This window comes from Schistocerca nitens, chromosome 9 (assembly GCF_023898315.1).
Source record: "Schistocerca nitens isolate TAMUIC-IGC-003100 chromosome 9, iqSchNite1.1, whole genome shotgun sequence".
NCBI classification, from domain to species: Eukaryota; Metazoa; Arthropoda; class Insecta; order Orthoptera; family Acrididae; genus Schistocerca; species Schistocerca nitens.
The window spans coordinates 211,636,420-211,708,508 of NC_064622.1; the positions used below are offsets into that span (position 1 = coordinate 211,636,420).

Sequence of the window (72,089 nt, forward strand, 5' to 3'; positions counted from 1 at the left end):
TGTACTTAAGGACAAGGACTTTCATGCTTCTTAAATTTTTAAACACAACAGCATATTGGGTGGCCATTGTCGTAAGAAGAAATCAACCCTGCACTGCGTTTCTTTATGATTTACAATCTAAACATCTCGCGTTAATACCAACGACTTTTTGTCTAAAATATCTCACGTGAAACATTGGTATGATAAATATGATATTCTTTTTGAACTGTTAACTATTTTACATGGTAAACAGACGCAATTACGAGAAGTGTAAGGCTGACTGTACAACGTTATTCTAATTTAAGCAGTCTCATTCTGCTCTTAACCTGCTTATTACGTAACACCTTCAGCCTGAAAAATTAGAAAATACTTATTATTTCAGAATATAATGATACAGAAAATACAAGGGTTTATAATCCATACGAGAAATATAGCTACAAACAGCATCTACAACTTTTGTCTTCCCAGTGAAGTCGGGGAAGTATATTACCCGAGACAATCCCACCTTTAAATCTATACCCACCTTTGGAATAGCTCCTTTAAGTTAATATGGAATAAATAGTTTATTTAAAAAAAAGGATGTGACATGGATCTAAATCCATTTTGTACAGTGTTCAGAAACAATCGCATTTTATTAATTTCAATTTAATACAGTTGCATTTGAACCTCTATTTAATTATCTGCGTTTCAAATCTGCACTCACATTCCAAAATGATTAATTCAAAAAAGTATTACAATGAACAGAAGAGGTTTTTCTGTATGGTCCTTCGCTAAACAATTACAAAAAGGTAGTTTAGTCAGGTCTTACAGGAAATACTGTAATTTTTTTATCAAAGACATTACGTAGTTTATTGATTTCTCTTATAGTTTTAAACCGACTCTTAATACATACAGAGCTAATCCTAAACAAGCAAAGTAACTCCAGCCATATAGTAACGAAGTGCGTCAGCGCTTATTTTACGGTGTATAACAACTAGGGCTGGAATCAGAAACCTCCCATTCATTTAAGGGATGATGGGTAACATGGTTCTTGATCAGCTGAAGTTTAAAGTGCGAAAGTGTGAGAAAACGAGGTTTGGATTGTAAAAATAGTGTATGAAGTACACTCCGTTTCGTAAGTAAGCACTGTTAACATACGAAACATAATCCCGAAATAACAAACCACACCAAATAGTCCTCTGTACCAAAGTCTCATAAAATTTATATCAATAGCCGCAAATGATTCTAAATAGACAAATAACAACAAAAGCACGCGTGTAGATGACTGTGCATACGCAAACGATTACAGATACATGTATAACAGAGAAATAAAAACCACCTACAACTCAAGACGAGGCGAATACACCAATGGTAAGCCTAAAAATGTGAATATTCCACCTCTTTACCGAATATATAATTCTACAGATTGTATTATAAACAAAATATCAGTTCAGATGATACCCTTACATTCCTGTGTTTACAGACGGCATGGCGTAGTCGTGTAGACATATGGCTGATTTCGGTTGCAGCCCCAGGACACACACAATATAAAGTAACGGTAAAGAACAAAATGCGATGTAACATATTCCTTAATCTAAATCAAATGTGTCTGTATGTACTTCAGGAGAAATAAAAGAACACAACCCTCTGAGGATGCCACAACTGTAGCGCAACTTGGGTTCGTATTAGACCAAAATAATAACTATGTACCGGACCCTCTTTAACTCATTACCTCCTGAGGATGCAACAGCTGTAGTGAAACTTGGTTTCGAATTAAACCAAAACAATAACTATGTACCGGATCCTCTTTAATTGATTACCATTTTTGTGCAACCAAGAGAACAGAGCTTATAATTCCTATACAACACATCTGCTAAATTAAGAAAACAGCGGACTCTGTACCATGGGACGTATGCTAGGAAATAGATGTTAATCAGTCTATCTGCCTCAAGTAGAAGATATTGTCAGTAAGATATCTGTTCACAAAGTATTAGTCACCTGCTTAAACCAGCGCAGTGGTCGCTAAGGACCAGTGTAGATGATGTAGAACTAGACCATGCGGAGATGTGACGGTGGGGCAGAAGTAAAGTGGTATATGTCAGGCACTTGTGTGGATCATCACAATAAGACTGGTCGATGTGTAGACGGGGTACGACGGGAGACAGAAGCTGAGACAGTGAGATTTCTCCAGCTCCATCCGTCACCTCATCCACCCAATCTCTCCATGTGCAGTTTAACTTGTTATTTAGGAAGCATCTGGGTCTCTTTCCCACCGAAAATTCTAATGCTGACGAAAACATTTGTTGTGACTAACCTGACGACCTTCTAGTCGAAGTACGATTTTTATTTATATTTTTTTAAAAAAATGTGCGTACCAAACCATACAACTGATTACATTGGCCTTTTTTTACTTATATTTCTCTTCTCTAGAATGATCGTCCGCAGAAATTTATCTCTGGTGGAGGGGCCAAGATTCTGCAATTATAACATTTATGTAAATGAGCTGTTTTGCTTCGAGATGTGTCACGCCACAAGAACTAAATTTTGTAAGTGTCACAGAGAATTGATTACATCCCTGAAAATGGATGGTTATCCACGGTGTCCGAGAATTATGCAATGAAGAAGATCTCGGTACTTCAGATTCCGGGGAAAGGAGGGGGTGGAGCCCTTCCAGCCGCCCCCTCCCGCCCCTCCCCACCTATTCCAGAAGAGTTTATTCAGTTGCACTGAAACTGGGCTTTATTGGAGAAAATCAGTAAAAGAACCTCTGTCATTTCACAGGTGTGACTGAAAAAAATAATGATTAAGACAACTAATTTTGAAATGTCCTGATAGATTAAAACTCTGTGGCCCCCTATAAAGGTTGCCTCATCTGTGAATAGGATGGATGGCACAGTTCACGGAATACTGGTTGCCTGGTGAAGAAACCAGAGACAAAACTGCTCCTGATGTGGAAGGTCTGTCGCTAGTAAGCCCTGCAGACGCTGTAAGTGATAAGAGAAGTGGCAACTGTCATGGAGAATGTCCCACATGGCCATATGGCTTACCCTGTACTGGCGAGCCAGCTGCCTCGAGTCAATGTGTTCAACGCTGTATCACATTCTCCTCCAATTCTGGTGTCCAAACCTTTTGGATACGTAGTTTAAGGATTTCCTTCTTCCTGAAATGAGTATCTCAGATAAAAGAAGAAGCACTGTTGCAAACAATGAGTGCTGCGGTTGTTTTCGGCGGGGATAGGTTTCCTAATACAACCTTGCTGCCCACCACCCGTTGCCATTTGCCTTTCCGTATGTAAACATCATTTCGGCCAGCTCTCGATTCGAGTACGGAATCACTGTGTATAACGCTGTATCACATCCACTATAAGGTGAGTCGTCAAGAGATCTGAATCGGACACAACAGTATCAACTATGGCCGGCGAGAGCACGAGGGAATGATGTATGAGGAACAGGACCAACATCTGGGAGGAAATCACGCATCCTGTAACTGTGGCTGCATAGTACAGCGCGTGCTGGACCGCAGTCTCTGTAACAAAGTATACTAAATACATGGTATCTAGCATGGAGACCAAGCATTTTCGGACAAAAGTTCACTAGATCTGTTTTGTGAGTATCCTCTCATCAATCAATCCCTAGAGTTGGTATACGGAGGAAGAAACCATCCTGTATAGCTGCACAAATTTTTCAGTCAGTTGAACAGTCAATGTCAATGTATTTAGATCACCATGAACAGTGGAATCAAATGTATGAAGTTCTTACATCCCAAATAAATTTCGGCATAGAATCACCTTGTTTAAAACCTAATAACAGATGCAGTTGCGTCTCGATGTTCTAGTGCCTCATCTCACTTCAGTTACACTGCCCAAACTCTATTTTCAAACAGCGCTGGACAACATTACTTTTATTGCCTCCTGCGAGGCTTGCAACCCTGTTCTGGTTAATTACACCTGCTGTAAAGAATAACACTCTTCTAATGCTTCTACTGCACTTTCTTCTAATCTTTGCTTGAAGTAGAATGCTATCCCCTACTTGGAACTAATACCTCAGAAGGTGGCGAAAACGATGTAATCCTTCATTACTGTAAATACTACAGTCCAGCACATTTCGATAACATAAAAAATAATCTTAAAGTGCAGTACTTAAAATTATACTAAATTTATTGACTTTAGTACTAGTCAGTCATGAATAGTCATAGCAACTATACTAACTTAACATGAGCATGGCTGTGTTACGACCAGTGTTTTCGGTTATGACAAAGTAAGTCATGTTTTTCTGCAAGTTGTGTATTCACCACCAAACTGAACCGTTATGTAAGTACTCTACTGCTTCCCTGATAGATGAAGAACAGTTAAAGACAGCACTAACATTCTGCAATAGTACTGCAATGTCCTCTACCCCATAGCATCTATATCATGTCGCCCTGTTAAACTGCAATATAGTTTCCAACCATTACCATAATGGAAATTTTGAATAGAGTTATAGCATTCATTTAATTAATGCATGTTTCAGCATAAAATGGTTCAAATGGCTCTGAGCACTACGGGACTTAACTGCTGTGGTCATCAGTCCCCTAGAACTTATAACTACTTAAACCTAACTAACCTAAGGACAACACACACATCCATGCCCGTGGCAGGATTCCAACCTGCGACCGTAGCGGTCGCGCGGTTCCAGACTGTAGCTCCTAGAAGCGCTCGGCCACTCTGGCCGGCGTTTCAGCATAAGTCATGGGGCTATCTGTATTTGTGAGAACTATCTCAAGTTCACTCATTTTATTAACTTGAAAGAGGCTGATATTCGTTTTAAGGTTTTAGGTTTTCGGTTTTTATGTTATCCTGGATGACATTTTTTTTTAAGTTTTATCCTTGGTACTGCCACACAAGAATGCTGTCACACAGGAAATCTTCGTTACCTGTAACATACAGCGCAATTATAAACTAATGTGCATGTCACTACATATCTGTGTATATCTAAGAGTACCGTAGATACCTGATATCTCTGTGCACTTTTCGTTTTTACGTTTTGGAGACCTCATAATGGAATGGCCTTGTTGACACCACCTATGGTGAACTACATCATCTCGCTGCTGTGACTGAAATAAATATCTACTTATAGTAAAGCATTTAGGAAGCAAAGTTAAAATTGTAAGGAATGAGTAATGAAACAGGCCAACATATTTTACACATGAGAAAAGATGCTGTGTCGAACCTATCTCTTCTGCCATTGTTCAAGCTAGCTGAAGTATATTCTTCTTGAGCCCCGTTTGCAGACCCCATTATTCAAATTAACTACCATCAAATGACTAGCATTCTCCTCATCTTATAAAGGAACATGTGTATAACGAAATGTACACAGTACCACTCCATTGGTAGAGGCCTGTTATATTCACGGCTCAAGGAAATGAAGCAAAAGCACATGCATCATGACTTTGCGACCAGTCTTCTTTGTAATACATTAAAGATATGAGATCAGAATTCTTGCAACTTCGGTAGTTTCAGCATACAATGTGGATTATCTTCAGCTGGTTACAAATGTATATGTTTGTTTGATCAAATAACTGATACCAAAATATATCACTATCTTTTTTATCGATGTTCCATCATGTTTGATTCCATTAGACCTATCATCCCATCTCGTGTCATATCTCCATTTCTGTTGCGCTCATAACAGTTTTATTTTTCATACATATTGCTCAGTTTACTTTATCCTCCTTAATTGTTCCTGGATATTGTGATAGACTTCTGTTCTTCTTTACATGAGTTCAACATAATATATTTTTCTGTTTGACGACTATTTGTGGCCAGACAATTTGTCAAATATCTTTTACAATAAGAAAATCTTATAGATTTTCTGTCCTTAATCTAATACAGGTTCTCAAAAAACTCTAAGAATGTATGTCAGTGCCCCTAGTCCTCAGACAATAGCACAAACTTTCACCATAGCTTCTAGACACAATCAGAATTAACTTCTCATATCATAGTATGCAGTACATTCAACACACACAATACTGACTGTTCCATTGCCGTACCAAAATAGTATTAACACACATTCAAATTTGTTCTAAGGCAAACAAATATTATGTACACGTATTTGTTTTCATTTTTTTCTTACCTCTTTGTGTTTAACATGTCTACATTTCATATTCTATATATAATTAATTGTCTAAAGAATTATAAATCTGTTATTTTAATGATAACTTTTACTTTCAAAATATTGGTTCTAGTATAAACGAAATGAAATATTACTAAATATGTATTGAGTCATTGCATTGTTTCCAGTTCTGAATGCTTCTCAGTCGGAATGTTTTAAATACATTTGGATGTACGTTTTTAATAGGAACATTAGAAAGTGTTCAAAGGTCAGGGAATAACTCAGCTACTAAGAAAATATAATTTCTTGCAGCAGTATTTAATTCAATAGAAAAACATGTCTTGTGGATATTATGTAGTTCATATGACTAATAAAACTGAGTTCAATATCATTTCCTTTCTTTGTGTTATTTGGAATATCTGATAAGAAACACTCATAACACAATTTGTGAAACAAGATAAAGAAGAACAAATCTGAAATTAACAAGTGCAAAGAATGAAATAGATACAAGGGGCTATTTTTGTAGAAAATAATTCACTTCACTGATAAAAATGTGAACATCTATAAAATTCTCTTTCTTTTCGAGACAAACTACGATTCATGAAATTCTCACACTTTTGAAGACAAGCACCATGACATGATAAGAGTGAATGTATTCTGTTCTGGTAATTAGTTTTCTACTGATGATGTAAATAATGTTAATATCTGAGCTACAGTGTTGTTATTTAAATGTTATATGTCATAGAGAGAGTTTCATATAAGAATACTGCCATTAAAAATTTCGTGAAGTTAACAAAAATGGAAGGTTATTATTATCTGAAATTATTCCTTCCTTGTATACCATACTTATAAGTAATTCTTTCCTCACATTTTTGAATTCGAATAGCAATGGATATTCAAATTATATAGAATCTATCATATGATGTTATTTCCCCTTCTGCATCATAGCTATATAGGATTGTCATGAATAAGTCATGGGCTTAGGTTGAAGTATCATGGTATACATTTTGTCAGCCAGGGTAATGAACACTGTGTACAGTAAAACTTCCATCCCATATTCAAATTAATCTTCTTAAACAATCCACTTAAACAGCTTGGTGTATTGTTCAAATAAAATTTCCATTATTGTCCAAGTTGGCATCAATGGTTGTACCGGTTTCACAGTTAGGCTTGCGTTGGACGCCTGTTCATGTGGCCCAACAATGTGTAGTATGAATAAGACGCATTCACCAACTGTAATGAAAATAACAATATCAGAGAAAATTACGTAGACAATATTTACATATTTTTTCTTACAAAGTAGGTATATCTGTCATTCAAAGCTACTAGTCAGTCTGGTGATCTCTACAAAACCCTATATGTATTCCATTGCTCATACAATATCATGTAACACCATGAAAGTCTCATGTGGCGCATATAGTTTCGATATTTTAGAGAACAAAAATATTTTCAGACATCAGTTTGAGATAAAAGCGTTCATGATGAGTACCTTAAACAAGTGAAATGCCAGAATTTTACAGTATCTAAAGAATCACACAGATATAACAACTACCATCATGTAAGGGTGAGTCACTATTACTTTGTAGAAGAACTCCGGAAGTATGAGAGTAGCTGAAAATTTTGTGGGTCAAATGCTGTATGAGACAACAGGGCCATAATATAACTTTGGTTTTTTGTTGCAAGGTGGGGTCGCGACAGAGATTTAATGGTCAACTTTTCTTTTTTTTAATGGGATGCTATGGTATGTTACTTATTTTCTGATAGCAGCTATCGAGACGAATCCAGTGGTGTGTAACAGTAAGATCTTTGAAGTTCAACAAAGGTCATCTGACTTCGGAGGATCCAGTTATTATTTTATTCCGGTTGTCAAGAATGATCTCTATTCATAATAACTCACAAAAGCTAACTATTTCAATTTCGCTACAAGATAAACTACTTCTAACAGCAACAAACATGCCACGGTCAATCGTATTTAGCCCATCCTTTCCGCATACCGTTAGGCCCTTCACAAAAATTTCTGCTGAGCTTAAGTCCGGCTGTAGCCAGATTTCAAAGCCTGTAACGATTTGACTATCAGTGTTTTCTGCTAGCGCCGGTAGCTCTAGTACTTCCCAAACACAAGTACATACAACTGTTATACGATGGATCCTAGATCTACGTGCTTCCTGCGTTCCACCTGCACCCTTTGAGACTGAAGTCCTTTTCGTGCTTCCTCGAGAGTCTCTAACATAAAAAGCGCCCAGTCCACGCCACACATCTCCTTCCAGCCGCGTTACCGCCTCCTGCGTATAAGTGGCTCTTGATCTATTTAGAGGAACCCGAAACATTACAACCCTATGGAGGAAGTCACGGAAGTTGCAGCCTACACAATCGCAGAACTGTCTGATCCTCTGATTCAGACCCTGCTCTCATCTCTGTACCAGAGGACCGCGATCGGTCCAGTTACCTATGCTGCAAATGCTGAGCTCTGCTTTCATCTCGCAAGAAAGACTGGCAGCCTTTACCTCTTCTCACAGCCGCTCGAAACCAGAGAGTATCTCTTCCGATCCAAAGCGACACAAATTGGTACCGATGTGATCCATCACTTGCAGCTGGGTGCACCCTGTGCTGTTCATGGCATCCGGGAGGATGCGTTCCTATTCCGGTATGAGTCGACCCGGTATGCACACGGAGTGCACGTTGGCTTTCTTCTCTCCTCGGCAGCCATTTCCCTAAGGGCCCCAGAACACGCCTAACATTGGATCTCTTAATTACCCGTATTCGCATCCTCTGTGACTGCCCCAATCTTGGACGCTGAGATGTTTCACCAGCTGCGACATATCACTTTAGGACATGGTGTAGAAAATATATGAGGATGATCATTACTGACTGAAACCGGTCATCGTCAAAAGAATTGATATTGTGATCAAAGACTGGAATAAAAATCATTTGAGAGGTTTCCTCTGAAAGAGGACAGGTGACTATACCTGGCTGACGGACTGTGTCAGCCCCAAATAGCAAATGGAACCTGTCTGTAGACTAACAGAGGAGGCTTATGTCCAGTCCCCCGGGAAGTCTTTCGCAGCTGGCCACGTCCTGAGGCGACCTCCCACTCGACCGCGGGTGATGGGTCAACCTCAATGCGTGCAATAATTTGGCTGGCCACCGGTGAGGACCGATCGGCGGACTCGTGGGTCATGCTGGACGTCCGTTGAATGCCCACAACAGTGAAGCTCATCTACTGAAGCCTCAAGCTGTCTAACCGAAGACAACATGGTCTGCAATTTGGAGCGAAGTGTCACCAACTCGGCTCACATTCGCACGCAGCAATCACAGTCCGTAGCCACGCTGAAGACCGTGCAAAACTACACTACACAGATAAATAAAGGACTATCTACACGCGCTGCAGAACACTGCTGTAGACACTGATAAAAACGCAAGAAGTGTGTATAATAAATTAGATTAAGAAGCAGAGGTTCAATAACACCACACAGGTAAGATTAAAGAATTCGCTCCTGCTGAGGAACTTTTAATACGTCACAAAATCGGTTTACTTTCCGACACAAAAGAAAATGTGAAAACTTTGCTATTAAATATCAAATTAACATTCAGAAATTCGAAAACTAAACAACCAAAGCTTACAGGTGGAACTATGTATTCCACTCTTGGTTAGGAACTTGTAAAAGGTCACAGGAACGGTTACTTCCCTGTCTTGCACGGTGGCTGCTTGTTGCCTGTCTGACAGATGCCAACGAGCGATCACTAGCTTTCAAAACAAACGAACAAACGACTATTGACCCGCGCTACGAGATTCTCCTGTAGACACCGGCGAAAACGACGCTCTTGTGGCCACGCCATTTTGCAGACTCATTGCTCCAACGGACACTTACCGTGAGAAAGGCGGCCCGATTTATGGCGTACAGGTGTCCAGCAGTGAGAACCAGCGGCTTCTGGGCCCGACACATGACGATCCTCAGGACACGTTTGAATCGCGGACTTGCCTCCACCCAAGAGCAGCTGTACGCCGCGGACGATACCGCCTCCGCCTGTGCACAGGTAAACACACGGCCTGGTAGACACCTCCCTAGTGACAACTTACCACCGCACGAACATAGCGTGGAGAATCTCTATCTCAGCTCCTTTGCTGTTAATAAAATAGTGATGTGGTTTTTAACCATTTTCCATTCTCGAAACCAATACGCAGCTTAAAATCTTACATGAGAAACAATTGTTCCAGTCTTGTTTCTCCAATAACTCAATTTTTTGCAGATGACTGTCTGATCAATGGCAAAATACTTCCCATTCAATATACATCCGTGCAATTTCTTACACATTTTAGATGACATCATGAACTGCAGGATAATTTGATATGTTAGTACTAGAGTAGTGTCTACCAGTTTACAATTATTTTAATTAAACATTATCGGGTTTATAGCAGCGTCAAGTAGTTAACTTCTCACGAGTTTTCAGCAGAGTTCTGCTCTACCGTTATCAAGTGGTTGATTGTCGTGTGAGTGCCGCCGCTCTTCTTACATAGCTAGCCGCACCATATACGGCAATATTTTCGTGGCGCGACTACCGCGCCCGCTTTAGCTCCCTAATCATTGGATAAAAGTGTGTACCCAGATGCAATCCACTGTCTTTATTCACGGTGTCTCCCGATATTTTTATCTACACTCCTGGAAATTGAAATAAGAACACCGTGAATTCATTGTCCCAGGAAGGGAAAACTTTATTGACACATTCCTGGGGTCAGATACATCACATGATCACACTGACAGAACCACAGGCACATAGACACAGGCAACAGAGCATGCACAATGTCGGCACTAGTACAGTGTATATCCACCTTTCGCAGCAATGCAGGCTGCTATTCTCCCATGGAGACGATCGTAGAGATGCTGGATGTAATCCTGTGGAACGGCTTGCCATGCCATTTCCACCTGGCGCCTCAGTTGGACCAGCGTTCGTGCTGGACGTGCAGACCGCGTGAGACGACGCTTCATCCAGTCCCAAACATGCTCAATGGGGGACAGATCCGGAGATCTTGCTGGCCAGGGTAGCTGACTTACACCTTCTAGAGCACGTTGGGTGGCACGGGATACATGCGGACGTGCATTGTCCTGTTGGAACAGCAAGTTCCCTTGCCGGTCTAGGAATGGTAGAACGATGGGTTCGATGACGGTTTGGATGTACCGTGCACTATTCAGTGTCCCCTCGACGATCACCAGTGGTGTACGGCCAGTGTAGGAGATCGCTCCCCACACCATGGTGCCGGGTGTTGGCCCTGTGTGCCTCGGTCGTATGCAGTCCTGATTGTGGCGCTCACCTGCACGGCGCCAAACACGCATACGACCATCATTGGCACCAAGGCAGAAGCGACTCTCATCGCTGAAGACGACACGTCTCCATTCGTCCCTCCATTCACGCCTGTCGCGACACCACTGGAGGCGGGCTGCACGATGTTGGGGCGTGAGCGGAAGACGGCCTAACGGTGTGCGGGACCGTAGCCCAGCTTCATGGAGACGGTTGCGAATGGTCCTCGCCGATACCCCAGGAGCAACAGTGTCCCTAATTTGCTGGGAAGTGGCGGTGCGGTCCCCTACGGCACTGCATAGGATCCTACGGTCTTGGCGTGCATCCGTGTGTCGCTGCGGTCCGGTCCCAGGTCGACGGGCACGTGCACCTTCCGCCGACCACTGGCGACAACATCGATGTACTGTGGAGACCTCACGCCCCACGTGTTGAGCAATTCGGCGGTACGTCCACCCGGCCTCCCGCATGCCCACTATACGCCCTCGCTCAAAGTCCGTCAACTGCACATACGGTTCACGTCCACGCTGTCGCGGCATGCTACCAGTGTTAAAGACTGCGATGGAGCTCCGTATGCCACGGCAAACTGGCTGACACTGACGGCGGCGGTGCACAAATGCTGCGCAGCTAGCGCCATTCGATGGCCAACACCGCGGTTCCTGGTGTGTCCGCTGTGCCGTGCGTGTGATCATTGCTTGTACAGCCCTCTCGCAGTGTCCGGAGCAAGTATGGTGGGTCTGACACACCGGTGTCAATGTGTTCTTTTTTCCATTTCCAGGAGTGTATATTGCTTCATTTATTACCCTGTTCCAGAAGCTGTTGGTCCGTGTAATAATAGACCTATCGTTAAAGCAATTCGGAGTCCGTTTTCCAATGAGTGCTCTGCTGCAGCTGATTTTTCTGTGCGGAAACACCTTTTATGTTCCATGCAGCGCTGCACAATAGTGCAGTCAGTCTGACCGACAGACAACTGCCCATCCCTACACGTTCTTTTCTTTATGTACGAAGTGATCTCAGGCCTATTTTGTCTTCATTAGTTGCCTCATCTTCAGGAGCAGGCTAATCTTCCTTGTTATTGAGCAACAGGATGGGAAAGACGCAACCTTCTTCGTGTTTTCTTCGAATGTCTTCTGTTTTCACAGCTTAGACGAAACTCTCTTTCCAAGCATTAATCCCAACTGGCGGAGCCTGGTGTTACAGTGAAACGGACGTGGCATTTTAATTTTAAGTGGTGGCCTGATGCCCTTCCTGTAGCCACCCTGTAACCCCGGTACGGAATCAATGTACCCCAGCTGTCATGGAATAGCGCGAGCGTGTTTCAAATGTCTGCGAATCCTGTAACTTAGGTGGAATGTGGGGACCAGTCCAGTATTCACCTAGCAGGATGTGGAAAACCGCCTAAAAACGATATCCAGGCTGGCCGGCACACCAGCCCTCGTTGCTAGGCCGCCGGGCGCATTCGATTGGGGGCTGGCGCGCCTACCCGAGTCCAGGAAGCAGCTGGTTAGCGCTCTCGGCCAACCTGGCGGGTGCGGCTTAGACAAAACTGATTGCGAAATTTGTCTGTTGTAGTAATCGTTTTCCTGGTAAACTTTACGTGAGTCGCCCATTTCCTTCGGCAGTTTTCGGCGTCTGAGACGGTTTCAGCTCGCTGTACCTAGGTCCCCAGAACAGATCGTTTGTGTGGTGGGTGGCGGTTGCTGGCGGCGTGCAGATACCGATCCGTGTGGGTGGGCTTGCGGTAAACGCCGTAACCAAGACACCCATTGGCATTACGGCTGACAAAGACGCCCAGGAACGCTAAGGAAGCGTCCTTCTCTACCTCCATCGTGAACTTTAAGTGGTCGTGGATGTTGTTGACGTGTTTCAGGAACTCTTTCAGCATTTCATGTCCATGACGCTATTTGACGCAGATATCGTTGACGTAGCGATAAATACAACGTATTTCCGAGGTAGCGATAAGAACAACTAGGCTTTACAGGAGCTGTGCCCAAGGCTGTGTAATCGAAATGCTTCACAAAGGGGTTGACTACAATTGAAACAGTTACTCCCCATCGCCACGCCATCCGCCTGGTTGCAATATTCTCCACTATGTAAAAAAAACGCGATGGCTTCAGAGTATGTTTAAATAAATACACGATGGTGTCATAAAGATGCGGGACAGCAGGTGAATAGTGTCTGTGATGGACACACAGGTGAAGAGGGAACCTCCATGAAAACTGATCATTATATCCCCTTCACCAAGGAGTAGACATCTAATACGATCAATGAAGTCCCCCGTATATCTTATAAGGTGCGCACAATATCCAGTGTGAGTCAAGAGGAGACCGGCCAAGTGTTTTGAAGTCCATAGGTCGGCGATGCGATGGTGCTCACAGTAGGCCTTAAAGATTTTTCCTTCTTGTGTGTCTCTGGCAGACAATACAACGTGGGTGGTCTGGGTGCCAGAGGGAGAAGGTTTTTAATAACACTCTCTTCAACGATAACGTTTGAGAAGCTCCGAGGTGTTTCTCACTATTCCGGTTGCTGGGTGCCGAGGCAGTTTTTATTACGTATCTTGTTCCAGCATCCGTTGTATTTACGCGTCATAGTCAGCCGGTTCCATTAGGATGGCAGCATTTCCCTCTTCAGCTGGCAGGACGACGGTGTGAGCGTCGTTCAGAGAGAATGGAGGGCATCACATTCTAGTCATGTTTGGTGCTGGAGGCTTGGATTTTAACAGAATGCTGCTCTACCAATTTATTCTTTAAATTCACTGGTTAACTTGCGAACTGCTTGTTCAGTATCAATATCTCATCGAAAGGTGCATTCTGGTGAAAAAGCGAAATTTAATCCTTTCTTAAGTGCTGAGATGGCACCCGCGTCGACATTTCTTGCTGTCATGTTAATCACAGTAAGTTATGCAATTTTTAATTCTGCTCCATGTTGTACTAGTGAAAGCCACTGAACTTCCCTTTCTGATTCTCCGTGGCTCTCTGCCTTGAAGATGTTAGCTGTGTCACTGTGGCTGTGTAGAGAATATTGGTGGATATCGCCGCGACAGCATTCATATTACAAACCTTGTGAGAGTTCTTTCATTTCGGCGTGGCAGGTATGTTAGGTCACTTTCAAACACATGGTACGGTATAAAAGATATCATATTTACGCCAGTGACTGTAACACTTCCTTTATTTCACGATTGCAATTTCGGCCTTAGGCCATTCTCAATTGAAGATGCTATATCTATTAGGCCATGTCAACCTAAAATGAGCTGACACATTTATATGTCGTTATCATTACTGTTAAATACAATGGTGACGCTGTTACATAGTGTGAGCACACATATCCGTTTGTCAAAAAACAACATAGTCTGTAGACACTCATGTTAGTTAGCCCATCACTAGTCGCTAGTCACTAGTGCAGACAAAAAAAAAAAAAAAAAAAAAAAAAAAACAGATTTGTGGGCTTTAATTATGAAGTAAATGATATCCGGTAGCGCCTGGTGTCCTCGTTATCTGCTCTTTCTAGAAGAAGTTGTGGAGAGCAACGAATGCAGCATATGGTGTACCTCATTTTGACTTTAGCAACGTCTTGGGAAGGGGCAGGTATCAGTGGAATGATGACCCTGCTTTAAGAAGTAGAACTTTTAGTTTACTCTCATTGGACAGGAACTACAATACATAAGCTTCCTACGCCCAGGCGAAACCAAATTCAGTCGGTAATATGATTGTCACCATCTGTGCATCGATTCTGAGTACTTTCCAACCCTCCTATGTGTGAAGTCTGCCTTCACACACCAACGGTCAATGCGACAAACCCCCATGCGAGGGGCCCGGAATCTATTTCCGGTACCGATAGGGATTTTTCTTTGGAGGGAGAACTGGAACGGTGCACTTAGTCTCGAGATGCCATCTACCTGAGTGAGATATAGGGGCTCTTAGATCGGAACGCCGAACGCCGACAACGGCCAGAGTACGGTGTGCTGACAGCATATAACTCAGCGGTCAGTCTACTATCACGTAGTACTCAGGGCCAGACTGCAGGCCTTCTTTTTCCTCTTTTGCCATGCATAATTAGCTCCAAGGAAGCTACAGAGAGCATTTATTAAAATTTGTGCCAAATAACATTGTTACGCCAGAGCCAAGGTAGCCCCTGTGGGCCGGCAACCGCTAATACACCACAGAGGACTGAGCTCTCTATATCCAAGGCGTACCAAGGCACCATAGTAAACACCAGCTACTTACATACAAGAGAATGGAAACAGACATTCCAAACACTACGTCATGGAGGGGGGGTGAGGAGGGGGGGCTCGAGCCACGGCCTGCAGGAAGTATCACTACGCCAAAACCTGATTGGCTGGAGACAGCTATTTAGGGGCTAGAACCAGCCCCGAAGCTTAGTTCACTCTGGATGCCGACCTCGTGGACTTCGACCACTGAAGATTACTTCGTCCCTGAATTAGACTTTTACTAGTGTGTGTGTGTTACCATAAATCTTTGTGGAAAATTAGGAGACTTTTATACTGACATCGTTATTGTTACTTTTCTTTGTTGTTCAGTCATCAACCTTGTAAATAAAAGTTGTGTTTGTGAAAAATTGCGAATTTTCAGTCACAACAGACATCATCCAATTGAAAAAATTTCTACGTATTTCTTAACGGTTTATTCTTACATTAGATGGGTGCAGCTGTTTGAGTACGAACAACAATCGCCTATTCCTACCGCAGTTAGCCACTCAGCATGTGGTTTTCCCTGCAAAAGTCCACCAGTCATGACGTGTACAGCCCATGACTTCAGAAAAAACGATGACGACTTGGTTACGTCATCGCTACGTAAAAGCTGTCAGTTGTGGAAATGGAATAGCTAACAGGAACAGCTGATCCGTGAAAGTACAGGAGGTGGATCTCTGGCCACACATGGTGAAATACCTGTTGTCACGGGTAGGAGAAGTAGGTATTTTTAGGATGAATCCAGACTACAGGTTCTCCATGCCAAAAGAGTGTCTCTAGCAGTTTAAAAAATTCCGATGCCATCACTCAAAGATAGATTTCAACACACCAATAGACACGTAATGCGTTTCAAACAGAAAAATAAACCATTGGCAAAAGTGACGTGGGACATTTCACATACATAACAATACATCACCAAGACATGCAATCAGTAAAACATTACACTGAAGCTGAACTCCAATCTTGAACTGCACGGCAGTCTGTGTCACTGAGAACTAGTGTAGAGACACACAAATCCATTTCATAGTATTAACTTAGTACCATACTGTGCTCACCTGTTCTGTTACGTTGTGAGCCGCCCAGCAGTAGAGTAAAACCTGGCCGCAAGGAATGGGCATGAAAGCGACACATCTGAATACGGCAGTGAAGTCCTTGCTCTGAAAACAACGATAACAAACTGTCTAATTTAAATTTCCTATTACTCATACAACTGCGTGGAAACAACCGACTGGTACAGTACTGGATCCAATAACACGCGTAGTGACATAAAGGGGTTTGTTACCAACTCAAAACGTAATTATTTAAGAAGAAGTAGGATTAAATTCAAATACATCTTGTTTTTTCTGTTACACAAGTGAATGTTTAGCGTTCCTAATGTGTTTTATCTGAGAAACACTCGCATTGTCTTAAACCCCGACACTCATGAAGTAGATCGAAATACTGTGGGACATTGAAAATTCTGTTTAAGTTTTCTTAATAGTATGAAGGTCGTTAAAACAAGTCCGCTATAAGTTTCAGTAGTGTACATTCTCACTATAACAAGGTAATTTAACGTTACTAAGCCGTGTTTCTCAACACATTTCGTATTGTCTACAACTTAAATACATACGACCTAGGCCTAAACATTCCGGGTTGTATTTATTTCGTAAGTAAAAAAGAGCTTCTCACTGTATTTTATTTTTCCCAGACGACTTTCGCCTTTTCTCACTTTAAAGCATCATTAGTGGGATCTAGGAGGATACGGCTTTGTTACGATATGTGTTATTTGCAGATTATAAAACAGTTAATGTCTCGTTTTTTATGCAAATAAGTGATTACTTACAGTTCTCCGCGTTTTTAGTTGGCATCTGCGTTTCCTCTCATCTTGTCACATCCTGAAAGTCGCACTACAGCTCTATTTACGAAACATAAAGATGTTTTATGTTCCGAAACTTTTCTTCCCACATTTTATCCTGTTTGCCCTTATTGTTATGATGAATTATGTCACTAAGTATAGATATTTGAACGAACAAAACTCGCAATTTCAAGGCGTAACTACTTTCAGTTCTCATCCTCATACTGTTTGGTTTGTTTACGTGCTTAACGAAGTATATGCTGAAAACTAATGTCTACTCATTTCTGTTATGTGTGTGTGTGTGTGTGTGTGTGTGTGTGTGTGTGTATGTGTGTGGAATGTTTGGAGGTATTGGTGTTCAGCTGATTTAAGGTTTGGTTTAAATGTTTTTTTTGGAGAGGTTCATGGACAAGTGAGTGGGTAGCGGTTGGGAGGTATTAATACTATTATGATAAGGTGAAAAGTCGTCTGGGAGAAATAAAATACAGTGTAGCAAGAGAAGACGTTTTTTACTTACCACACAAATATTTCTGTGCTTACTGCAGAGAATGGTCACCCAAACGAACTCGTTTCAGGGTTATAAATATTTAAAAACGTAACCAAACTATCTCGGTAATACGAAATCTCTAAAACAGAAGTAACTTTCATTCTTCCATCATATCTCTAAATCAGTACCAAAGTCATCGGCAACAGCGCAAAACACATAGTGTCGTATATGTTTACGTACAGCCAACCTCGAACCTCGACGAACTTGAGATACTCTTTACAGTTCAATTTAACTCTTTATTCGAAACTGACCGTGAATGGCCAAAGAGGGATCTGATATAGGTTCGTAAGAAGGGCGGTTTGTTGCCAATGTTGTAGGAAATACTTTTACAAGGGGGGTGGGGGCGGGGAGGGGGGGGGAAGATGGAGTTGGCAGTGAGGAGAACGTCTGGAAAACTCTCTCTTGAAACTACAGAGCATTCAGTAGGGACATTTCGATTGAAGATTAGAAAAAAAAACTTTTCCAGCTGGAGGACGCAAGTAAGAAAGTGCTTTGGGGAGAGAGAGGGATGGAGGTGGCTTTGGAATTGGTAGCTGGATGGAAGATAACGAGACAGGGAAAGCCCGGTGCTACGTTTAGTATCAACACGAAAAGTACGTGTCTATCACTGCCAGAGTTACGTGGAGAAGCGTCTCTGGTACGACTAGAAGCAGGGAATGTGCAGCACAGTTCAACCGAGTTCACGTTGCCTAGGAATGAGCAGTGTTACACAGTAGCCGTGGGCGAGGTGTAGGCCATCAGCTACAGGAATTATTAGGGTCAGCGTGCCAGGCCACTAGCATTTCAATTCCAAATGCAGGGCTAAGGAAAATGATAGAGGACTTAGGGCTTTTGCGTCAGGATTTTTCGAAGAAGGAGCAGGTAGTGATAGTGGATTGGACAGTAAACAGTTATTACAGGCATGGGGCATCAGGAACAACTACCAACATTAGTTACTTAGAAGTGGTTGCGTGACTTAATACAGTCAAGGCCTCAAGTATAGACTGTATAACAAGACACGTTCCTTTCAGAGTATGCTGATACACTACATCCATCCTAAGTAACCTTATACAACCACCCGCTCGTCGACATATACGTACCCAAGGACTGAGAAGTGGCAGAACTCTAACCAATACGCAAGAAATGAAACGGGATAATCTGGAGGACGATTTTCAGACATATACTGTGATCTAACATTATGAGTTACCTCAAAGGAAGCAACTTATTGACAAACAACTGACATAGATTCAGGGAACATCTGTCTTCCGAAACACACCTAACTACATATTTCCTTTGACGAAGAAAAGAGTGCTGTCGACAAGGGACGTCAAAATGATTCCTAAATTCTAGATTTCCAGAAGGATTTGAAGGAGTTCCTCATGAGAGACTTCTAATTAAACGGTGTGCCTATAGATTATTGTGTCAGTTGCATAATTGGATTCGTGATTTTCACTCAAAATGAATAATCAACGAAAGGATAACGTTCTACGAGTCGGGGTGTGGAATGTCAGAAGCTTAAACGTGGCAGGGAGACTAGAAAATCTGAAAAGGTAAATTCAAAGGCTCAGTCTAGACATAATAGGGGTCAGTGAAGTGAAATGGAAAGAAGCATAGGATTGCTGGTCTGATGGGTATAGGGTAATATCAACAGCAGCAAAAAAGGGCATAACGGCAGTAGGATTCGTTATGAATTAGAAGGTAGGGCAGAGAGTGTTTCTGTGAAGAGTTCAGTGATAGGGTTGTTCTTGTCAGAATCGACAGCCAACCAACACCGACAACGATAGTTCAGGTATACAAGCCGACGTCGAAAGCTAAGTACATAAAGTATGTAACGATATTGAAAGGGTAAGACAGTACGTAAAAGGCGATGAAAATCAAATAGTCATGGGGGACTGCAATGTAATTGTAGGGGAAGGAGTACAAGAAAAGGTTAGAGGAGAGTAAAGGCTTGGGACAAGGACTGAGAGAGGAGAAAGGCTGAGTTCTGTAACAAATTTCAGCTAGTAATAGCCTATATTCTGTTCAAGAATTGCAAGAGGAGGACGTGTACTCCGAAAAGGCAGCGTGATACGAGAAGATTTCAGTTATATTACATCATGGTCAGACAGAAACTCCGAAAACAGATACTGGATTGTAAGGCGTACCCAGGAACAGATATAGACTCAGATCACAATATAGTAGTGATAAAGAGTAGGGTGAAGTTTAAACAATTAGTCAGGACGAATCTAACGGTAAAGAAGTGCGATACGGCAGTACTAAGGAATGACGAGATACGCTTGAAGATATCTTAGGCTGTAGATACAGCAATAAGAAATAGTAGGCAGTATAGTTGAAGAGGAATGAACTTCTCTAAAAAGGGTCATCGCAGACGTTCGAAAGAAAAACAAAGGTACAAAGAAGATAACTGCGAAGAAACCATGGGTAACAGAAGAAATACTTCAATTGATCGACGAAAGGAGGAAGTACAAAAATGTTCATGGAAACAGGAATACAGAAATGCAAGTCGCTGAGGAATGAAATAAAGACTGATGACCTCAGAAGTTAAGTCGCATAGTGCTCAGAGCCATTTGAATGAAATAAACACGAAGTGCCGGGATGCTAAGACGAAACTGGTACATGAAAAATTTGAAAAAATCAAAAAAGAAATGATTGTCAGAAGGACAGACTCAGTATACAGGAAAGACAAAACAACCTTCGGTGACATTAAAAGTAAGGGTGGTAACATTAAGTGTGCAATGAGAATTCCACTGCCAAATGTAGAGGAGAGAGTGGACAGGTGGAAATAATACATTGAAAGCCACTATGAAGGGGAAGATTTGTCTGATGTGATAGAAGAGGAAACAGGAGTCGATTTAGAGCACATGGTGATCCAGTATTAGTATCGAAATTTAAGAGAGCTTTGGAGGACTTCAATAAGGCATAAGGGATAGCTAACTTTCCTTCAGAATTTCTCAAATCATTGGTGGAAGTGTAAACAATACGGCTATTCACGTTGGTGTGTAGAATGTATGAGTCTGGCGACATTCCATCTAACTTCCGGGAAAATATTATCCAGACAATTCCGAAAACTGCAAGAGCTGACAAGTACGAGAATTATCGCACAATCAGCTTAACGGTTCACTCATCCAAGTTGCTATCAGGAATAATGTACAAAAGAATTGTAAAAAATTTGAGGATATGCTAGATGACTATCAGTTTGGCTTTAGAAAAGTAAATGCACAACAGAGGCAATTCTGACGTTGCAGTTGATAATGGAACCAAGACTAAAGGAAAATCAAGACACGTTTATAGGATTTGTCTACCTGGAAGAACGTTCGACAACGTAAACTGGTACAAGATGTTCGAAATTATGAGAAAAATATGCGTAAGTTGTAGGGAGAGACAGGTAATATACAACATGCACAAGAGCCAAGAGGTAATAATAAGAGTGGACGACTAAGAATGAAGTGCTCGGGTTAAGAAGAGGCAAGACAGAGATGCAGTCTTCCGCCCTTACTGTTGAAGCTGTACATCGAAGAAGGAATAACGGAAATGAAAAAAGATTCAAAAGTGGGATTAAAATTAAGGATGAAAGAATTTCAATGAAAAGATTCACTGATGACATTGCTGCCTCAGTGAAAGTGGGAAAGAATTACAGGATCTTCTGAATCAAATGAAAAGTCTAATGAATGCAGAATATGGACTGAGAGTAAGTCGAAGAAAGACGAAAGTAATGAGAAATAGCAGATATGAGAACAGCGAGAAGCTCAATACCAGAATAGGTGATCATGAAGTAGACGAATTCTGCTACCTAGGCAGCTAAGTAACCCAAGACGGACGACGCACAGAGGTCATCAAAAGCAGACTAGCACTGGCAAAAAGGGCATTCAAGAGAAGTATATTAGTATCAAACGTAGACCTTAATTTGAGGAATAAATTTCTGAGAATATAAGTCTGGAGCACAGCATTGTATGGTAGTGAAACCTCGACTGCATTTGAGATGTGGTAAAAAGTGAAATGATCGTGTGGCATTGTTTTTCTGGAGGCCCCGTTCGGGGAAACTCGGCCGCCGGGTGCAAGTCTGATTTCAGGTGACGCCATATTGGGCGTCTTGAACATCGGTGATGATGATAACACTACTCCCAGTCCACAGGCGTAGAAAATCTCCAACCCGGCCAGGAATCTAACCCGGACCCACTGCATGGTAGGCAAGCACATTACCACTCAGCTAACAAGCGGACTGAGATATGAAGTTACAGACGAATGTTGAATACTGGGTGGAATGCTACGGTAATAAATTAGGAGGTTCTGTGCAGAATCGGAGAGTAAAGTAACGTATGGATAACTCTGACAAGGAGAAGAGACAGGACGATGGGACGTCTGTTAAGACACCAGGTAGTGACTTTCTTGGTACTAGACGGAGCTGTAGAGGGCAAAAACTGTAGAGGTAGGAAGAGATTGGAATACATCCAGTAAATGATTGAGGTCGTAGTTTGCAACTGCTACTCTGAGATGAAGAGGTTGGCACAGGAGAGGAATTCGTTGCGGACCACATCAAAAAAGTTTGAAGAATGATGGGTAAAAAAAAGTATATCATCAGATGATCAAAACCAATTGCAGATTGCTGTAGGCAGCATGTGAGCATGATGGTAAGTGTGGCAATTGACGGTAACTAATGAACAATCTGAAATCATCCACATGAATACAAAAAGGAATACGTTAACTTTTGGTTACACGAAAAATTCAAAAGGGTCTTAGGATTTTTAATTCAACTGAATGAATAGGGATTCCAACTACGAATAACCTAAATTAATGCTGTCGGGAAAGCAAACAAAAGACTGCGATTTATTGGCAGAAAATTTTGAAAATACAGTAGGTCTACGATAGAGACTGCTTACATAACGGTCGTCCGTCATCTTCTGGACTATTTCTGTGCACCTGTGCGGTGTAGGATCCACATTAGAATTAGCGAAGGACGTCTAAAAAGTTCAAACAAGGGCCGCTCGTTTTGTATTAACACGAAACACGAGAGAGAATATCACGGATGTGATACACGAATTCGGTTGCAGTCATTAAAAGAAAGGCGTTTTCCGCTGTGGCATGATCTTCTCACGAAATTTCAGTCACCATGTTTGTCCTTATAGTGTGAAAGTTGGTCCACATCTACAGAGGGAGACATGATCATCATAATAAAGTAAGAGAAATCAGAGCTTGCACGGAAAAATGTAACTGTCTGACTGCCCTGCAGGCTGTTCGAGAGCGGAACAGTAGAGAAGTAGACAGAAGGTGGTTCGAAGAACCTTCTGCCGGGCAGTTAACAGTGAACTGCACAGCAGTCATGTGGATGTAGGTACGAGGTAGATGGTGACCTGGACAACATAGCATTCCTGTCTCTTGGAACCAACGTAAGGGTCATGATCGGCCACACCTTAATAGCGCTGTGAGTTGGATTAATCTGGGGTTAGGGACGGCAGTGATGGGGACCGACTTTGCGCATGTTGCTCTGATGTCCGTCTGGACTGTCAATAGATGTGGTTTCACTAGGCTTCGCTTACACCTAACCAGAACTGGGAACGGAAGATTGGTACATCCGAATCATGAAAGTATAGGGGGTGGATCTCGGGCCACACATGATCAAATATCTCTTGTCACAGTCGGATAAATCCAGACCAAACATTCCCTGTGCATAAAGAGTACTTCTAGCAGTTTAAAAAATTCTGAAACAGTCATTCACAAGACGGAATCCAACACACAAAATGACAAACACAATATTTCATAACAAATAGGAACCACTGAAGAAAGTAGCACGGATATCTCATATACTTAACAATACTTCACCACCACTGGCCATCAATAAAAACTTCAACAGCTTGAAAACGAGCTCCAAACTTTGAACTGTTTGTGTCACTAAGCATTGATGTAGGGACGCAGAAATCAAACACATAGTATTATCTTTCAATGAAAGAATAGCCTCATATTGTAGGACTAATTCAAAGACCAGAGGGCGAGGTATTTATTGAAGAAACAGAAAACAGTTCAAATCAAGAGACGATATTAGTGTATTAATTGAATACAAACACTTTGAAGTATCACCTGTTGTACTAAAAGGGCTCGATAACACTAAGAAATCAATCACTTTTTGTGTGTATCGATCTTTCTGTGATTGTTTGGACACTTGTTTCCATAATTAAGAGAATTTATAGATGACGTCTGAAGTAAGAAAGTCAACATAATTTGTGAGGCGACATAAACATAAACACAAATATCATAAATGAAACTAGTATAACCATCCTAAATATTCTTCAGAGATTTGGCATGTCCCTGATGGTCAGTAGTGCAATAAGGCTTACTACAGTAACTGTGTTAGTAAATATCAACATAACCGCAAACACGGACAGGGAAAAGTGTGATGTAGCTGTAGAAACTCTTGCAGTGTCAGAACAGTTCTTTTGAATAATAACACTGAAATCTGGCAAGGACAACTTTCCTAAACTGCAAGCTTACAAAAGACATTTATCAGAAATCAAAATACAAGATTTTTCCAAAGAACTAGCAAAATAAAAGTGGGATGAGGTGTACAGAGAAACCAATGTAAATGTGAAATCGACTAAATTTTCAGCTTTATTTAAACTGAACTTTGAGAAAGCATTTCCCCTAGTATCCACATAAATATCAATGTCTCACAAAACATGTAGATAACAACAGGTTTTAATAAGTCCACGCTGATCTTTAGGTGGCTCAGTTTCATGCAAATGTCATAATGAGCTGGAATTCTTAAAATTCTGTCATAGGGACAAAACTTTTTGTATGAAGGGTGCTGATTGCTACAATAGAATCATTTAATTACAAAATAATTTGCAAAGCAGAAAATAGAAGCCCAGCAATCCAGGATATCATAAAAAAGGAAATTGGGAGACACAAACAAAGACATAATAATGTATGTATGAGGGAGGGGGAAGAAGTAATAAACGACCCACACCATCTAGCAAAATATGTGAATGAGCATTTTTCAATTACTGTAGAGCTGTTAAAGCAAAAATTCCCAAAAGTCGAACATAACACCCCCACATAATTAAGCAGTAAGTTTAATGATATTATTACCTACCTAAGAGTAGGAAGTCAGTGGAACTGTACAAAAATTAAAAAATAAAACTTCTGTAGCACAAATTGAAGTATGCGTGTATGTACAGTAAGAATGCATAGAGAGCACACAAGCTCCCTTAACAAACATAACAAATGAATCCTTCACACCAGAGAAATTTCCAGAGCATTTAAAATGGGCAAGAGTTGTATCTCTGCTAAAGAGAGGTAATTTAGAAAATAGTTTCAAGAGCGTAAGCGAAACTGTTTAATTAGATGCAGATAGCGCCTATAAAGAGTCTGTAGCAAATGCAAAATTTCTGTGAATGAATATTGATTCTTACTTGGTGTGACACATAAAAATTCTTGTAAACAGGATGTCATCAGAATGTTATGCCCTGTTACATTAACCTTTTTCATTGTTAAGCAAGTATTGTACACTAGGTACAACCAAATCAGGTAGCACTGTTTTAAACAGGGTGGTTTTGCTTTCAGGACAGTGGAGGCTCCAATATTCAGCCAGCCACGCTGATTTAGGTCTTCTGTGGTTTCCCTAAATTACTTCAGGTAAATAATGGGGTGGTTCCTAATATAAGGCCATGGCCGACTATCTGTCACACCCTTATCCACTAGGCCTGTAAGTCTCTGGATATCTGTATGTGTGAATTACTTTAGTTTCTGTTACCTAACATTTTTGTTGTTCTTAAATTGTAATACCAACAAAGTATCATTGTAAAAGAGATGTAAAGACGAATAAAACTACGACAACTACCACTATTACAACTACTGTTAAAACAGCAACTTCACGATGACGGCATGGAACATATCTGGTGTAAGATGTAGTATATGCTTGGGTGCGCAAATGATTAGCATTCAGCGCAGTCGCACAAAGCCGGTATGAGTAAAGTCATCTGCATTCTGTATACTAAGAAAGATGATGCAGAGGATTTCTCAATCCGAAACCACTAGTCAGTATTGACTGGTGTAAGAAGGAAAGCGTCTCCCAGCCTGATGATGTCAGGATCGTGACCTATCGGGACAATGGATTATCGTACCACCATATTGTTGCTGGCATTGGTCAGGATACCACGAATGCTATGCGAAACTAGAATCGATGGGTTCACTAGAATCAATGGGTTCAGTAGGGCCATTATCAATGTCATGCAGGAGTTCAACTGCTCCATGCGACTAGCACTCCATAGGATAATGTACTGTTCGCTCGCCTGTGTGGAATCGCACAGCCACATTACTTATCTTGAGTTAGCGAATGTGATTATATGTTGAAAGCGTCCATACCGGTGAGCTAATCCCGTGGTCTAGGAGTAGCGCCTCTGAGGATGTTTCGAACCCAGTTACTGCTTAATTATAAAATACAAATAATTAACAATGGTGGCGGAAGATTTTGGATGAGGGGTGTTACTTTATATACCCCTACATTATTTAAGCCCTCATATGTTTGACCATTATGTTTCTGACATTATACTTTTTCTTCTCATATAATTTTGCTGTTTAATAATTTTAGTATTAATGTACTTTTTTAATCTTGTTATAACGCACCGATTGCTTAGCTGAGGCATTCAATATGTCACCTTCATGTGAGCTCATAGATCTTGTTTCTTTCTACAACTGTTTGTATCCCGCTTATAAGCTAGTTTTATACTTAGCGCAATGAAGTATTTTCCTGCTTCCTTATAATGAGGCCGGCTGTGGTGGCCGAGCGGTTCAAGGCGCTTTAGTCCGGAACCGCGCGAGCGCTTCGGTCGCAGGTTCGAATCCTGCCTCGGGCATGGATGTGTGTGATGTCCTTAGGTTAGTTAGGTTTAAGTAGTTCTAAGTTCTAGGGGACTGATGACCTCAGATGTTAAGTCCCATAGTGCTCAGAGCCGAGCCTTATAATGAGAAATGGTGTTATCTATTGTCTGCTGCCACCTTTTAGCCAGGTGCTTTTCTAGAACACAATTGACACATTTCCCAGTTCACTTGTGGAAATTCGGTACATCTTGACTACATGTTATGAGTATGATTAGCGCCTGGTTAGATTATAAGCCTGGCAGGTATTTACTTCTTCATATAGCTTAGGGGGAATGTTATGATGTTCTTAATAGAGGCGAGTTTTGGTGTTCATTGAGTTAGATGACTTTGCTCACTTTGTGGGCTTCAACTGTTATGATATGGTTGTCTTTGCACACTAATTTACCTTTTATTTTTTCCATACCCACGTTCCCTATCGCGACACAACTTACTACGTCTTACTATTTAGATGGTTTGTAATCTATAGATAGGACTTACACTCCTAATGAAACTGTATAACATTGTTGTCTGAGGACTCAGAGGTCTCGCATTGCTTAAATAGTATTTGAGATCATTGTTCTTTCGTTCCACTGTGGTAATGCCATCCTGTTAAGTGATATAAAGGAAACAAAATCATATCCTTTTATTTCGATTTGCTGTATGTCCTAGGCCACAAGGTAATTGTAAATATTTTTAGCGTTTACTTTGCATGCTATTTTATCTTAATATGTCAGCTTCTGTTGGGTTTTGCATCAAGTTGTTTTTTGATGCTATGACAACCCTCCGAGATAGTACCTAATCTGTAAATATCCATACTATTGTACTTAATAGCTTAATGTGTGACATTTTAATTTCAATGATAATTGGTCCTCATATGTACTAGGCGTTTCCTCATCTATAAGAATGTATAGGATTTTATATATAAAAGAAGGACATACTTTGTTTCAGCAGAGCTCTTCGTTGCATACTGTCTAGTTTTGATCTTTTTAATGTATATCCTTGTTCTGTTGTAAATCTGTGTTGTTAAATAGTTTTATGACTAGCAAATATGTGTACATGTTTCAGTCTATTGTGCTGTTCTTCAAGATGGCTGCCGAGTGAGATCACAGGTATTTTCTTCGTCCGCTAAAAGAAATTATATAAGAGGAAAAAGTGTCAAATTTAAATTTTATTTTTTTCGTATACTTGCTGTAGTGTCCGTTATTCTCGCACAACTGAGTGTTAGAGACCCAGCAGAGCTTGTTCTTGAGAAAACTTCGTGTCATCTGAAGTCACGACAATCTCGTCTTAACGTGAAATTTTGCGTGACATAACCACAAAAAAATCTATTCAACTTTTCTTCATAGTGCAAAATTCATTAAAAAAAGACAGCTACTAGTTTCATCGTCGTCTACTGTCGCAATAAAAGGGTAATTAAACCTTTCTAAATCGTATTTAACTAACATATTTCGTATTGTTTACTAGTTGGATAGATGCGATCCAGGCCTAAATTTTCCAAGCAATGACCGTTTAAAAACATGACCAAACAAGGTTGATACGTAAATTTACTAAAAGCAAAGTAATTAATAATTCATTCTTCTCTCATTGTATCCCTAGATCAATACAAAAACAACTACTGCACATAAGACCTTTGTGTCGTTTTTTTGTTTACATGCAGCGAATCTCGTGTCCTTGACAAATTTAAAACATTCTTTAAACTTAATTATCATTTCGAAACTGACCGTGAGTGAGAAATGTGGGAGCTGTTATATGGTAGTGAGTAGAGGGATTTGTTGCCAATCTTGTAGCAAATGTGTTCACTGGGGAGGGGGGGGGGATGTAGTGAGGAGAATATTGGGAGAACAGAAGAGGCTGTCTTCTGTAACTGCGGAGTCTGCAGTAGGAACATTTGGATTGGGGAAATGGAATGGAAAATCCGTTCCCTTCAGTCACAGTTGGAGGAAGCAAGAGAGGAACTGATAAGGATCAAGGGAGATAGGGGGGAGGAGGGTGGTTGGGAAATGGCAGCTGGTAGGAGTATAGGAAGAAAGAGAACGCGATCTAACAGTTTTATCATCAACTCCAAAAACAGGTATCTACCATTGCCAGAATTAAGTGGAGAAGATCCTCAGTTAGAACAGGGAGCAGAAAATGTGCAGCACACTTCAACCGAGCCCAAAACGCCTAGGCTACTGCTAGGTAGTGGCCATGGGCGAGATGTAGGCCCTCCGTTACAAGGAAGTTTAGGGGCAGCGTACCAGGTCACCAGTATCTTCAAGCCAAATGCAGGGCTGAGTCATGTGATAGATGACTTTACAAAAGAGGACCATGTAGTGATAGTGGGTGGGGTGGGAAACAGTTTAGATAGGGATGGGGCATATGACACAGGTGGTGACCTGGACAAGGCAGCTTCCCTGACTCATGGCAGCAACATACACTTTGCTGAGCTGTTCCACCCTCATGATTAGCCACACCTTGCTGGAGCTGTGAGGCGAATCAATGTGTGGTTAGGGATGGCTCTGAGGGCAGCCAAGTTTGCTCATGTTTTTCTGGTACCCGTCGGGGCTATCAACAGATGGGGTTTCACTAGGCAAAACAGGCTAGACAGGACTGGGAAGGGAATATTGGTACAGCTGATTCATGAAAGTATAGGGGGTGGATTTCCGGCCACAAAAGGTCAAATACCTGTTGTCATGGGTAGGAAAAGAAAGTCTTTCTTAGGATAAATCCAGACAATAGGTTCCCCTGCCTCAAAAATATCTCCAGCACTTTAAATAATACTGAAACTATCACTCACAAGACAGATTTTAACACCCCAAGTGTCACACGTACAAGATGTCAGAAAGAAAAACGAAAAATTGGAAAGACAAACATGAAGCATTTCACAGACTTAACAATATTCCATCAAAACACGTAATAAATAAAAAATAAACTACGACCATTGGAAGTTGAGATCCAATCTTTGAACTGCACAGTAGTTTGTGTTACTGAGCACTGGTGTAGAGAGACAGAATCGAACATTTAGTGTTGTCATCGTATGAAATGGCAAACTCTTACTGCAAACCTGCTTCAAGCAGTGGAGGATCATGCATTTATATCAGAAAAGGAACACAGTTCAATTCAAGATATAACCTCAATACAGCAAGTGAAGACAAACACTTCGAAATATCAGCTTTTGAATTAACAGGGCTTGATATCACCAAGAAATTAATCAATAAATTAACTGAAGTTCTAGGTAAAGTACAAAGATCGACATAATTTTGTGTGGGAACATTAACATCAACACTAATATCATAAATGAATCCAGCAGCGCCCTCATAAATATCCTTCAAAGATTTTTCATGTCCCTGTTGGTCAATAGTGCAACAAGGGTTACTAGAATTACTGCATCAATAATTGACCATGTGGCCACAAATATGGACAGGGAAAAATATGATGTGGCTGTAAAAGATCTAGGACTATCAGACCATCTCTGTCAAACAACAACAGTAAAATCTGGCATCGAATCATTTCCCAAACTACAACCCTACAAACGACATCTATCAGAAATGAAAATAAAAGATTTTACAAAGGAACTAGCAAAACAAAGCTCGGATGAAGTGTATAAGGAAACCAATGTGAATATGAAGATCTATATGAAGGTGCTGATTGCTGCAAAAAAGTTATTTAATGACAAAAGAATATGTACCGCAGAGAACAAAAGCAAAGCAGTCTGGGATGTTATAAAATAGGAAACGAGGAGAGGCAAACAAACCGAGAATAACATACTGATAAGGGAGGGGGATAAGGTAATAAATGACATCTTGGGTTGTCGGGTGTTCTGCCGGATATCAGCGTCGTACTTGCACGATATTTCGGTCACGTAGCTCGTAACCTTCATCAGGTGCGACCTGAGACTGCTCCTCGATTGGACCTGGTCCAGTATTTATGCCTATGGCCTTCCCCCTCCACCAACGGCTGCAGGCGCTTCCTCTGTGGTCCGCGCCCATTCCCTGCGACCTGCTGGAACACCGCTGCTCCGTATTCGGTCTGCTGCGGTTCTAGGTGCTCCAGCAGGTCGCAGGGAATGGGCGCGGACCACAGAGGAAGCGCCTGCAGCCGTTGGTGGAGGGGGAAGGCCATAGGCATAAATACTGGACCAGGTCCACTCGAGGAGCAAGAAGTTTCCCCCGCTCCCGCCCTGTATATCAAGTGCAGGGAGGTCGAGTGGGTGGAACTATACGATGAGATGGGGCAGAGCTGCGAAAAGGAGGTCGTCGTTGAGTCCGTCGACTCCGACGCCACCATCGAGCTCCAGGCCGCTGACTGGAACGACTACAGGGCCCTGAAGGCCCTTGTAGCCGCTCACACGGTGGACGCCCCGGAAAGAAGAGGTGCGACGGGTCAAAAGACTCGTCGCAAAGAAGTCACCAAGGCGCTCCTGAGGGGACTGCCATGGATCCTCACGGAGCGGGCGGTGAAAGAAGGACTGCGCCGCCAAGGTTTTGTTGAGGCAACCGTCAGGTTGCACAACAGAACCAATAAGAAGAAACCGCCTCTGTTTATTGTCGCCACACCAGCGGCGGACAACGGAGCGGACATTCTGGACATCCGGAAGCTATTGGGCTTCCACGTGCAGCCGGAAACTCTCCCACCCCACCTGGACACGAAGCCACAGTGCTTCAAGTGCCAGGAGGAAGGGCATGTGGCAAAGCACTGCCGTAACGCCGCCAGGTGCGTCAGGTGCGGACGTCATCATGACACCCGCACCTGTAGCAGCACCAAAGACGACAAACCGACGTGCGCCCGCTGCGGCGGTGAGCACGTCGCCAACTGGCGCGGATGTCAGGCCTTTAACGGCCGAAATCCCGCCACTGCAATAGAGACGGCGCCCCAGACCAAGAGGCGACGCCGCAGGAGGAGGAGGCGACAGCGTCCTGCAACCGCGGCGAGCAACGGAGGGGCAGCAGCGAGAGGAGGAGGCAACGCCGCGCGAACAACGGCAGCACCCGGAGGAGATTCGAGGACGGCCACCGCTCACGTGCGGCCGCCCTCACCCACCGCCTGTGGCAAGGGCGGAGGAGGGGGACGGCAGCGCGACGCAGCGAGTGGGAAGACGGCGGCGACAGCTGGTCCCGACGTCGAGTCGGCCCTCCGGGAGGCGGAATCACGATTCCGCATGGTTCTCCATGCGGAGATGGAGGCCGCCTGCCTCACTCTACGTGAATCCCTCAGCCGCAACACCAACAAGAAGGAGGCGCAGCACCAAGACGACAGGCTGGCAACAACAGCAGCACAGCCCAGTCGCGACCAGGCCACACAAACGGCCTGGCCTAAGAAGATGACAATAAGTCGAGCTGCACAGGCCTCGTTAGAAGGCAAGGGAGAAGCGGTTGCACGTCAGGACTCAGGCGTCCAAACCAAGGAGTTCGTCAACCACATGGCGGTACTTGTGGACAGCGAACTCCTGGACGACGACAGCCCGCGAGACGAGTACCAGATGAGCTTCCTGCAAAGCAAGGAGCTCATAAGAAGAAAGGCGGAAGCCAGAGAAGAGGAGTTCAGAAGAAGGCAAGAGGAGCAAGAGGCGGAGCGTGACAGAAGACGCGATGCCGCCCTTGCCCGCCGTGAACGCCAGCGCCAACGCTGGCAACACGGCAAATAAAGACAAGGCAAGTCACAACAAGCAGTTCTGGCCGGGTTTTGCAGGTTTTCCTTGGCCGCTAAGGTAAATACCGGAACTGTCCCCAACAAAGTCCTGCAAATAAATTCCCAATTGGGAGAACGCCCCCCCCCCCTTCTTTGCACCCCTGCGAGAAAAATAAAGAGTGCCACAACAGAATTAACTTAACCCCTTGGCTGAAAAGAGCTAAATGCACGCTCTACAACAGCCCGCCCTTCTCCATCCGAGAAGGGAATGAAAAGTGCAAAAAAAAAAAAAAAAAAAAACACTCGAGGAGCAGTCTCAGGTCGCACCTGATGAAGGTTACGAGCTACGTGACCGAAATATCGTGCAAGTACGACGCTGATATCTGGCAGAATACCCGACAACCCAAGATGTCATTAGATCGCCGGGAAAGCCTGAAGAGTTACAGGTAATAAATGATTCACAACACTTTGCAAACTATATAAATGTGCATTTTTTCAAGAATTGTAGAGAAGTTACAGCAAAAATTTCCCTAAACAAATAATGTAACACCAGTAAATAATGTTGGAATATCCACAATGATGTCACTTGAAAGCACAGAGAACGAAGTCAATAAAACTGTTCAAAACCTAAAAAATAAAAAGTCAGTAGGTTTAGATGAAGTACCAATGTGTGTACTGAAACAATGCATACAGCTTATACAAGGCCCCTTAAGAAGTATAATAAATGAATCCTTCACATCAAGAACATTACCAGAGCAGTTAAAACAGGCAATAGTTGTACCTTGGCTTAAGAAAGGTAATGCAGAAGACAGAGAAAATTACCGGCCGATCTTCCTGCTGTCACCATTCTCAAAAACAATAGAAGTAATTATGAAGGACAAATTAATGAATAACCTGAATAAATACAATCTTGCTAAGCGAATCACAGTTTGGTTTTCGAGGTGGCAAAAATATGGAATCAGCCATAGTGGAATTCACAAAGGTTGTAGTTGATGCTCTTGCCAAAGATGAGTGTGTCACAGGCGTATTTTTGGATCTTTCTAAGGCCTTTGATACAGTTGACCGCAAGATTCTATTAAACAAATAACAAGAATTAGGAATAAGAGACGTAGCTAATGACTGGTTTTGATCATACCTAGCAGATAGGGTACAAAGTGTAGAGATAACACATACTTCAAATAGTTCAAAACATTTAGTAAAACACTTATCATAATCAAAATACATTAATATAGGAATTACACAGCGTAGCATATTACGAGCAATACTATTTCTGATATACATCAGTGACTTTCCCTGTAGTGTTACTCACGGTGAAAAAATTCTCTTCGCTGAGGACAGCATTGTTATAGCCACTGAGAAAACGAGAGAACTCCTTGCGGAGAAATCAAATGAAGCTGTCAAGGAAGTTTACGATGGGTCAGTAAGCTATAAAGTAACATTGAACATAAGTAAAACTAATGCCATGAATTTCAGTTTGAAGAGAGAAAATTACAATGTTAAATTAAATGTACATAGCACCTCATCGAAGGAAAGGTCCCACACGGAGTATCGCTTATTGAAGGTTATAATGCAAAGATAGTATTATACACTCCTGGAAATGGAAAAAAGAACACATTGATACCGGTGTGTCAGACCCACCATACTTGCTCCGGACACTGCGAGAGGGCTGTACAAGCAATGATCACACGCACGGCACAGCGGACACACCAGGAACCGCGGTGTTGGCCGTCGAATGGCGCTAGCTGCGCAGCATTTGTGCACCGCCGCCGTCAGTGTCAGCCAGTTTGCCGTGGCATACGGAGCTCCATCGCAGTCTTTAACACTGGTAGCATGCCGCGACAGCGTGGACGTGAACCGTATGTGCAGCTGACGGACTTTGAGCGAGGGCGTATAGTGGGCATGCGGGAGGCCGGGTGGACGTACCGCCGAATTGCTCAACACGTGGGGCGTGGGGTCTCCACAGTACATCGATGTTGTCGCCAGTGGTCGGCGGAAGGTGCACGTGCCCGTCGACCTGGGACCGGACCGCAGCGACGTACGGATGCACGCCAAGACCGTAGGATCCTACGCAGTGCCGTAGGGGACCGCACCGCCACTTCCCAGCAAATTAGGGACACTGTTGCTCCTGGGGTATCGGCGAGGACCATTCGCAACCGTCTCCATGAAGCTGGGCTACGGTCCCGCACACCGTTAGGCCGTCTTCCGCTCACGCCCCAACATCGTGCAGCCCGCCTCCAGTGGTGTCGCGACAGGCGTGAATGGAGGGACGAATGGAGACGTGTCGTCTTCAGCGATGAGAGTCGCTTCTGCCTTGGTGCCAATGATGGTCGTATGCGTGTTTGGCGCCGTGCAGGTGAGCGCCACAATCAGGACTGCATACGACCGAGGCACACAGGGCCAACACCCGGCATCATGGTGTGGGGAGCGATCTCCTACACTGGCCGTACACCACTGGTGATCGTCGAGGGGACACTGAATAGTGCACGGTACATCCAAACCGTCATCGAACCCATCGTTCTACCATTCCTAGACCGGCAAGGGAACTTGCTGTTCCAACAGGACAATGCACGTCCGCATGTATCCCGTGCCATCCAACGTGCTCTAGAAGGTGTAAGTCAACTACCCTGGCCAGCAAGATCTCCGGATCTGTCCCCCATTGAGCATGTTTGGGACTGGATGAAGCGTCGTCTCACGCGGTCTGCACGTCCAGCACGAACGCTGGTCCAACTGAGGCGCCAGGTGGAAATGGCATGGCAAGCCGTTCCACAGGATTACATCCAGCATCTCTACGATCGTCTCCATGGGAGAATAGCAGCCTGCATTGCTGCGAAAGGTGGATATACACTGTACTAGTGCCGACATTGTGCATGCTCTGTTGCCTGTGTCTATGTGCCTGTGGTTCTGTCAGTGTGATCATGTGATGTATCTGACCCCAGGAATGTGTCAATAAAGTTTCCCCTTCCTGGGACAATGAATTCACGGTGTTCTTATTTCAATTTCCAGGAGTGTAGATATTTATTGTATTATATATATCTATGACGACACGTCCAACAATGAACGTTAAGAAAGGTTCAAGATATATTTGCTCAGCAAGGGTGACAGGATACTAATTTCAGAATATCTCAGCAGTCAGCATCAAATATTTGGTGATGGTGTGGAGAACAACCGGAAAAAATTGAAATGCATCGTATTATATGCCCTACACAATTATGTTCCGAGTAAGGTTTTAAGAGATGGGAAACATCCACCATGGTTTAATAGCCTTGTTAGAAAGACTCTACGTAAACAAAGAGCACTATCATCTCAGATTCTAGGCAAGTAAAAACCTAGCTGACAAACAAAAGCTGAACGAAGGGAATTTGAGCGTAAGGAGAGCAATGAGTGAAATATTCAGTGATTTCGAAAGTAAGACGCTGTCAACCGACCTGAGTGAATCCCTAAGAGATTTGGCCGTATGTAAAATCAGTAAGTGGGTCAAAATCACCTATTTATTCTCTCAGCGACCACACTGGCACCGAAACGGAAGATAACAGAGAGAAGGCCGAAATACTGAATTCGGTCTCCCGAAGTCGTTTCACCGCGGAAGATCGTAACACTGCCCCTTCTTTCAATCGTCGTGCGAACGTCGAAATGGCAGATACTGAGATAACCAATCACGGAATTAAAAAGCAGCTATAAGATTCAATAAGGATTATGCGAAAGAACTTACTCCCTTTCTAGCAGCAATTTATCGTAGAATGCTTGAGCAACGAAAGGTACCTATCGACTGGAAAAAAAGCGCAGGTCATTCCCGTTTTTAAGAAAGGGCGTAAGACAGATCCATACAATTAACACCTATATCGTTGACGTCAATCTGTTGTAGAATTATGGAACATGTTTTATGCTCAAGAATTCCTGAAAAATGAACAGCTCCTCTATAAAAATCAACATGGATTCCGCAAACAGAGGGCCTGCCAAACTCAGCTCACTCTGCTCCTCCATGAGACCCACAGCGGAGTGGACAACGGCGCTCAGGTTGATGCCCTGTACTTTGATTTCAGTAAGGCATTTGACACCGTCCAGAATTGCCGTTTACTGAAAAAAATACGAACGTACGGAGTATCGGAGCACACCTGCGATTGGATTCAAGACTTTCTTCCAGACAGAGCTCAACACGTCGCTCTTAACGGAACTAAATCGACAGAAGTAAATGTAATAATGGGAGTACCACAGGGAAGTGTGATAGGACCGTTCCTGTTCACAATATGTATAAATGATCTAGTAGAAAGCGTCGGATGCTCTTTAACGCTATTCGCAGGTGATACAGTTGTTTATAACAAAATAGCAACGCCAGATGATAATAAGAATTTGCGGAACGACCTGCAGAAAGTTGATCAATAGTGCATACCGTGGCAGTTGCCCCTAAACTTAAATAAATGTAACATATTGCGCATACATAGGAAAAGAAATCCATTGCTGTACAGCTATAGTATTTATGACAAACAGCTGGAGACAGCGTCTACCGTAAAACATGTAGGCGACCTTAAGTGGAATGACCACATAAAGCAGATAGTGGAAAAAGCAGACACAAGACTCAGATTCATCGGAAGAATCTTAAGGAAATGAGGAAATGTAACTCATTCACGAAAGAAGTGCCTTATAAGGCGCCTGTTCACCCGATTCTTGAGTATTGTTCATCTGTCTGGGATCCCTATTAGGTAGGACTGATAGAGGAGATAGAGAAGATCCAACGAAGATCCGCGCGTTTCGTCACGGGATCGTTTAGCTGTCGAGAGAGCGTTACCGAAATGCTAAACAAACTCCACTGGCCGATGTTACAAGACAGATGTTCTGCAGCACGAAGACATTTATTACTGAAATTTCTGGATTACACTTTTCAGGAGTCAGAGAACATATTACTTCCTCCCACATACATTTCTCGTATTGACCACGTGGAGAAAATTCGAGAAATTAGAGCCAATACAATCATTCTTCCCACTCACAATTCACGAGAGGAACAGGGTTGGAGAGATCAGATAGTAGTACCAAAATTACCCTCCGCCACACACCATTAGGTGCCTTGCCGAGTATGATGTAGATACAGATACTTGCAACTATTCTGTTAAAGGGGAAATTACTTTATTGGGTCACGCTATTCCGCCAGTGCTTACATTTTGTTGGTTCTTATTTGCAGAATAGATCTTATGGACCAATTACCTTAACTTGCAAATCACGCGATTCCACGGGTAAGAACGGGGATTAATATAAGGGTGTCTAATCCCACCGTATGACACGAGTGACGAGAAAGCGCTAATCACTCGAGAATCACAGATTGCAGCCCAGCAGTCTAAACGATGAACTTACGTGGCACTGCGTAAATATACAATTCGATTAGAAATGAGTCATAAAACACAATGCGAAAATGAACACTGCACGTATCAAAACAAAGAAACACATAGTTGTGACTCTGTTAATATGGCTTTAGAAACAAACGTTCGAATCTGTTCGAAAAGTTTAAGGTAACTGGGACTTCACACGGGGCACGACGATGCAAAATTTGCGTAAGCACCTTACAACGGGCCATCGTGTACGAGCAGCATCAGCTGCGTATGGAGAGCTAACTTATTTCACAAGATTTTATTACCAAAACAACCTACGAGCAAAAAAGGAAGCATATCAAAGATCACTTACAACTGAAAGAAATGTTCATTGGTCACTAACTAATGGTACATTTTTCGTTTTCTAAATCTCTCACTGAGAAAAAGAAATGCAATGACATGAAAAACAAATCGGTAAAAATCTTAATTGTGAGTTTACAGTGAAAATAGAAACTTAACTTCTTTAAAATTAAATTTATCGTCAAAGATTTACGTCACATTAGTTTTTGAAAAATATTTTCGATTTTCCATTTCTTTATTATATTGCTCTGTAGCACAGTTTTATATATAAGAACAGGGTTTAGTGAAATGAAATAATCCTAGAATGAACAAACTACGCGAAATGGAACTCCAAACAAATACATGGCGATGTGTCCTTAGCGCAACCGCCCTGTGGCGATTTTTTTCTTCTCCTGCCGGCAGCCATTTGGCCGCTACGAGGCCTTTGTTTCTGCGGAAGTCTTGCTCAGATAGCGTGTGTTTGTTAGGTAAGGGAACACAGCGTGTTGAGTGAAAATGTTCCAAGCAAAGTGGGCAAATACGAAATATTATATTCGCCAAACAGTATTCACCTATGATTCTTGCCTGTGTACACAATCAGGGTGAGCAGTAAAGAAATTATTTCAAGATGAATTTCCTTGTCTTCGATTTCCTAATTGGTGTACAATTCATCGATTAGTCAAAAAATTTGGTGCGGAAAGTGTTCTTGCTGGAAATATAGACAACCAAATACAGTAATCACAAAAGAAATTTTGGATAGCATAGGACATGCTCTGGAAAATCTCCTTGGAATTTAGTTCTACGCCTTTCTCAACAAATGGGAATTTCCTATGGCTCCGTTCAAACAGCTATGGAGCTGCGACCCTATAAACTAACTGCAGTACAGTAGTTAAACCAGGTGACCCAGCAGAGAATTCGCAGTTAAGTCAATGGAATTTTAAAAGGTTATGCGGCAGACAAATTGACCCTCACTTCACCTTTTCGGACGAAATGGTTGCACCTAGATGAACAAGGAAAAGTGACGATTATTGAACTATATGAAATAAATTCCTCGTAACTTTTGAATTGTTTGCGTTAGAACGTTAAAACTGCACGGTTGGCTTCGGGGCATGATGGGAATTAGTATGTGCTTGCTCCCGTGCCTAATTGTTGTCGGCCACTTCCACGTGAAAATGTCACAAGCGTATAGCGCTTGTGAAGAAGGCCTACTGTGCGAACAATAACAGAGCAACTGTGGCTGAGAGGAAGTTTGCGACCGTGTTGAAGCTGAAGAGAAGCTAACAATCAAAAATTTTATTCGTAAGTTTGAGAGAGCGGTTAGCGTTCGTGACGAAAATGGTGGCAGTCTCGGTGTCCAAAAAGGGCGAACACGCCTGAAAACTTCGAGAAAGCAAGCGCTGTGTTTCCGACAATCCCCAGGAAATCGATCATATTAGATGCACAACAGATGAGAAACAACCAGAAGACACTGCTACAAATTGTTGTTGAAGATTTGCATCTCTTCCCGTACAAAATTCAAACCCATCAGCCACTAGGCCCCAGGGGCATGGAACAGCAGTTGCGTTTCGCCAACACTATTGTGTGCAAAATTAACGAACAGGACTTTGATGTCAATATGGTTTAGTTTAGCGACAAAGCCCATTTTCATTTGTGATGGTTTGTGAACAAGCTAAATTGGCGCGTTTGGGGGACTGAAAATTCGCATTTCGCTATCGAGAAGTCTCTTCACTCTCAACAGGTGACTCTATACTGTGCAATGTTTACTCACGGAATAATCGGTGCGATAATACCTGATGGGAAGTGACTACCGAACAGTGAATGAAGGTTTTAGAAGATGATTCCATCCCCGTTATCCAAAGTCACCCTCATTTCGACAAAATGTGGGTTAATACTAGATGGAGCTCGTCGCAATTGAAGCAGGAGCGTCTTTGATGTCCCGGAGGAGCACTTCGGGTACTGTATTCTAGCTCTGGGGTACCCAGAGGCCACTGGCGTGGGCCTCGATTGGCCGCTATATTCTCCGGATCTGAACACATGCTACACCCTTTTGTGGGGCTATATTAAAGACAAGGTGTACGGCAGTAACCCCAAAACTATTGCTGAGCTGAAAACAGACGTTCAGCAGGTGATCGATCCACACTTCAGCGGGTCAACCAGAATTTCGCGGTTCGTCTGCGCCACAGCATCGTCAATGATACCAGGCATACCGGACATTTCATAACCTAAATCTGTAGTGATGTTTACATGTTGAATAAAGTGAGTGCACACCGTAGTTTGTAACTAATTTACGTTCTCTTTCGTACGCACTGGTATCCAAAATTAAAGCAACGAACCGCTTTTTCCGTATCTTGCGTCTAATTCACCGTATAATCATACTAATCGTCAACAGATGTACATATAATCGTCTTCCGCACGGAAAGTAGTATTCCGGTCAACGGAGAACCCCGTCAACGATGACGTTAGGGCACCTACCGAACAGGGTAGTGTTTGCCGGGTAGTCCCACATCGACAGTTGCTGTGTATAGTCACCGACGGTGCAGTATGGCCCAAAAAAAAAAAAAAGAAAAAAAGAAAAAAAGTGCTGCCACACTCCCTGTGGTGGAGGGCCACAAGAAGAATGGACACAGGACAGTCACAAAATGGTGAGGCATGATGGCTCAATGTGAATCGTTGTGTTGCTTCTCGGATGTGGCCACAATTTGGAGAGACCAAAACAATACCCCAAAGACCAGGGCAGGGCTGAGCTCGTGTGATACCAGAAAGAGAGTACCGTTATTTGGATGTAAGGGCACGATGGTATGGCCTTAGTACTGCACGACAACTGGCTTCTGACCTCGCAACTTCCACTGGACGTGTTTTATCAAGACAAGCATTGCCTAGAAGGCTTCGGTAGAGTGTGGCCTTTAGTTTAGGAAACCTGCTGTATACGTAACTCAGATGTGTCTTCACAGAAGGGAACAACATTCCATCTGGCCGAGCGAACATTGGGCCATTGTTCTTTTCACAGATGAGTCTCGATTTGGTCCGTAGAGTGAGTCTCAACGCATTCGCATCTGGAGGGAACGTGGAAAACGATTTCGGGACCCAGACGTTATGGAAAGAGACCGATATCGCTGTGGATCACTTAGTGTTGTGAGCACGGATTATGTTCACCACATGAACACGTCTTCAAGGAATGGGAAATTATGTCAGGCATGTGCAGCCTTTGCGAGGTTTTGCTGGCCCAGTCTTCCTACTGATGGACGATAATGATCGACACCGTAGAACAAGACCGGTTTATGCTTCCTTGGAAATGGATGATGTTGCACGCATGGCGTGGTCTGCTCGCTCTCCCGATAAAAATGTCGGAAACTAGGAAAAATATAAATCAATATTTATTTCAACTTAACTATGTACATACAACAGTCCTCGTAAACAATGGCTAACACGATCGGAAGGAAGGGTATCGATAGTAGATACGAGGTAGGAAACCTCGTCACGATGAAACAACAGAAGCAGCAAACGGGATACAAGGAATTTCACTGCATGGAGCAAAAAATAAGGCGTGACATTTGAATGTCAAATCGCAGAGAGCATCAGGAAAAAAAATCACAACTCGCGAGCAAGTTGTGATATTTAAATGAAACAAGGCTTTTCCATGCGGGGAATAGACAGCTTTCCAAATAAGCATATATCTAAAAATCGATTTTTGAGCCTGTTTGCTTTCTGTCACCTCTTTCCGTCACCTCTTTCGTAACTTTTCTTTTCAAGTGTTTGTGTTATCTATGTTACAAAGAACTTACGCAACAATCTGTACTATATTTACTGCGGACGTTCCGTCACCCTCACCGCGGGTACAGAAGGCGGCCTCGCCGGCTGGCTGCACGCTTCAAAAGCAGTTGTGTTAACGATTGGTCACCATGTAGGAAGCTCCTTTTCTACATTGTCAGTTTCAATGCATTGTTGATCTCCACCCGCCTCTTACTAAGCTGCAGTGTTGATTCCTATAATTGTTCACGTTTTGTTGCTGAAAAAAATCGTTATGTGATTGTCCCGTTTGGTGCAAAAACCTTACATATGTGGCCTGAAAGAGCGCCATGCAAGCGACGATGACGCTGAAGAAGAACTGCGTCATTGCGATGGGAGTCATTGTGTTCTGCAGTCGTACGACGAACCTGGAAGAACAACAACGAAGAAATTTTTATATATCCCGCTGACACAAAATATACAAAATGTACGAAGGATTACGAAACATCAAGAATGGGACAAATATAAAATTGAGCCTCTCAATTATGAAACCCGAACATTTAGCAAGTGAATTCAAGAAACTTACATTTTGTGTCTGTATGTTATTACAGCATGTTGTTAAGTTACAATTAAATTATGGTAGCAGAGGACTTACAACTTAATCCAAACACACTATAAAAATGTACTTACATAAGAATGTATTTATGTTTCGTATCGCCTCCTAAACCATGGTACCGTTTGCAACCACTCTTGGTACAGATATTACTTACTATCTGAAAAGAACTGCTGTCGAGGTAAGAAACACCTGCCTATCATAGGGGTGGGGATGGAGGTGGGAAAAAAGTGAAGCCTAAAACGGGCGAGTACCCAGTAAATTGGATGAATATCCAATTTAAGAATGAGGGCACATAGTGACTTGCAAGAAACTTTAGACGCAATTGCAAATCTTGGACGTTCATGACGTTGCTATTTAGCTCCCTCCACCATAAATCATCATCGTCAGATCCTTATGAAACTCCTTTTCGCTGACAAACTGCACAAAATAATGAAATGATAGATGTTTATCCCTTACTACACTTTTGCTGTCCACGCAGTAAATCTCCCGCATCAGACATGATGTCGTTTTTATTAGTTCTTCACTACTTACTGTATTCGCGACATGTTTTTCAGGCAGTATTCATACGTACGATTAAATGTACGTGCAAATTTATATCAGTTTACGAGACACAGTTCAGGAGGTATGATATTATATACACTTGGATGCCTGAAAACGAAACTACAGGAAGAAATTCGCTGGTGGTGCAGGTGAAATGAGTGTACAAATATCTGTGACATTCGTTAAATACGTTGTTGTTATGGTCTCCCATCCCTAGACAGGTTTACCGAGCGAGGTGGCGCAGTGTTTAGCACACTGGACTCGCATTCGGGAGGACGACGGTTCTGATTTAGGTTTTCCGTGATTTCTCTAAATCGCTCCAGGCAAATGCCGGGATGGTTCCTTTGAAAGGGCACGGCCGACTTCCTTCTCCGTTCTTCCCTAAATAACCGATGAGACCGATTACCTCGCAGTTTGGTCTCTTCCCCCAGAACCCTCCCCCCCCCCCCCCACAGATGGGTTTCATGCATCCGTCCATACCACTGTACACTGATGAGGTGATGAGGTAAAACAATATGTCCACTGTCCACCGCGAGGGTGAATGGCTCCAGGTAGTGTTTAGTGCTCGTGATGCAGTAAGGAAAGAATGTAAGCGGAAAAGACACCAGTGGGAAGTCATTATAGAGAAGATGCGGGCCGCAATTACGGTAATCCAATGATCTATACGGTTTTGACAAAAGGTACAATGTCGTGGCACTGTGGATGGAAACAAGAACCTTTGAAACGGCTTGTGAAATAACGAGTAAGCCGCATGGTACTGGGCGACCACGTCTCATCATAGAATGTAGAGGTCAGAGGATCCCCCACTGTGTAATCGAGGATAGGTAGCGATCTGTGGCAGGTCTGATGACAGACTACAACGCTGGTACAGACACAATTGTGTCCGAGGACACCCTTCAAAGGCCACTGTTGAAAACGGAGCTCCACGTCACACGACCCCTACCTGTTCCTGTGTTGACCCAACGACATCGTCAGTTAACGTTGCAGTGGGTATAGCATCACTGAGTTTTCACTTCGGATCGATAGAAACGTGTCGCCTGTCAAATGTATCGCATTTCGAGCTACACCAGGTCGATGATTGAATCCTTACACGCCGTCATACAGGCGAATGGCTGCAGGGAACACCCACCGCGCCAAAGATGCAGGCCAGTAAGGACAGAATTATACTAGGGTACATTGAGTTGGGCTTCCATGGGATCCATGGTGGAAACTAAAGGCATCGTGACATCAGTGAATTACGTGAATATTATTATGGACCTCCTTCATCGCTTAATGCCTGGTCTCCCCGTATGGCAATGACATCCTCCAGCACGATAACTGTCCTTGTTGTAAAGTCAGAACCGTACTACACTGGTTTGAGGGACATTGTGGTTAGGTCACATTGATGTCTTGGCCAGCAAATGCGCCTGACCTGTACCAACTTAACGCACATCGGGCGCCAGCTTCATGCCCGAAACCACAGTCCCGTTATTAGCAGGAATTGCTTGAGCTGTGCGTAGACATATGACGCCCCATACTTCCGCAATTCAGTCAAGGACTTTTAGAATCCATTTCACGTATAATCTCCGTTGTACTCCGTCCGAGAAGTGAAACAACACGCGACCACAGAGGCGGTCATAATGTTTTGGCTCGTCGGTCTGTACTGTGCAAGCATTTTCATCTCCGAATAACTATTGCTATCTACATCCTTCTGCGTCTATTTATTATATTCATCTCTTGGTGTCCCTCCACCTTTTGTACACCCCACACTTCTATCCAATATTAAATTGGCGATCCCTTGATCTCTCAGAATGAGACCTATCAACCGATCCCTTCTTTTAGTCAAGCTGCGTCACAAATTTCTTGTCTCCTCAATTCTATTAGTACCACCTCATTAGTTACGCTTTCTACCCATCTAATCTTCAGCATTTTTCTGAAGCACCACGTTTCAAAAGGCTATATCCTCATTTTGCCTAATCTGCACTGCCCATGTTTCACTTCCATACATGGGTACACTCCAGAGCAAAATCTTCATAAAAACTTCCTAACATTTAAATCTACATTCGATGTTAATAAATTTCTCGTCTGCCGAAAACCTTTTCTCGCAACTGCCAATCTACATTTCACTAATTATGTGTTAAATATGTGTGACATTCGCTCATGTCAACAAAGATGTTGGCAAATCCCTGGATAGATTTCACACAAACTTGGTACACATATTATTCACTACCTGGAAATAAATACTGTCGGCTTTATAACCAGCCACATTCTTTTGGTGTGATATGATAAAGATGAAGGGGGAGGAGTAAGAGATGTACAGACAGAGAACTCAAGGAGGACATAGACACGAATATGAGGGTGGAGGAGATGGACAGAGAGAGGGGAAAGGAGGACATGCAGATATGGAGGAAGAGGAGACTGACCGAGAAGGAGGGGGGAAACGAACAGAGAAAAGGAGGAGACTGACAGGGAGATGGGGAAGGTGATGACCAGAGGAAGAAAAGATAAGGAGATAAGCAGAGAGAGGGAGGTGGAACAGGAGGATTGAGAGAGTGTGGAGCACCAGATGTACTGAGAGAGGGTGGAAGGAAAGACGTACAGAGGGATGAGGAGATGGAAATGGACAGAGAAAGGTAAGAGGAACTGGACAGAGAGAGAGTGGAAGGAGCGGACAAAGGGGGAGGAAGAGATGGATGGTGGTATTGGAGGAGGAGATGGACAGAGAGGGGGATGAGATAAATGGAGTGAGGAGGAGATAAGGGGGGTGATGGGTGATGAGGAGGTGGACAGAAACGGGGTGCGGGGGTGGGGAAGTAGCAGGTGGCGGAGTAGCAGATGGGCAGAGATAGGGGCAGGAGGACATAGAAAGAGGGGGTGGAGGAGGTGGACAGGGAGGAGGGCAGAGGAAATGACAGAGAGACGTGGAAAAACGAGATGGACTAATAAAACATAATTGAAATGGTTCAAATGGCTCTGAGCACTATGGTCACCAGTCCCCTAGAACTTAGAACAACTTAAACCTAACTAACCTAAGGACATCACACACATCCATGCCCGAGGCAGGATCCGAACCTGCGACCGTAGCGGTCGCGCGGTTCCACACTGAAGCGCCTAGAACCGCTCGGCCACACCGGCCGGCATATTTGAAATAAATAAATACCAGGGCAATGCGGGATACAACGTGGAGTACTACGAAAGGATACAAAATAAAACAATATTTTATGTCATTGTCGATGATACTACATGCCCTTCTGTTTACATATTGTATCATACTCATAGAAGCACGAATACGTGGAATACGTCAAAAATACATATCCCACGTATCAGCGATTTTCCACATTTTCCATATGCAGAATTCTGTTCTAGCATCTGGCAGAAGATTAGCCTATGTCTACGAAACACGCAGCACTGATTGTGACTTTTCTGTGTCACCTCATCCTATTGAATCCCAGTCCAACTTACTGTGGCTCTCTTTGAGCTTAACTTTGGGTCCTCATGTAGGAATTGGCAGGCGTGAGGGAGAAGGAGGGATGATTAGTTTGATGTCCCGTCGACAACAAGGTAATTAGTGACCTAGCACAAGCTTCGATTACGAAGGGATGGTGAGGAAAACATGCCGTGCCGTTATCAAAGGAACCCTCCCGGAACATGGCTCGAGTGATTTAGGAAAATCAAGAAAAAGTTAAATCTGGATGGCGAGACGGGATTCGAACCATTAACTTCTCGAATCAGAAGCCAGTGGTCTGATTATTGCGCCACTGCACTTTCTTGCATGTGTCGGTCGTTGTCAACCAAATAGTGTTTGTAGTTTGAGTGGTGCCACCGTTAAAGTCATAATACACCATTCTCCAGGAACACTCTTAGGTCGTTTTCGTTTAGTGTTGTCTGCCTTTTCTTTAAGTTGTGTTTGAGTATTATGAGGTTTCAGCCCACACGAAAGTATGTAATTAATAAATCCGCAGGGCAGTTCTTAAAAAGATAACTGTGCCTCTATTGTAGGTATAACTAAAATTTTATACTACTGCGGTGACATTGTTTGCTCGATCAACTGCCATTAAACAGTAAACACAAATATTTTAATTAAGACAATTAACATTAATCTTTCCTCCTCAGTCGCACATTTTTTAATTGCATTACTTGTTTCAAGCGCTCTGTATCATCTTCAGATCTAAGTAGTTGCATCGGCAACCCTACTTGACTCAGAACCTCATATCAGAGTACTCTGCTGTTATGGTTCTGAGCAGAAACAGTGGGTTGCTGAGGTAACTGCTTATATCTGAAGATGATTAAAAAAATGTGCAACTTAGCCAGAACAATAAATGAGAATTACATTATTGGAAATTTGTGCTAAGGGGTTTTTGGGACCAGACTGCTGAGGTAGTCGGTCCCTAAGACTATACATTACTTAATCTAACTTACACTAACTTACGCTATGGACAGTACGCTATGGACAGCTCAGACACCCATGACCGAGGGAGGAGTCGAGCCTCCGAGGGTGGGGGGGGGGGGGGCAGTCGCACGGACCTTGACAAGCGCCTGACACCGCGCGGCTACCCCGCGCCGCGATAATTATCTTAATTATGTAAACAGTTGCTGAATATCTCAAGACGATTATAGTGAAATATTTTAATTTTTCTGGCTTTGTCTAATGCGAGGTGTATTACAGCTGTCGCATTTGTGTAGCTGTGTTCCATTTAAAATTTTACGACATAGTTTTAAAACAAACATCAATTCTGTCAGGTAGCTACTGGTACAAAGAAATAGTACTGATGTAGTTGAGTTCTAACAACTGAATTGAACAAGTAGGTTATTCAGTTAAAATGACCTACAAATCACTGATCTGTGATCTCTGGATATCTATATTTGCCCCATCCGCACCTCCATCCCATAGGAAAGTACTTTATAAACACTGCCAAATATAAAATCCCTAAGGAGGTAACTGTGAGCTAAACTTGAAAAAACCCGTTTTCGAAAGAAGAACAAACACTGTTGGGTCACGCACCGTATGTATCACAGTACCGAAAAATATTCATAGACTGAATACTAGCTCACATGCCACCATCATGTTTATGAGTTATGCGGTACACCAAAACTCGTATATTTTCAAATTACCACGAAACGCCTTTCCGCCGAAAAACTTACAGTTATTGAAAGTAATGCTGCCAGATAACCACTGAGAGTGACATAGGTCCTAATTGCAACATAACCGAAACGACATTATCCCTATCACGTTTTGTGGATACTATTTCTGTCCTGTAGTGGATTTTTAAGAGCTATAGCAATTAACCATAAGATCTGGACCTATACAGTTACAATAAAACCAAATGCACAAAAAGGTGCGTGCTTTAGTTCTGTTTAATCTTCAAATACTAGTGTGTCATTAATTGTCAAAGTTTGAAGCGATTCTGCTACCATCACAGATTGCCTGGAATAGATTTTTGGAATATCTCTATAAGTGTTGCTGGCAATTTTATTCCTGTGTTGTTGATGGAATCAGAATTTACACAGTATGAAACATCCCTGAATAATGAACATTTTTCTACTCTTAATTACTAAAATTCGCGAATAGCCTCAAGAAGAAATTAGAGAAATACTTACTCAGTAGTGCGCGAAATTCTAATATTTACCACATGCCTTTTTAATTTTATGTGTAACTGGTCTTCTTTAATTAAACAGAAATAACTAGTTGTTTCAGTTAAAATGCTAACTACACGCGAATTATTCGACTATTGAGGAATGTGAGTAAACACTCTGAATTCCCTCTTTAGATCTATAGTTTGATACTCTGGAAGTACCGTGCATTATGTATTCAGAAAATAATAATTTAAAAATTTACGGTAATCTCCTGAATTCTACTTTTGGTCGGTCGATACTCATTAAGATGTCACTTCAATAAGCACTGTGTATGTCTAATAGTTGTGGCACAGTCATCGTATATATATATATATATATATATATATATATATATATATATATATATATATATATATATATATATATTCTTCAAATTGTAGCAACCATGACAGAACAATAAGAAAGAATTCCACTATCCCACGCCCCATTCAATAAAATTAATTTCCGTTCTGGTCGTAGAATTCTGGGGGATCACACGTTCCATATAGAGAAGCTTTTCAAAACCTCTACGAAAAAAAAAATTTCATAGGTACACTCAAACACTTTCCTGAAATGAGGGATGAAACAGCTAACAAGTACCCTGGACAGAATCAGCATCAAAATTACGGCATTGCAAGAAACCCTATATACACATGAAAATCAGTTCAATTCTGAGCATTGCAGGCTCTATGAAGCAAACCTGTAGTACATATCAACACAGGAGCGAAACAATGTGGCACAGGTTTTGCAGTTCAATCATTGACTTTACGTTACCATCACTTTACCTTCTGAAATACTCTCAGCACTGTCAATAAAATCAGAAAACAAGGCACACACACTGATTAATGTACGCACACCAACAAATGACTACAGCGAAAGAGACCCGCAGATGTTAGATTTCTGGGACAAGAATGTCTCTGAGCACTATGGGACTTAACATCTTATGTTATCAGTCCCCTAGAACTTAGAACTACTTAAACCTAACTAACCTAAGGATATCACACACATCCATGCCCGAGGCAGGATTCGAACCTGCGACCGTAGCAGTCCTGCGGTTCCGGACTGCAGCGCCTAGAACCGCACGGCCACCGCGGCCGGCTTCTGGGACAAGAGTAACCCAGAATGATTGGGCTGATCTCAAATATCTAGCACTCAAGAAGAAAATCATTGAAGCAATCCGTTGCGCTGATACCGCAAATTGGTGTAAATTCACAGAGAAACTGAATTCAACGATAAAATTACCGGTAGGTCAACTTGGGAGAAAACATAGCTGGTGGAACATCACGTGCGATCAAACTGTCGAATATAGGATGAACATATGGAATGATTTCAATAACAATAAAACAACAGGAAAGTGGGAGGTGTTCGTAGAGACACGCGGAAACTCCACTTATTCGAAGATAAAAACACAAATACGATAGTAAGTGGGTGATTGAAGTACACGGCAGGGCTACCCCCCACGGTGCCAAACTAGCGCTAGATAAACTGCAAAGGCGGACTCCAAATTTCGTATGAAAATCAACTGGAAAATCTCCACTGAAAAAGAGTATGGAAAACTCTCACATTTATCTCACTTCAGTAATTAGGAGAACCATCCAATCGATAGGACTGCAAAATATCTCTATCACAGAAAGAAAATTGAAACTGCAAAAAGACGTAGAAACAGACATGGAATCACTGGAACCAAGGAGAAATATCTCGTAATACTATGGCACTACAACACGGTTATTTTACCACATTTATGCAGCGGGATGACAGTAATTCATGACCGGCCGCTGTGGCCGAGCGGTTCTAAGCGCTTCAGTCCGGAACCGCGCTGTTACTACGGTCACAGGTTCGAATCCTGCCTCGGACGTGGATGTGTGTGATGTCCTTAGGTTAGTTAGGTTTAAGTAGTTCTAAGTCTAGGGGACTGATGACCTCAGATGTTAAGTAACATAGTGCTCAGAGCCATTTGAACCAAGTAATTCATGACGTAGGGAAACAAAAACAAAAGCTTCCTAGAAAAATCCGTGTTGCTGATCTCCAAAGTTGAACGTGTGGTCAGACGGCCTACAATGGAACTCTATGAACCCACAGACGTCACATATAAATTTAGGAAAAGACACATACAGCTCTATGGACACCTTTATAGGAGAGATAAAAAAGCCTCACAAAGGATATATTTAACATTGTTAATTCAAGAAAAGTAATACCAACTGGATAAAACTAACACAAGAATACCTGCAACTAATGGGAACAAGAGAAGGAAAAATTGGCAGAAAACAGTTCAGAAGTAAAATCAAACACAAGAAACTTGAATAAGTCTCAACGATAGAAGCTCCAAGAAAAAAAAAAAGGACAGATGAAAGGAAGACAAACAGAATGAATTAATAAAGAGGTTTCTATATACATGCGTGTGTGTGTGTGTGTGTGTGTGTGTGTGTGTGTGTGTGTGTGTGTGTGTGCCCAGGATCTTCGCCCAATCGACTTCAACAAAATTTGGTAATGAAACAGAAGAGGAGGCCTCACGAGTTTCACCACTGTAGGGTTTGTAGCCTCCAAGCTCCAACACCAAAGGAGATACAGACAAAAACGTGGTTTTTCATCACCTGGCGTACAAACTACTCTGCTTGACACGCATGTTGTGTGGGAACAGTATCATCCTGCCAAATGAAGCTGCTTTCCTGGGCAGCCTACAAATCGGAAAAGAAGCAGTTCTCCAGGGCCCAATATGTAGACTGCGTGTCGTGTTGTTGTAGTATCGGCATGTTGACGTACTTTGGATGAGGACCTGATTGTCAGAGGCAAATGAATTTCAAGGCCTTGATGTGTAGCCTGCACTACATAACAGATGAGCTTTTGGAACAGTATTGGACTGCTATTGAACTGTATTACAGGGGCTGCACTTGTTGACGAGCATGGTTGGGACCAGATTGACACGATAGTGGAGGGGATCGAGCGACAGGGAGGAGGAATTGGACAGACAGAGGGGTCCTAGGAGATGCATTAGGCACGAGGAAGTTATAGAGGGTAGTGGGAAATTTGTAGAGGGAGACAGAGAGAAATAAAGGCGGGGGGCGGGGGGGGGGGGCGGGAAGTGGTCAGAGGGCCAGACGGAGGAAGATATAGTCAAAGAGAGAAGATGGAGGAAATTGATGAAGAGAGGGGAGGAGAAGATGAAGAGACAGAGAGAGTGGGGAGTAGGAGATAGATAGAGGTAGGAGGACGAAGTGGACAAACATAGGAAGGAAGAGGTAGACAGAGAGAGAAGGAGGAGGAGAGGAGGAAGCGTGTTCAATATACACATTGAATACATATGTGGGAACAGTCATGGGAAAAAGGTTAGTCATCTTCTTAAACTAATAATTCTACTCTTCTACATCTCTTCAGCTTGATATACATATCTCAACTTGTTCTATAAGGTAACTTTAACGGAAGAAAATAGATTTTTGTACAAATTTCCGAATTGAAGTGGTGGCGCTCTTCCTGACTGTAACCATTTGGATTCTAAGTGGTTGAACAAAAATTTATCACCTTTGTTTGATTGATACGATGGGTCATACACTTCCTCATCACGAGACCTTATTGCCGATGACTTGGGATGACATCCAAACCTCAGCACATTGTTGGGTAGCGTCTTGTCTCTATTGCAGAGCACTGACTGTGGACATGAAGTTCAAGTGTCACTCTGCGCATACTTCGAGTAAGGTATTCTATGTGCCAACTCCAAGTCCCATCATCTTTCTTTTATTACCATTATCACCCATAAGAACACAAAACACAGCACGCCATTGCTGAATCACTTATCGCAGTCATGCGTGCGATACTGTTACACGTCATCCACAAGTCCTAGTGAGGTAATGGCATAAGCACCTCCTCTAGGATCACTTAAGGGAAGAATGTGTGACACAATAAGGACGATGACTGAGTAGATGCCTCTCGTAAGCACTTATGTCTGAAGGTCATCTGAAACATCCCAGAGAATATCGCTGAACTTCGTTTTCCTTCGTCTAAGAGAGCTATTGAATTACTTTGACTAGAAGGTAACATTTGATAATTGATGCTTATTTCTCTACAAAATGATTAAAAACGTCCTGCTAGATTAAAACCTTGAACTAATGTTCGATCCGGGAACCTTGCCTTCAGCTAATGACTTTTTCTTTATTATATCCTGTCATCTAGAAGTGTCAGTTTCACAAGGTGCGCTGGAGATTGATTGTAAATGTACTAGAGACAACAGTGCCAACAGCCACCAGAAACTGTCGCAATTATAACATTTTACCACACTTTTTGATAAAAATATACTTTTAATTCAGTTAGATTACAATATTCTTTGGGCCGTATAGCCGTTTTCAGCTGTTTATAAGGTGCAACGCATTTTAAAAAGGCCCTGTTTTATGAGTGCTTGGGCTCTAACTCAGGCATGTAAATTTTGAATGGTTGTACTTCTCCCTGATGATTATAGAGTGCAACCGGTCGTCATTTACTACCACGCACGATGCTTCATCCGGGTAATTGGCAGAAATCTTCAGATGAACCATCGCAGATTGACATCGGCTGCCTACTTCGGAAATTTAATAGTGGGCTCTATTCTTTTTGCACATGCGTTATAATAGTAACTTCAAAACCAACCACACTGCCAAGTGGCGGCGCCTCGTGGGTGCAAATGCGAAACTCAGTTGTCTGCTGGGTTGCCGCTCGCGTTCGTTCTCGGAGTTCTCTGCCGTTTACGCTGAAAGCAAACCATGGAAATAATGGCTGTCCATGCGCTCTCAAATTGGTAGACGCTGTCCTGTTTAATAAAGTTTTTTACCATGCTCATCTCCATGGGCTCTTGAGTAAGGGAATGTCCAAAATGAATCAATAGTAGTCAGAACTGTTGCTTCATCGAATTCCATTCCATACAAAGTGAATATAGAAATTGCAGTAATTCCGCGACGGGTGAAGTCCGTTTTACATAACCCCTTCCACGAAGTATTACGTATGCTCCAGGCTTCCGCAATAATAATTCATCCTTTATCGAACCAAGAACGTCTGCAGTCTTATACGGTGGAGAGTAAACCACTTTAACCTAAAATTTCCTGAGGATCCGTATCTTCTAGAAGATGCTTACCTTGAACGTGAGAAAAGTTGTAAATGTCACCGGGGTGCTATTTTCTTTACACGATTCTTGATTTTTTTTCTTTGATTGATAGTACACCGCTGATCTTCAGGGCGAAATACCCATTCTTCCTGAAGGCTGCTGTTAGACTGGTGAGCTACTTAGGCAAACCCTTAAAATCGTAAAATATGTGATCCCCGTACGTAAGTATCTACAGTACACTCGTGGTTTGTGACGGTTGATAACAACTCGAAGACTGTGAATAGATTATGGTAACCAGAATAACGTAAAGAAATCCCAAAGTATATTACAGTATATATTGTACAGATTATATACAGTTTTAATAATTTAGACTCTGTGAAAGCTGCGAGCCAGAGATTGTATTTAACGGCCGCCGCAGCTGGGAAACAATGTTATAGAAGTTCTATGGCGGGCGACGAGGCTCTAATCCTTGAATGTTAACGAGATAAAAGGCTTTTTTCGAGGAGTTTCGGTTTGGAGAGAGGTTAGGGTAGGTGTCTGGTATTGTTACGAGACGCTATTAGAGCAGTTTTGTAATTGTGAACCTATTTTCCGAACTGTGGGCGAGAGTAAGTACTAAGGTTACAGTATTAGTAGGGAAAAGTATTTCTGATCTATGAGAGTGAAAGTCATATATATTAAATAGTACTTTCGACACATAATTATATATTTTCGATTCTGTGTTCAGTCGTACTACCGGCGGTTTGTGGATCGAAGGAATCAGTGGGAAGTCAACTCTTGGAATCAATTTGCGTTTCGAAACTAACCGTATTTCTAAAAACTTTCAAGATAATTTTAACGTACAATACTAGCTACGACCCATTATACGCTGTAAGTGTCACTCACGCACAACGTTCGGATTTTCTTCCGTCCACAAAATTGTTAAGAGTTTTCAAGAGTAAATAGTATGTAGCTAAAGAAGTGATCTTTAGTAGGAGATATTGTTACAGCTTCAGAGGAATCTACCTTCCGCCGATCGTATTCGTAGAGAGTACGTAAGTAATAATTACGAAAGTTAGCACAATTAAACACACTCAAGCCTTATTATTATGTTTTACTGCTGAACTACTTTCCATTACTTCGTCCAACACGATCGTGTGAAACCCAAGCCGCGCTATTCGTCCACGAGACTCAGAGGGCCATAGACACGGGTTCACAGGTAGATGCTGTGTTTCTTGACTTCCGCAAGGCGTTCGATACAGTTCCCCAGAGTCGTTTAATGAACAAAGTAAGAGCATATGGAATATCAGACCAGTTGTGTGATTGGATTGAAGAATTCCTAGATAACAGAACGCAGCATGTCATTCTCAATGGAGAGAAGTCTTCCGAAGTAAGAGTGATTTCAGGTGTGCCGCAGGGGGGTGTCGTAGGACCGTTGCTATTTACAATATACATATATGACCTTGTGGATGACATCGGAAGTTCACTGAGGCTTTTTGCGGATGATGATTAGGTATATCGAGAGGTTGGAACAATGGAAAATTGTACTGAAATGCAGGAGGATCTGCAGCGAATTGACGCATGGTGCAGGGAATGGCAATTGAATCTCAATGTAGACAAGTGTAATGTGCTGCGAATACATAGAAAGAAAGATCCTTTATCATTTAGCTACAATATAGCAGGTCAGCAACTGGGAGCAGTTAATTCCATAAATTATCTGGGAGTATGCATTAGGAGTGATTTAAAATGGAATGATCATATAAAGTTGATCCTCGGTAAAGCAGATGCCAGACTTAGATTCATTGGAAGAATCCTAAGGAAATGCAATCCAAAAAAAAAAAAAAGGAAGTAGGTTACGGTACACTTGTTCGCCCACTGCTTGAATACTGCTCAGCAGTGTGGGATCCGTACCAGATAGGGTTCATAGAAGAGATAGAGAAGATCCAACGGAGAGCAGCGCACTTCGTTACAGGATCATTTAATAATCGCGAAAGCGTTACGGAGATGATAGATAACTCCAGTGGAAGACTCTGCAGGAGAGATGCTCAGTAGCTCGGTACGAGCTTTTGTTGAAGTTTCGAGAACATACCTTCACCGAAGAGTCAAGCAGTATATTGCTCCCTCCTACGTATATCTCGCGAAGAGACCATGAGGATAAAATTAGTGAGATTAGAGCCCACACAGAGGCGTACCGACAGTCCTTCTTTCGGCGAACAATACGAGACTGGAATAGAAGGGAGAACCGATAGAGGTACTCAGGGTACCCTCCGCCACCCACCGTCAGGTGGCTTGCGGAGTATGGATGTAGATGTAGTTCTCCCTGATTTGTCTGTCCAGTGATTCTAAAATCCGAGAACCGCTGTATAATGGTGTTAAATCGCTTGAGAGCTGAGCACTATTGAAAATAAAGAAATGGTTACTTTAATTCATCTAATGGCTGCCACTGTGCCTGAATTTTTGTCACTCAGGAAGCAGCTATGATGTTTGGAGAGTATGAGATACTAGAGGACTTCAAAAAGTGAGTTACACATCATTATCGCAACCCGAGTAATTTTTATTGAATGCTGCACTACACCTCAAAGAGACATAGATACACGACATTCCTTTCGCGAACTACTATTTGGAAAATTCACAGAACCGGCACTTCAGCTGACTGCTGAATGATTCTAATGTGGCTACCACACATTTCGCGTAAGGAGCGCGAACACGAGATAAGAGAAATAAGAGATGTTAAGGAGGCATACAGACATTTTCGAATCGAACAGGAAAGGAAATGCCCAGTAGTTGTACAAATTACTCTCCGCCGTGCACCACACGATGGCTCTCTGAGTATTTAGTTAGTTCTAGGCTCTCTGTAAACAACGTTCGGAAATTACTAGCAAATATTCAATTATACGGCGATAGAAATCCGTGGTAATATTCGACGACCAGTGTGTGAACCTCCCCATTCTTGGACAGTCTGCGACTGCTATGAATCAGTTACTCGATTGCCTGGACATTGTCGTCTGCAGTCGATGTCGATGGCGTTTCCTTCCCGTGAGCATCCCACACGTCTGTTTGAAGCTGTTCGAACTGTTGGTACTACTTCACTACGGCTGCACAAGCGATACTGCTTTTGGTCCAGGTATTGGTATAATTTCAGGGTGAATTTGTGTGAAAACTAGGCGTTTTGATCCCCCGTACCTTCTTCCACGGACCGTATGGTGGCTTGTGGAGTACAAATGTAGGATTATTTCAACTTTGATCGTCATAGAACAAGACTGGCACATTGTCAGAAAGGCGTGCGTGTTCTGGGTTCCAGTTACCACACCATTTCAGTCACACACTGTGATACACCTGTTATCCGTACCGAAGTTGAAATGTGTCTGCAGGGAACCCAGAACACGCACGCCTTTCTAACAATGTGCCTATCTTGTTCTATGACGATCTTAGCGTTAGACGACGTATGTAATATAATTATTGATGTCCCCTCGTAACAAGTATCGTACCTGAAGCGATTGAGGGGTGGGAATAGTGACTCGCTAGGAGATATACGAGGGTGAGTTAATAAATAAGTCAAAGACTTGGACAGGATATCAGCGCCGCTTATACCAGCCTGTAATTTATTTATATTTTCGACGTGTTCCCCTTATAAGCTTAAACACTTACCCCATAGTTCGACACGGCGTTGAAAGCCTGGAGCATAGAATTCTTGTGACAGTGTTCGTACCTAACGGGTGACCTCTCGTTATACCCACAACAAGCTTGTATGGTTTCATAAATCGATGCATCCCACAAGACCAATGTGTCGTGGAGGTAGCGAAATATCCCTAGGCGGGGAAGTATCATGCAATCTCTGGATAATCAGAGCGGACGGAGCGCTCATTGTTTGAGACCCTATTTGTCCTTTACTGAATTCTTGTATCATACTGAACACAAATGTCAATTAAATACAGTTCTAACCGCATGCGGGACCAATTTCGCTACGCGTATGCTCTGCAGACAGCTCCTCAGCTCACGAAAATCGTGTTTCTCTAGTCGAGTGTCGTCATTTGGACTGACTGCAGTACATTAACCATTGGCCGCGGATTACTGTCTATCGGCTAGCTTCTACGCTACATGTAGTGCAACCTTCTTGATACATATGGGAGCGAAATTTTAAATGATATGCGGTATTATGGCGTTTACGACTTATTTATCGACATTTATTGACTCACAATCGTAATAAGAGTATTGTCTATTAAAGGCAACGTTTCGCTTTCCAACGCAATGGACAATCTTAAGCCACCGAGAACTTTCAAAGCCTTGGACCATCCACTAAAGAGTAAAAAATGTAAATGTCAGGTGATGAGGGCCTGCCGTCGGGTAGACCGTTCGCCGGGTGCAAGTCTTTCAATTTGACGCCACTTCGGCGCCTTGCTCGTCGACGGGTATGAAAATAATGACGATTAGGACAACAACAAAATACCCAGTCCCTGAGCGGAGAAAATCTCCTACCCAGCCGGGAATCGAACCCGGGTCCTTAGAATTGACATTCTATCGCGCTGACCAACTTTTTTTTCCGGCCGGAGTGGCCAAAAGGTTCTAGGCGCTTCAGTCTGGAACCGCGCGACCGATACGGTCGCAGGTTCGAATCCTGCCTCGGGCATGGGTGTGTGTGATGTTCTTAGTTTAGTTAGTTTTAAGTAGTTCTAAGTTCTAGGGAACTGATGACCTCAGATGTTAAGTCCCATAGTGCTCAGAGCCATTTGATTTTTGACTCATTTCTTTCGATGTAGTTCGTTGCGTTTTTATTATTACAGAGAGCACACAGCCCTCTGACCGAACACGCTGAGCTACTCGGCTGCCGGGGGCGAACCGGTAAAGAGTGAAAGGAACATACAATCGATAAAAATTTCTACTACAGTAGTTGGTACTGTTTATAATTATTCGACTTTCTTGTACGTATTGGAACGCTTAATTCATTAGAAACTGGATCCCCTCATAGTCAGAAAGAAAGTAAAGCGAAAGACAACTCATTGTTCATAGTGGATATATTTAACTACAACCCTTACGGCTGCATTTGGAATACTTTTAAGTGAGTGAACGTGAAAATGTATCTAAGTTTGTCTTTCTTATAATAGGCGGAGAGAGAAACACGAGCAAAAATCAATAGCATGAGGAGGGCGCAGAGACGTGTCATTGTGTGACAAACAATGAAATCTAGCTGCGGTACAACCGATAGAACACTTCACTAACAAAAAATAAAAATAAATGTAAAGTCAGGTACAATTTTTGAGAATAGATACTATGGAAGGGAAACTTGAAAGAAAGAGAACTTGTTAAAAAAATAAAACCTCCTTCTCGTGAACAAAACAGGCAACGTACCTAAGAATTTTCTGATGAGTTTTGATGCACTGGCACAAATGGCTGTACGGTTTCTGGCATCCTCTGAGTACCGTTTCCTCTAAACGGTCATCTCTCTCTACCTCCTGCTCATAAATCTCGTCTGCTTTCAGTTTTCCAATACGACACGACACGATCTTCAGCTGGGCAGCCACAAGTATCATTATCGCAGCGAACAGGCAGTCCATACTGAAGCTGATCTGGCTCAGGTACACGCCTGCCACGCACTGGACTGCGTACGAGAGCCCGTAGTAATTGCTATTGTTGTCCCAGTCGTGTTGCGCGAACGGCAGACGGCGTTCGCCGGGATGTGCGATGGCTGGAATGGGAAACCAAACGAATCCTTGCGAGAACATCATCAGCAACATGCCCACGGTGAGGCGCGCCGCTTGCTTCCGAGAGCCGCGTAGAATGCTGGCCAGCTCAGGGTCCTCGGAGCACACCTCCCTCTGCACCGTCAGCAGGTCGTCCAGACGCCGCGCCAGAGCGCTGTAGAGACCCCTGTCGCGCGTGTAGAAGGCCAGCTTGACCAGGCCGCTGGCGATGGTGAAAGTGTTGGCGAAGACCAGCGTCATTTCCTCCAGGTCCCCCCAGATGAAGTAGGCGGCCACCACCCCCTCCACGGTGTTCCACACGCCCAGGGCGAACCCGAATGCGGTGTACGCGTCGTACAACGGGCAGGTGCCCAGTGGCCACACCCCGAACAGCCACAGGTGGCGCACGTTGAGCTTGATGACTGAACGCCCGCTCTCCCTCCAGGACAGGCGGCGTTCCTCTCTGCCTTCTTCTCGCATCTCGCTCCGAACGCGGAAGGCGCCACCCACTCCAGTAGCGAATCACCTCCGTCTGTGTGGCAACAGTCCACGGCTGTCACTCTTATTCTTCTTACAAGGAGGGTGGGAGAAAGTTTTGATGAAATCCATCTGGGGCCTACCCCAATGTTATTATTGTTTCAAGTTACTTGTGTTGAAAACGACCCGTCGATACCACTGTCGGCGCAAATTACAGAGGTCGATCTGAGTGCTGAGATATTGAGTAACACTACAAGATTCTGTAGCTGATTTATTCAGGTTCTCCTTTTAGTCCCACCGGAGCCATGCAATATAAACAACGTAATACGTCGATGAAAACAAATAATGAAAGTCTCCATCATCCAGTTGCTGCATTAAACACACTTCTCAACTGAAATATATAAAAGTAATGTCTCACTCACACATGTAACTTTAGTTTTATCATTTGGTAGAAAGTAATGTTAATGACACATTAAAAATAAAGAAATTTTAAGTTAATTAGCTATGAAAATTTGTTGTTTTCGTCAAGAATATTTAAACTGAAATCAGACCTTTTTTATTAGGCTATAGACACTGTTTAGAACTGAATACCTGCTTTAAAGAAGGATGTGTTTCACAATTTCGTAATTTTTCAGTAAGTAGAAACAATTGTTGTTTTCCTTTGGTGCCATTACTTGTACGTTTTATTGTGTGTGATCAAAATATACAGTATGTATTACAGAGCAGCATCTTACGTTTACCATAATTTATAATATCTAGAAAGTTACCTTAAATTTAGCGTAGTTCTCCGTGTAGGAACGTTACATATCCTGTAAACGTACGTTGTGGAATAAGTGTATATAAAAAAACAATTTTCTGTTACAGAGGGTAAAATATTGAAAAGTATCAACAAATATATTATCTGAGATACTGAAGAAATAGAACGTATTTATTTATGTTATCTCCAAACCAAAATGAATTTAGTTCTATATGAAACAAGAAACAATAGCAAATAAAACTATTAAACACAGGAAAAATAAATTAATCTCTTCACTCATTAGACAAGTTCACATAAAATTTCCTGTGTTGTATGTCAAGGTATTTAAAATTCTCCAACAAGCCCCTAATCTATTCTGTCGATATAGGAAGAAGTTCTTTATACAATAAAGGAAACCTCGTAACAAGTATAAGGATATTAACTTGATTTTTCTCTCTTGTTTTAACCACGGTTATATCAAATTATGACTAAGACGCAGATACACTGCATTTGGATCATCTACACTGATATTCAACCATGGAACTACTCATTTTCAAATTTGGATCACACATCGCAATCCCTTCAAGAACATTGACAGCAACAATGTCATTCTGTCTCTTTTCCTTTGTTATGAAAGGTGGCCTTAAACAAGCTTCAGACATTACGTACATTCATTGGTCTTCATGCCATCCATTACGCATCTTTTTCTTAGAATCAATGCCAAAGTATGGTCCCAAGGAAGAAAGATATGCTCCAAAACAAAAACTTACGCTATGCTGTTGTAAAATATTCTATCAATACATGGCAGTTGCCGAAAATATCATTGCCCAGTTACTGTTTTGCCCAAATCAACAGTCAGACAAAGCATATCATTCTAGTGTACAATATTTACGTTACAATGACGTACACAACGTTCTTATATGTACCATTTTGACGTAGTTTTCCCAGGCACGTCTTAACCAGCCGTAGAAATATAAATTTTCCACTAGTCCTCCAGCTTCTTTGACATTTAGCTACCTACATAATGGATCTATTTTCCTTTCTACGTTTTTATTTCACGATATACTATCCTATGGAGTAAAACTCACATCAGCCACGTCTGCTATTTTTATTGATATTCAACGTTCTTTTAGGGTGGTCAACTTTACAGCTACAAAGAGCTCACATTTTTAATAGAAAAAAGGTATCCGTTACTATGGTATCGTGTGTCATGTGATGTATCACTTCATTTCACTGAAAACTCAGCCTTGCCAAAAATGTGATATACTACCTTCTTTGAAGGAAGTCTTCAGTTATCGTAACATATCATTGCTCTTAGTACCTACCTTTCTAAACACGTCGCTGGAAATATAAGTGATCGCTTTCGAAAATTATTTAATAGTTCACAACTTGAACTTCAATTTCGCTGGCCGTTGTGGTCGAGCGGCTCTAGGCACTTCAGTCCGGAACCGCGTGACTGCTACGGTCGCAGGTTCGAATCCTGCCTCGGGCATGGATGCGTGTGATGTCTTTAGGTTGGTTAGGTTTAAGTAGTTCTACGTTCTATGGGACTGATGACCTCAGATGTTAAATCCCATAATGCTCAGAGCCATTTGAACTACAATTTCAACCGTACCATGTGTTGTTTTCCGCCACAGGTAGTGTACTGATGGATGTGCGTTACCCTTACCTTTTTTTCCGAAATTAAAAGTAGCTCGTAAGTCAGGGTTTGGTGACCCTACAGTTTAACGTCTGACAGCTATTTCTTCATGCACTGCTCCCAGAAAACTTTCTTGTGACCAGGCAAGATTTTCATTAATAATCTCAGTTCGATGATTGAATCTATAATAGTGGTAACTATTTATTTGCAAACAGGCAAAATAAATATGTTTCAAAGATTAACTGTCCTTCAGTTAGGTATGTGTTTCAAAGATAAACTGTCGTTCAGAGTAGTCATAAACATTGTATATTGTTGTCATCGATGTGGAAATCGTATAACACGCTTAGCAGTGCCAGTTGTGGTGATAGTTCGAGCAGAAGGACCTATTGCCCGACGAATCTGTGTAATTCTGGAGCGATTGTCATGAACTGCTTTCTTCAATTTATGCATCAAGTGGACGTCACAAGGGCTTCAGTCCGGGTAGTGTTGTGGTTGGTACAGCACTTGCCAGTCCCATCGTTGGAACAAATAAGTCACACCTTGTGCCATATGTGCCCCAGCATTGTCCTTCAAAATGCGGGAAATGTCGCCACCTACTTCTCCTTGCTGGTCACAGGCTGTGTTGCAAAAATGAACAGCTGGTGACATTCCTGGAGTCAGAAAATTTGCTCCGTTCACCGCCACCGCTTATCATGTTGGTATAAATTTTCTGAAGACACACACATCCAGGCCGAAAGCGGTAACCATTGTAAATAAATATTTTACTGTGATCAAGACTCTTTTTGATACATTTTTAAAGCATTAAATCTGGATAATTATTTTTTCTACGAGAAATGTGGTCAAAGATTGCTATTCTTTATAAGTTATTTTATAAGTTATAAATACACTGAAGAGCCAAAGACACACCTGTCTCATATCGTGTAGGACCCCGCGAGCACGCAGAAGTACCGCAGTACGACCTCGCATGAGCTCGACTAACGTCTGAAGTAGAGCAGGAGCGAACTGATACCATGAATCCTGCAGAACTGTCCATTAAACCGTAAGAATACGAATGGGTGGAGATCTTTACTGAACAGCGCGTTGCAAGGCATTAAAGTAAACTCAATAACAGTCATGTCCGAGGAGTTGGGTGGCCCGCGGAAGTATTCAAATTCAGAAGAATATTCCTAGGGCCACTCTGTAGCAATTCTAGGCGAGTGGGATGTCGCATTGTTCTACTGGAATTGTCCAAGCCCGTAGGAATGTCATTAGACATGAATGGATGCAGGTGATCAAAGAGTATGCTTACGTACGTGTCATCTACCAGAGTCGTATCTAGACGTTTCGGGATTCCCATATCACTCCAACTGCACACGTCCCATACCATTACAGAGCCTCCACCAGCTTGAACAGTGCTCTTCTGACGTGCAGTCTCCACGGATTCGTGAGGTTATCTCCATACCCGTAAACGTCGATTCCCTCCGTACAATGTGAAAGGTGACTCGTCTGTCCAGGCAACATATTTCCTGCCATCAACAGTCCAAATTTGGTGTTGACCGGCCCAGGTGAAGTGTAAAGCTTTGTGTCGTGCAGTCAGCAACGGTACACGAGTGGGCCTTCGGCTCCAAAAGACCACATCCATGATACTTCATTGAATGGTTCGCACGGTGACTCTTGTTGATGGCTCAGCACTGAAATCTGCAGCAATTTAAGGAAGGGTTGGACTTCTTCCAAGCTGAATGATTCACTTCAGTTGTCGTTGGTTCCCGTCTTGCAGTATCTTTTTTCCGACCGCATCAATGTCAGAGATTTGATGTTTTACCAGATTCCTGATATTCACGGTACACACGTGAAATGGTCGTACTTGAAAATCCTGAATTCATCGCTACCTCGGAGATACTGTGTCCAATGGCTCTGCGGCTGAGTATAACACCAAGTTCAAACTCACTGAAATCTTGACAACCTACCAGTCTAGCAGCAGTAACCGATCTAACAACTGCGCCAGACACTTAACTTACATAGGCGTTGCCGGCTGCAGAGCCGTATTCTGCCTGTTTACATATCTCTGTATTTGAATACCAATGCTTATACCAGTTTCTTTGGCGCTCTAGTGTAAATAGTTGCCACTATGCAAGTTACAAGCATCGGAAATCAATGTCAGTTGCTGAATTATCCCGTTATGTAGGATTCACTGGTTACACGTGCTACAAAAAATATCATAATAATACAGATGGATTATTGTCACCCGAGACTTACGAGATTGTTTGCTATTGCTTTTAACCTTGTGGCGCAGCACGGTGTATTCCTACATGGTTTCAAATAATCTCAGAGGAATGAAACATACGTAGCTATTACTCGAACACACAGTTTTTCAACATTTTTTACAAAGTTTACACTCTAAGAGGGATGAAATTTTGTGGTAATATGGTTGGTTACATGTTACTTACTAAGCAAAAAAGTCTTAATGTACAATGTTACTCCTGCATTTCTGCCAGAGAGAAACTCCTATCAAAGCAACACATGGGTTAGGATGGTATGTCATACCTGTAGGACACATACAGTCTAGACTAGGCAATTCCAAAACCGGATGAAATGTGAGGAACGTACGCGAATTATTGTTCTTCCCTCTTATTGCCAAGCGAGTCACATGAAACGAGTTTAGGCTTAAGTCTTTTTCTTTTTTCATTTGATTAATCTGTTGATTATTTAATTTTGTCTCGCGGCCTAAAATGAACCTATGGACTCTTGACAAAACGCATTTCAGTAATACTGCAGTCCAGCAAGGTGACGTCGATCTGCCAAGTACACGGTATCTCTGCCGAGTACCCGTTTCCTAGGTGGCATGTGGCACACTGACTTCCTATTAAAGACCGCGTCCGTCACAAAGATTTTGAACCTGCACAACCACTGTACGGTCGATATTCCGCGATTGCGCGCTAGTGTTAAAGAGAAATGAGGTTTTTCACTCGCTTTTCTGCGCAGTGGGAGACATCATGATAACAAGTTTATAGTTAAATAACTAGATACGATATTTCATGGTCGTTCTGTAAGTTTGTCAGTTCTGTAAAAATGTAACAACTCAAATTCATAAGAAGACAGGAGACTGCTGAATCATCAGTCTAATAAGACATGTTGGTAAGCTTTGACACAAATTATTGACAAAGGTATAGAAAAACTGAAAGAGGCCGACGTTGATATCGGAGACAAGAGACGAGAACCGCTGATGACCCTAAGACCTAGCTTAGAAGATACATTGACGAGAGGCCAACCTACGTTTAGAGCACTTTCACGCTTAAAGAATGCTTTTAAATATGTCTACTAGACTACAGTCTTCGAAGTGTTGAGGATAGCAAGGATAAGAGATAAGGAATGAACCGCCATTTACAACTTGTGCGGCGACAGCAGTTATTAGAGTCCAACTACATGAGAGGGAAGAAGTGGTTTCGAAAGCAGCGAGATAGGGTTGTAGATTATCTCCGATGTTATACAACAGTACACTGGACAAGCTGCGGAAGAAGACAAGGAGAAATTAGCGAAGGGAATTAAACTTCAGGGAGAAGATACGAACACTTTGCAGTCCACGATGATATATTTTAATGTGGTAGAGACTGCAAAGATTCTGGAAGAGTAGTTGAACAGAATGCATAGTGTCTGGAAAAGAGATTACAAGAGGAACGCCAGTAACACTAAAACAAGAGTAACGCAATGTAATCGAATTAAATCAAGCGATGATGAAGGAATTAGATTAGGATATCACATGCCGCAAGTAGTAGATTACTTTAGCTGTTTGAAAAGAAAAATGATTATGGGCGAAGCAGGGAAAATATAAATTTCACACTTTCATTTGCATGAAAATCATCTCCGAAAAAGAGGAATTTGTTCATGTAATACAAATTTAAGTATTATGAAATCGTTTCTAAATTATCTGTTGATGTGTAGCTTCCAACATAAGTGAAATGTGTACGATAGTCATTTCAGCAAGAGGAGCATAGAAATTTTTGAAATGTGCTTCCATAGAAGAATCCTGGAAATCAGGTTGAAAGATGGTCTAACCAATAAGGAGGCACTGAATATTGTTGGGGGGGGGGGGGGGGAAGAAGGGGATCGGTTAATATGACACATCCTAGGTATCAAGGAATTGTCAGTTTAACAATAGCAGTAAGTGTGAGGGGTAAAAATTGCAGAGGGAGATCAAGAGATGGAACGATAAGCCGGTTCAAATATATGTAGGTTGTGGTAGTTATGCAGAGATGTTCTTCCAGAATATGCTGGCATGTAGAGCCGAATCGAACCAATTTCCGGACTGAAGACAAGAAAGACAGAAACAAAAACATCACTCCTGTACGTTAACCAGTTAACAACTTATTTATCAAGTTTGCTTATTATGAAAGTATAAAAATTGCATTAGTGCAAAGGAGATGTGACGCCAGGAACGAAAAGAAGAAAAACGACCAACAGTCGTAGTGACTACGTAAATTTGCGGAGTGCATTAACTGATAGAATTCTTATTTGGTCTACCGTCGTATCGTACGGTCACTTAACCTGTCGACGAAGGCAAGATGGGCCGTTGAAATACTTCGTATAGATGCAGCTGCTGATTCGACAAGAATATCATCAGGAGAAACTATTAATCTATTATGCTGAAGCATGCCATTAAATCATTATTTCGGCACTAATGAATAACTTTTGGAATAAGAAAAATAAATTATAGTACATGTAATGACGTTTACTATTCAAATACAGGAAAGTGTCTACTTGTAGAGTAGTAAGTCTCTTGTGGCACTAAAAATAAATAATAAAATTATCACCACGTAGCTTATTACTTCAGTTACACATACACTGTTCGCTACAGTAGAAGATTTGTGATAAAAAGTAACAGAATTCATCGAACAAAGATATCACATAAGAACCTAAATTCTTAGGTGAAACGGTAGTCGAACAAGGAATCCGTTTATCCTCCGATTGTTCAGTCTTTCGCTGAAAAATAATCCCAACCTGAGTAAAGGAATTAAAAGAAATAACTGTGGTCAAACTTCGCGACAAAAATTCACATACAGTTCGTGGCCTTCACGACCTACCTAGCAGTTCTCTCAAACAACAAAACAGGATCGATTGCTCACTTAGGAAAGTATCATAAGATTTAAGCAATACCGGAGTTCACTCTCTCTGAAGAGTAAACTTCGTGAACTGCTCGATACCGTGATGGACAATACCTAGTAATTCAGTTGAGCAAAGTATCACATATACCTAGTGAAACATCCAAACTTTTAGTAATAAATGGTGGAGGGGGGATAAAGAGAAATAATCTGTGAACTACGAAGACAGCACACGAATCACAAGTGTAATAAAACGTCAGCATACCGGAATGTAGAACTAAGACAATACCACACAGTCGCCAAACCGCAAGAACTAAACTCATCGCAAACCTTGATAAGGAAACTTACTACTGCACCTCACAGACGTGAAAAACATTTAATAATTGTTTTCCGTTATTAAGCTGGATTAAAGAAAAAGCGCAGATAAGTGTGCAGGAGTTTAGAAAACATGTTTTCCGAGAGTATTTTGTGAAATGCTGCAAAAGCGGAAAAGCAAGGAGCACAATGAATCAACAGTGAAATCGCTGAAAAGACTGACTAGCTTTCGGTGAAACATGAAACACATTTACATTGATCATTGCATCACACATTAACACTTCAGTTTTACATTTGTGTCTGAAAGACAGCCCAAATACTAAACTCTTGTTGTTCTTGAAAGTGTTTTAGTAAGATAGTTGTAGCATTTATTATTAGACTCAAGGCCTATCAACTTTTTCTTTGGAAAATTCCAACCAGACCTCTAAAAGGAAAAGGAAGAGCTCACAGCTGCCGAAGACGTGAAACGCCTATTACAACCGCCTGTGCAGCGGTAAGGACATGGATTACTGTCTGTCTGGAATCCCTTTATGAAATGTATTATGGCTCAAGGTCATAATTTTGATCACCACCTGTGACAATTTCAGTCCACACACACACACACATACATATACATGCACTATGCGATCAAAAGTATCCAGACACCCTCAAAAGAATACGATTTTCACATTAGGTCCTTTATGCTGCCACCTAGTGTCAGGTACTCCGTATTAGCTACCTCAGTAGTCAGAAAACGTGAGAGAGCACAATGGGGCGCTCTGTGGAAATCACGGACTTTGAGCGGCGTCAAGTGATTGGATGTCACTTGTATCATAGGAATGTACGCGAGATTTCCACACTCCTAAACATACCTACGTCCACTGTTTCCGATATAATAGTGAAGTGGAAACGTAAAGGGACATGTGCAGCACAAAAGCGTACAGGCCGAGCTCGTCTGTTGACTGACAGAGGCCGCTGACATGTGAATAGGGTCGTAATGTGTAATTGCCAGACATCTATCTAGACCATCACACAGCAATTCCAAACTGCATCAGGATCCACTGCAAATACTATGACAGTTGGGCGAGAGGTGAGAAAACTTGGATTTCGTGGTCGAGCGGCTGCTCATAAGCCGTATATCACGCCGGTAAATGCCAAACGACGCCCCTCTTGGTCTAAGGAGAGTAAAAATTGGACGATTAAACAGGGGTAAAACGTTGTGTGGAGTGACGAATCACAGTACACAGTGTGGTGATGCGATGGCAGGATGTAGGTATGGCGAATGCCCGGTAGCGTCATATGCCAGCGTTTGTAGTGCCAACGTTAAAATTCGGAGGAGGTGGTGTAATGGTGTGGTCTTGTTTTTCATGGAGGGGGCTTGCACCCCTTGTGGTTTTACGTGGCACTATCCCAACACAGGCCTACATTGATGTTTTCTGCACTTTCTTTCTTTCCATTGTTGAAGAGCCATTCGGGGATGGCGATTGGATCTTTCAACACTATCGAGCACCTGTTCATAATGCACGGCCTGTGGCGCAGTGGTTACACGACAATAACATCCCTGTAACGGACTGGCCTGCACTGAGTCCTGACCTGAATCCTGGAATGTTTTGGAACGCCGACTTCGTGATAGGTCTTACCAGCCAACATCAATACCTCTCCGCAGTGCAGCACTCCGTGAAGAATGGGCTGCCATTCCCCAAGAAATCTTCCAGCACCTGATTGAACGTATGCTTGCGAGAGTGGAAGCTGTCATCAAGGGTAAGGGTAGGCGAACACATATTGAATTCCAGGGTTACCGATGGAGGGCGCCACGAACTAGTAAATCATTTTCAGTTAGATGTCCGGATATTTTTGCTCACATAGTATATACTTAAACCACTGGATCGATTTTCGTCAAACTTGGTACATGTGTCACTTAATGTCTGGAAATCGTCGCTGTGGGAGAAAGAACCACCTGCCTATCAAAGGGGACAGTGCAGCTCATGATGACCGAGTTCACAGACTTTATTCATGCATTATTTGAGAATAAGAGCACTTAGTGGCTTCCAAGAAACTTTACACATAATGTCAAACTTTTACGAAACATTGTCTGGCAAACAAGGCGCGCAAAATGAAACAGGAAAAAAGTTTTCGCTGACTACAATTTCGTTGTTCATACAGTAAAACTGAAGCAGCAGCCATGACGTTTTAATGTATTACTTCTTTACTACTAACCCTACCAACGAAACATTTTGCTGATGGTATTGACATATACCATTGAACGTGTCTTCTAAAATATGTCACTGTACAACACAGTTCAGGAGTTTGATGTCCTAAACACGAAGACGCATGAAAAATTGCCGCGTCATGCATGACGTTTAAATTTATTACTTCTGCGCTGCTAACTGTGTTCAGATCAAAATTCACAGACAGTATCCGTATCTGTCGCTGAATGAAGTAACCAAATTATACCACTGCGCGACGCATAGTTCAGGAGATATGACATAATAAAACTTGAGCTACGTGAAATTGGTGCTGCAGGATAAAATTCGTTACGGATGCAGTTGAAATACAAGCACAAATACCTGTGAAATATGTTAAATGTATGTGAAACAGGTGTTACATGGGCGTACTCCGGCAAATCATTTCTGGAAAGGTACTCCTAAAACCATGCATCTATTCTTAGGAAACATGGTACACGTATTCCTATTTGTAAAGAATATTGTGGAATTATGAACCAATAACTTAATTGGTGTGGGAATGAAAACATGGAAAAAAGAGGGAGAGGAAGAGACGGACAGACAGGGGGGGGGGGGTAAAGATGGCTCTGAGCACTGTGGGACTTAACATCTGAGGTCATCAGTCCCCTAGAACTTAGAACTACTGAAACCTAACTAACCTAAGGACATCACGCACATCCATGCCCGAGGCAGGATTCGAACCTGCGGCCGTAACGGTCGCGTGGTTCCTGACTGAAGAGCCTAGAACCGCTCGGCTACCAAGGTCAGAGAGGGGAGAGTGTGAGGAAACAGTTTGAGGGAGGAGAAGGTAGACACATTGAGGAGTGGAAAATGCAGAAAATGAAGCTGAGGAAATGAGGAGAGAGAGTGGGGAGAAGCAAATGGGTATAGAAAGGGAAGACGAGGAATGGACACCGAGAGGCAGGAGAAGGAGATGCATTGAGGAAGGGTGGAGGAGGAAATAGGCTGAGGAATGGGAAGGATGAAGTATACCGGAAAAGAAGAGCAGTTGGACTGAGAGAGGTGGGAGAAGCACGTGACTGGCAGAGGAGGAGGAGGAGATTGTCAAAGAGATGTTAACGAGGAGAGAGACTGACAGATGTGGAAGGAGGAGATAATGAGGAGGAGAGGAGGAGATAGGTCGGGAGAAGATGGACTCAGGCCGGGTATTTGGAGGAGATGGAAAGATGGGGAAGCACCAGATGGACAAAGGATGCAGGAGAAGATGACAGGGAGAGTCGGGGTGGAGCAGCAAATAGAGCGAGAGGAAAATATAATCAATGGTAGATGGAGGAGGTGGATAGAGAAAGGGAGGGAAGAAATAGTGAGGAGGAGGAAGGAGGAGACAGGCTAATAGAATTGAAATAAATACGTACTCAGGCAAAGTGGGGCACTCATTTAGTAATACGAGTAAATACATGAAGTGTACTTGAGATATGTGTCTGCTTACGTTTGGTACGCTACAGCAGACATCTTCTCCTCACGATGGAACAGTGTTTTATGGCGTTGTTATCTTATCACTACTTGTTTGCACGCCATCCAGGTTATGCCGCTGAGGACCTCTACGAAATCACTGTCCAACGCTAGATAAAAGTGTATATTTTCATTTTTTAAGAATCCTGCGTCATAGTTCGGCAGATATAAACGCCGAAATTAAACAGGCTACAGGAAGTTTGCCACGAAGTCCACTGTAACTTGACCCTCACGCAACTCATTCTGGACATACCTGTCTCGCCGGCCGGTGTGGCCGTGCGGTTCTAAGCGCTTCAGTTTGGAACCGCGTGACCGCTACGGTCGCAGGTTCGAATCCTGCCTCAAGCATGGAAGTGTGTGATGTCCTTAGGTTAGTTAGGTTTAAGTAGTTTTACGTTCTAGGGGACTGATGACCTCAGAAGTTAAGTCCCATAGTGCTCAGAGCCATACCTGTCTCAGCCCCCTAACCCTCTACATCATAATGTAATCTACGCTAAAGTCACTTATGATTATCAACACACTGGGCGACGAGGCACAGCAGTTACGGTACTCGATATGTATTAGGGAGAACAGCGATTGAAATGCCCGTCGGTCATTCATATTTTATATATTCATGATTTCCCGAAATCGCTTATAGCAACAGGGACGATTCCTTGGAAAACAAGAACACAGCCAAATCCTTCCTCAAATTTCTCCCCTTGGAGGTTGATGTGTCTTGTGCCATGAGTTCCCAATTAGCGAGTGAGTGACACTTTATTGATACAGCACGTAAGGAAGAAAGTTCAGTGTATTGAGGCTTGTGACTGAAGCAACTGAAATGAACATGGCGAACCCAAGACAATGTCTTGATCTGTGTCGAGACGATAACGTGACTTATGTCATAACCGTAGCCTGTCGTCACGCAGGTCGTGACTGTAACTGCTGTGTAGAGTTTCACGTAGAAAAATCCATGAAAGACCTGCGTCAAATGACTAGAAT

The 72,089-nt window shown here is 42.5% G+C and overlaps 1 protein-coding gene across 1 annotated transcript; it reads right to left on the reverse strand.

Moving 5' to 3' along the window:
* Window positions 1-7,211: 7,211 nt before the first annotated feature.
* Window positions 7,212-59,675, reverse strand: LOC126204125 (odorant receptor 43a-like). The gene is made up of 5 exons (XM_049938539.1): window positions 58,864-59,675; window positions 42,054-42,153; window positions 16,602-16,703; window positions 9,917-10,072; window positions 7,212-7,280 (listed from the first exon to the last, which is right to left on the reverse strand). Exons 1-5 carry the CDS (start codon window positions 59,673-59,675, stop codon window positions 7,212-7,214), a joined length of 1,239 nt encoding a protein of 412 aa, XP_049794496.1.
* Between the last annotated feature and the right edge of the window lie 12,414 nt (window positions 59,676-72,089).

Excerpts from the sequence above, each read along its gene's own strand:
- LOC126204125 (XM_049938539.1), bottom strand. The coding sequence starts at position 59,675 with ATGCGAGAAGAAGGCAGAGAGGAACGCCGCCTGTCCTGGAGGGAGAGC. Across the intron at positions 42,154-58,863 it reads ACTCATCAGAAAATTCTTAG|GTTCGTCGTACGACTGCAGA; the intron begins GTACGTTGCCTG and ends TTGTTCTTCCAG. Across the intron at positions 7,281-9,916 it reads ATCGGGCCGCCTTTCTCACG|TTGGTGAATGCGTCTTATTC; the intron begins GTAAGTGTCCGT and ends TTTTCATTACAG.